This window comes from Jaculus jaculus, chromosome 16 (assembly GCF_020740685.1).
Source record: "Jaculus jaculus isolate mJacJac1 chromosome 16, mJacJac1.mat.Y.cur, whole genome shotgun sequence".
In the NCBI taxonomy this organism is placed as follows: Eukaryota; Metazoa; Chordata; class Mammalia; order Rodentia; family Dipodidae; genus Jaculus; species Jaculus jaculus.
Window position 1 is genome coordinate 36015149 of NC_059117.1, and position 70666 is coordinate 36085814.

At 44.6% G+C, this 70666-nt stretch overlaps 3 protein-coding genes across 5 annotated transcripts in view; 2 read left to right on the forward strand and 1 right to left on the reverse strand.

The window, feature by feature from the left end:
- Positions 1–543: 543 nt before the first annotated feature.
- On the forward strand, positions 544–31880 carry Gpnmb (glycoprotein nmb). Of its 2 annotated transcripts, none has more exons than XM_045135915.1 (11): positions 544–670; positions 10869–11021; positions 11870–12013; positions 13591–13776; positions 16756–16914; positions 17413–17724; positions 20549–20647; positions 22210–22312; positions 24921–25129; positions 29086–29179; positions 30870–31880. In XM_045135915.1, exons 1-11 carry the CDS (start codon positions 604–606, stop codon positions 31021–31023), a joined length of 1680 nt encoding a protein of 559 aa, XP_044991850.1. In that variant the 5' UTR covers positions 544–603; the 3' UTR covers positions 31024–31880. The 2 variants fall into 2 exon arrangements, with proteins under 2 accessions (XP_044991850.1, XP_044991851.1); XM_045135916.1 differs by having other exon boundaries at positions 11909–12013.
- Positions 31881–51972: 20092 nt separating this feature from the next.
- Malsu1 (mitochondrial assembly of ribosomal large subunit 1) lies at positions 51973–63163 on the forward strand. The gene is made up of 4 exons (XM_045135647.1): positions 51973–52204; positions 54401–54579; positions 60943–61024; positions 62961–63163. Exons 1-4 carry the CDS (start codon positions 51973–51975, stop codon positions 63143–63145), a joined length of 678 nt encoding a protein of 225 aa, XP_044991582.1. The 3' UTR covers positions 63146–63163.
- Positions 63164–63652: 489 nt separating this feature from the next.
- The window catches only part of Igf2bp3 (insulin like growth factor 2 mRNA binding protein 3), a 180993-nt gene continuing 173979 nt past the window's right edge, over positions 63653–70666 (reverse strand). For both annotated transcript variants that reach the window (XM_004652816.3, XM_045135802.1), the window contains 4 exons: positions 69015–69089; positions 66869–67000; positions 66132–66245; positions 63653–65813 (listed from right to left, as the gene is read on the reverse strand). In XM_004652816.3, the coding sequence (XP_004652873.1) occupies positions 65715–65813; positions 66132–66245; positions 66869–67000; positions 69015–69089 (420 nt within the window). In that variant the 3' untranslated portion in view covers positions 63653–65714. The remainder of the gene's footprint in view (positions 65814–66131; positions 66246–66868; positions 67001–69014; positions 69090–70666) is intronic.

Sequence of the window (70666 nt, forward strand, 5' to 3'; positions counted from 1 at the left end):
TGGAGCCTGCGCAGTTGGGCTGTCACGCAGCAGTATGCTGATATTCATGGCTGTCCAAGTCAACTTCAAAGTCTGGAGAAACACCTGGGCCTGTGCGTGCTCTCTGGGAGGGAAGGCACAAGCCTTGGGGGGCCCTGGGTTGCCTGCATTGCAGAAAAGTGCATAGTGGGAGTGGGCTGGGAAGTGACCCTGAGGGACCACAGTACCGGCATCATTGGAGAGGGCGCACAAGGGAAATTTTATGTGGTGAAGAAAATCAAAATAAGACCTTAGGCTAGGAAGTTACTTTTAGACTAGCAAATGTAGTTTTAAAAATCAAACAAAAAAAGGAAAAGCAGTCAATGTGGAGTTACAACATCAAATTAGTGTGCATGTGAAGCGAGGAGCTGCCAGGGTGAGTCATGAGCACATGAGCTGTGAGGGGTTGAATTCAAGAGCAGCAGAACAGATCAGGCAGCCTGCTTAATACATCACATGACCCCGCCCCAGGCCCTGTGCTTCTTTAAGACAGAGGGGGTGCGGCCCGCAGAGCACTGCTGCACCTCCTGGATGGGACTGGGAGGTCAAAGTCAAGCCCTGCTTGTGGGCCTGTGAGAAGTCGGCATGGGATGTCTCTGCCTGGTCCTGGGATTGCTGCTGGCTGCAAGCATGCAGCTCCACGAAGCCAAACGTGAGTGACTGTGTTTCTCAGTTCACTCACTCCCTTTTCTTTTTTTTTCTTTTCCTTTCTTCCTTCCTTCCTTTCTTTTTCTTTTTCTGTTTTTTCTATTTGAGGCTAAGTCTCCTGTAGCCCAGGATGGCCTCCAAATCACTATGTAACAGAGGATGACCTTGAATTCCTGATCCTCCTGCCTCCTCCACCTTTCAAATGGTGGGATTTCAGTTGAGCTGCACCACACCAGGTGTCAGTTAACCCACTTTCTGGCTGTGAGTCCAGCGGTGGGGAGCTGGGTCCTCTTGCCCAGAGCTGGACCCAGCTCGCAGGAAGCGGCCAGGACCTCACTGGGTCCTTCTGCAATTGCCAGATGTGGCTGGGGCAGGGAAAGCCCCAAGTCTTCCAACGGAGACCTCAGAGGAAGTGTCCCCAATCTGCAGGCAGGCTTGCTTCTCCCCAACCCCAGAGGCTCCTGCTAACCCTGCTGATCTCTCCTGAGTCTGGGAGCTGGCATCCTGCGGGGCCAAGGGAGGAGGGCTGGCCCGCCTCTCCGCTCGGATGACAGAGGTTTCTTTGGGAGTTGGAGGAAGAGCTCCCGAATCCATAGTCAGGATGGAGGACCCCTTCCTTAGATCATGCCCCCTTGCCCTGTCCAGGGCTTGGCTGTGCCCATCTGCTCGCAGAGCTAGCCAGCAGGGGCGCTGGAAGGTCCACCCCACCCCCACGTCAGGTGCTGATTCCACGGGTGAGGGTGTAGGCGATCAAGGCCAGCCTTTGCTCAGGTGGTCCCAGTCCCCCCCCCCCCCCCGAAGAGGAGAGGAACTAGCCTGTGGTCTTAACGTCAGCTGCTCAGGCAGTTCTGAGAGAGCCAGGACCTCATTTCTCTGCCTTCCTAACCCGAGACCAAATCCTCGCGTTAGGTCGTCCTGGCCTGGGTGGGGGGGAATCCGACCAGGAAAAGGAGGTGCCACTCTGGATCGGTGGCCCTGAGATTGTGAAGAAGGGGAAATGGGCCCCAGAGCACCTGGAGCCAGGGAGGTATGACACCTAGGGCACCCCTGGAGACTCCCTGTCCCCTATGACCCTGGCTGTGAGTCTGCATCAAGGAGTCTAAACATGGGGACCATGGCTGGCACTGGCTGGTCACCTGTCAGCCTGGCGTGGCGGAGGCGTGGCTCTTCCACAAAGCTCAGGGAAGTCCAGAGGGTCCCAGGTGACCCAGCTGGCCAGGAAAGGAAGCCTGCCGTCTGAAGCTGTTGGTCCTGCCAGGGTTTCCGAATTCGCCTGGGTTCCCTGCCAGCCACCGGGCTGGACCACGAGTGACTGAGTGTCCATTCCCTCATTTACAAAACTGAGCAGCAGTTAAGCCCCTTGGGATCAGCTCGCCAAGATGCTTGGGTGGGAGACAGCCAGTGGGAGTTAGGAAACAGGTCTGCCCTGTGCTCTGCGTGTGCGCCTCGCCCGGGTAGACACGGGGAATGGTAGAGGTGAATTGGCACTAAGTGCTCCCCAAACTACTAAGTGCTCCCCAGCCTGCTCTCGGGGCCTTCCTCCCAGACTGGATCATGTAACTCTGCTCGGGGACTACAGAGTGAGTCAACCAGGTCAGCCTGAAGTCGAGTGAGACCCTCCCTCGGAGAGGAGACAGTGCTCAATGGCTTTCTGGCATTGTCAGTTTGGGAAGAGTTCCCAAGCTCTTAGGCTGTGTAACAAACCCCCGGCATTCTTGGGTTCATCTTGCTCTAGACTAGTCCACCCAGAAGAAACTACTCTGTCAAGGGCTCCCTGTCCTTTAGGAAAAACGAAGCTAGGGAAGGAAGGCCCTGACCATAGGGTACCCAGCAGCCTAGTCCTGCCTCTGCTGAAGGGCAGAGCAGTGCCCAGCTGTAGAGGAGTCTGCCATGCCTGCCTTTACCACACACACACACACACACACACACACACACTCTTTTTGTTCCTGTTAACGTCTGTGTAGTGTGGGGTTTATTCAACTTTTACTTTAGAGCTATTTTAGGTTCCCATGAAATGGAAAGAAACCTAGGTTAGCCCAATGTAAAACACAGTATCCCAAGTAAGATATTGGCATGGACACAGTCCAAATGCAGACAACTTCCATTGCCTTCACAAGTATTCTCAGGCCCGTTTGTAGTCAGATGCATTCCTCTACCCCTACTCCTGAGTCCCTGCAACTACACATCTGCTCTCCGTGTTTATAGTTGTTATTTCTGGAATGTGGGATCATATAGTGTGCAGTCTTTAGGCCTTGGCTTTTCTCCCACCCCCCACTCCCCCCCCCCCGTCCTTGGCAAAGTCCCCTGGAGATTTTTAAAAATTTTTTTTTATTTATCATTTTTATTTATTTATTTGAGAGTGACAGACAGAGAGAGAAAAAAGCAGAGAGAGAGAGAGAATGGGTGCGCCAGGGCCTCCAGCCACCGCAAACGAACTCCAGATGCATGTGCCCCCTTGTGCATCTGGCTAACACGGGTCCTGGGGAATGGAGCCTTGAACCAGGGTCCTTAGGCTTCACAGGCAAGCGCTTAACTGCTAAGCCATCTCTCCAGCCATGGAGATTTATTGAAATTGCTGCATCAACAGTTTGAGTTCTTCCAGATGGGGCTGTGAATATTCACACAAACATATTTTTATTTTATTTTATTATTAATATTATTATTATTATTATTTGATTTTTCAAAATAGGTCTCACTCTAGCCCAGGATTACCTGGAACTCACTATATAGTCTCAGGGTGGCATTAAACTCACAATGATCCTCCTATCTCTGCCTCCTGAGTGCTGGGATTAAAGCTATGTTCCACCAAGCCCAGCTAATCACATATAGATTTCATTTCCCTGGGATGCATGCCAAAATGTGCAGTTGAATGCATGCTCATTAACTGCACGTTGAGTTTTACAAGAAACCTGTGAACGTGCAGTCAGAGTGACTGCAACGTTTTACACTCCTGCCAGCCAGCAATGTATGTGACGCATTTCCCGGCATCCTTCAAGTGGGCTGTCAGAGCTTTTCTTTATTTTTATTATTGACAACTTCCGTAACTGTAGGCCATAAACCATGATAATTCCCTCCCCGCTCACTTTCCCCTTCACAACTCCACTCTTTTTTTTAAGGTTTTTTTAATTGTTTTTATTTATTTATTTATTTATTTGAAAACGACAGAGAGAGAATGAGAGAGAGAGAGAATGGGCGCATCAGGGCCTCTAGCCACTGCAAATGAACTCCAGATGCATGCTCCACCTTGTGCATCTGGTTTATGTGGGTCCTGGGGAATTGAGCCTTGAACCGGGATCCTCAGGCTTCACAGGCAAGCACTTAACCGCTGAGCCATCTCTCCAGCTCACAACTCCACTCTTTATCATATCCTGTCCCCTTCTCAGTCTCTTTTTATTTTGATGTCATCATCTTTTCCTCCTTTTATGATGGTCTTGTGTAGATAGTGCCAGGCATGGACATCCAGGTTTGATTTTAGCTATAGTGTGAGCTCCAGGGAGGTTTCTCTGTGGCTTGAATCCGCACGTCCCTCCTAGCTCCTGGCACTAACATCTTATAGTAGTTACCATTGGCACAGCCTCTGCCAGGCCCTTGTTTCATGTCTTCCTACTATTTTCAAACTGATTCACTTGTGTTTTTCTGTTGTTTGTTTGTTTGTTTGTTTGTCTGTTTTTTGAGGTAGGGTCTCAACCTAGCCCAGGCTGACCTGGAATTAACTGTGTAGTCTCAAGGTGGCCTCGAACTCACAGCAATCCTCCTACCTCTGCCTCCGAAGTGCTGGGATTAAAGGTGTGTGCCACCACGCCCAGCTTCACTTGTTTGTTTTTTTTAAATATTGAATTTTGAAAATTTTTTATGGATGTTGGGTTCTGGCCCACTGATGAAATGTGAGGTGCACACAATCAATTGCTTCTGCTCTTTAGCTCACCTTTAGAGTGTCACATGAAATCTCCATGGGGCAGCATGTCTACTTTAACAAGGTCTAGTATATGCTTTTTTATGGATTATGCTGTTTGGTGTCGAGTCTAAGAATTTTTGTGTAGCTGTAAGTCCTCATAATATCATCTATGTATGCTTAATACTTTAAAAGATTTTTTGTTATAGCATCATAGTTGCACAAAGGCAATGATTGTTGGATTTCCTCAAATATAATGATAATTATGACAATCACCTGGTTTATTTTGTAGCACAGGCTAGCCTCAAACTCATGATCCTCCTGCTTCAATCTCCAAAGTGCTGCCATTATAGCCTTGAGCTACAAGTTCCCAACTCAATAATTAACATTTTGCCTTTTCATAAATTAGCATCCAATTTCCAATATTGTTTTGTTGAATTGCAGCAGCTAAGGTCAAGTGTGCCTTTTCCCCCCCTAAAGGCATATCATGTGCTTAGCTAAATGTATTTTAAATCTGTGTGGCTTGAGTCATCGTCATCATTTTCTTCCCTTCCAGAAGCCCACGTAAAGAAAGCTTAGAAACACTGATGAACTCTTCTTATCACTCTAAACATGTGTATATTTTGGTTGTATCTGGTAATCATTCTAACTCCTTTCTATTTGTTATAATGCAGTGTTGGGAGAGATTCTTAATTATTTTTAATTTTTTGAAAGCCTCTCTTTAGAATCTTGAATCTTGCTGAGAAACTATTTTCTAATTTTGTTTTATATTTGTGTTATTCCTATTGTATTGTTATAATTTAGACTTCTTTTCAAGGAAATTACAGGTTACATATTAAATGGGGAAAATTTATTTATTTACTTCTTTGAGAGAAAAACTGAGATAGAGGTAGAAAGAGAAAGGGAGGGAGGGAAGGAAGAAGAGAGAGAATGGGTACACCAGGGTTTTTAGCCTTTGCAAAGTCCAGTCACATGAGCCACCTTGTGTATCTGGCTTATGTGGGTACTGGGGAATTGAACCTGGGTCCTTTGGCTTCATAGGCAAATGCCTTAACAGCTAACCCATCTCTCCAGCCCTTAATACTTTTTATTGTAGCATTTATTATAAGTACCTTTCCTCCATTTGGTTATTTCTGAGTTTCTTTTGAAAATCGGTAGGGAAAGTAGGCAGACTTCTGTAGGCCTGTTTCTGGGTTCTCTGTTCATTTCACTGATCTGTGTCCATTTTTGTTACTCTTCTTATAAGTTTGTATTTTTTCATCACTTCTGGAACTTAAAATTAGAAGATTCTGGGCATGGTGGTGTGTGCCTTTAAACCCTGGAGGCTGAGGTAGAGGGATCACTGTGAGTTCCAGGCCAGCCTGAGACTACATAGTGAGTTCCAAGTCAGCCTGAACTAGAGTGAGACCCCCACCTCAAAAAAATAATTAGAAGGGAAATATGTGGGAGTTTTTGTGTGTTTTGTTGGTTAGTTTTGTTAGTGCTGAATGGTGAACCCAGGGCCTTGTGCATGCTAAGCAAGCCACATTTCCGTCCCTGAAATCTTTGTTCTGATTACATTTCTGGAAATTCAAACTTTCTCTCAGGATCTGAGGGGAATATTATGAGGAAATGGGGGAAAGAGCTAGTCCTGGGATGAGAAGACACGGCCTTCCCTCTCCACTAGGTTAAAGATGACCCTAAACTGGTCCATCAGTAAGGGAAGGAGCTTGCCTCCTTCCACATGACTCCAAAGTAGTTTTTGTTTTGTTTTGTTTTGTTTTGTTTTTTAGTGATAATCATGTGTCATTCAACATGAGTTTCCTGCTCTCTCTTAGCCTGTGTCTCTAAGCAGGAACACTCTCAGACCTTCAGGACATTTGGGTTTGATTTGAAAGCCTAGAGAAACCAGACAGCAGAGCCAAGGGTAAACACTGGACTCCTCCATGCCTCCTAATGCAGTGTTCTTTCCTTCTTTGTCACCCTGTTGAAAAGGGAACAGTAGGGCTGGAGAGATGGCTTAGCGGTTAAGCGCTTGCCTATGAAGCCTACGGACCCCGGTTCGAGGCTCGGTTCCCCAGGTCCCACGTTAGTCAGATGCACAAGGGGGCGCTCACATCTGGAGTTCGTTTGCAGAGGCTGGAAGGCCTGGCGCACCCATTCTCTCTCTCTCCCTCTGTGTCTGTCGCTCTCAAAATAAATAAATTTTAAAAAAAATTAAAAAAAAAAAAAAGAAAATAAAGGGAACAGTATGCTGCCCTCTTTCTCCTGGCAGACAAGGAGTAGAAGAAAGGCTAATTATAGTTATATGCATTTAATATGGCTTCTCTAAGCATTCACTAAATACCTCATGGTAGGCTTCTTCCATTATCTAAGAGGAGAAGAAAGTATACAGGTTCTAAGCGGTCATGGCCAGACCAAGACACATGACCATATAAACCGATGAGAGAATACTTTAAGATCATGTAGGACTGCAGGCTGTCGTGGGGGTACAGATGGGCTCTGGGCTGTAACAGGATGGCTTGGGTAAGGTACTTATTATCCCATGCAGCAAGTCCAGAGGTAGGCAGGACCACAGTGATGGCTGGACAATGCCACTAGGGCTCTTGTTTCTTTTCAGCTTTCCATTCTGATACCACTGATGTGTTGGCTATTTCCTCAGATTTGTGTTTTCGTAGTTCAATGTGACTGTGACCAGTCCAGGCATCAGAGCATGATGCTGCGTCTCAAATATCAGTTCTGCAATGAAAACAATGGGGTTTGTTCTCACATGTCCGTTTCTGCAAAGGAGGAAAAAGTTCCCAGAACTCCAGTAGCCTTACTTTCAGTTCTCTTGGCCAGGACTTAATCATCTGCTTCTGCCTCACCTGTAAGGAAAGCTGGGAGGCTGAATCTCTGGAATTGTGGTCTGTAATAGCAGAGGATCGCAGGCAGGAAATGGGTGCTGTGTATGCAGTCACCCCATCTGCTCCAAGAGTCAAAGAAAGCAGAGACTACATGACCACCAGAGTCCAAGCAAAAACAAAAGACATGGGCTGGAGAGATGGCTTAGCGGTTAAGTGCTTGCCTGTGAAGCCTAAGTACCCCGGTTCGAGGCTCGGTTCCCCAGGTCCCACGTTAGCCAGATGCACAAGGGGGCGCACACGTTTGGAGTTCATTTGCAGAGGCTGGAAGCCCTGGCGCGCCCATTCTCTCTCTCTCCCTCTATCTGTCTTTCTCTCTGTGTCTGTCGCTCTCGCTCTCAAAAAAAAAAAAAAAAAGACAGCTGTCAATTCAAGATCTGAAGAACTGGAATGTTATAAACTCCAGAGAAGACACTCTGAACAAAACAAAACAAAAAATAAAGTGACATAGACAGTAAGCCAGTAATGGAGATGAAATGAAATCCAAGTATAATTACAAAAAGTACAGGAAAAGTAGGCTGGAGGGATGGCTTAGCAGTTAAGACACTACCCTGCAAAGCCAAAGAACCCAGGTTCAATCCCCCAGGACCCACATAAGCCAGATGCATAAGGTGGCACATGCTTCTGGAGTTTGTTGGCAGTGGCTGAAGGCCCGGGCACACCCATTCTCTCTCTAACTACCTCTTTCTCTGCCTCTCTATAAATAAATAAGTAAAAAAATAAAAATGTATAGGAAAAGTGGTATGTGGTGACACATGCCTGTCATCCCAGATCATTGGAGGTAGAGACAGAAAAACTGGAGTTCAAGGTTATCCTTGATTACATAGTAAGTTCAAGGCAGCATGGGCTTCATGAGACCCTGTCCAAAAAAACCAAGGCCTGGGGAGATGCCTCAGGTTAAAGATGTTTACTTGCAAAGCCTGACAGCCCAGGATTCAATTACCCAAATAAAGCTGCAAATAAATAAATACATACTTTAAAAATAATTAAAAGTACAGAGAAAAAAGAAAGAGGGGTGGGAAATAACAAATGAGATGAATAGAAAATGATAGGATGATAGACTTAAATCCCAGCAAATCTAAAATTACATTAGATATAAATTATCTAAAACCTTCAAATAAAAGTTGAGATTTTTCAGGTTATATTTATAAAAACATAACCAACTATATATAACCCACCAGAAAAAAAACAGTAATAAGATGCTAAACAAACAAACAAAAAGTTTTAAGAAAAGGAAAAAGCTGTATCAGTTAAACACCCAGCATTCGTATCAAAGTAGTCTTCAGAACACAGTATTACCTGGGCAAAGAGAGTCAGTTCTTACTGAAAAGACTTAATAATTCTGGACACTTGTATTCCCAACAGCAGACCTTCAAAGTACATAGAGCAAAAACTGATAGAATTCAAAGAAGAAATAAGCAAATTGATCAACACACCAGAATAGATGATTTCAAGATTCTTCTCTTAATAACTGAAACAAGAAGCAGGCAGAAAATCAGCAGAAACATGGACATTTAAAAAACACTAGCCCTGAGTCGGGTGTGGTGGTGCATGCCTTTAATCCCAGCACTTGGGAGGCAGAGGTAGGAGGATTGCTGAGAGTTCGAGGCTACCCTGAGACTACATAGTAAATTCCAGGTCAGCCTGAGCCAGAGTGAGACCCTACCTCGAAAAACCAAAAAACAAAAAACAACAACAACAACAAAAAAAACACTAGCCCTGACTCGGGAGGCAGAGGTAGGAGGATCGCTGTGAGTTCCAGGCCACCCTGAGATTATATAGTGAATTCCAGATCAGCCTGGCCTAGAGTGAGACCCTAGCTTGAAAAACAACAAACAAGCCCTAACCCTAACCCTACCTTGAAAAATCAAAATAATTTTTTTTTTCCCTTGGGGGTGGAGTGGTTAAGACGCTTGCCTGAGAAGCCTAAGGACTCAGATTTGATTCCCCAGAAACCATGAAAGCCAGATGCACATGATGGCACATGTCTGGAGTTTGTTTGCAGTGGCTAGAAGCCTTGGTGCAACCATTCTCTCCCTCTCTCTATTTCTATCTCTCTCTAATAAATAAATAGTAAAATATTTTTTAAAAGAGTGAAGACAATAAACATTTCTTAAAAAAATTTTTTCTTTGGCTGGAGAGATGCCTCAGAGTTAAAGGCACTTGCTTGCAAAGCCTGATGGCCTAGGTTCAATTCCTCAGTACTCATGTCAAGCCAGATGGATGAAGTGGTACATGTGTCTGAAGTTTGTTTGTACTGGCAGGAAGCCCTGCAAGCCCATACTCACGTTCTCTGTCTGTGTCTCCACCTGTTTCTCTCTCAAATAAATACATAATTTTTTTTAATTTTTAATTTTTAATTTTTTAAATTTTTATTTATTTATTTGAGAGAGAGAGAAAGAGGCAGACAGAGAATGGGCACACTAGGGCCTCCAGCCAAAGCAAATGAACTCCAGATACATGTGCCACCTTGTGCATCTGGCTAACATGGGTCCTGGGGAATTGAGCCTCAAATGGGAGTCCTTAGGCTTCACAGGCAAGCACTAAACAGCTAAGCATCTCTCCAGCCCTTCTTTATTTTTTTTTTAATTTTTATTTATTTATTTGAGAGAGATAAAGAGGAAGATAATCATAAAAAATACACACACACACATATATATATATATAAAATCTTAGGGAAGGTTTTGAGGTAGGGTCTCCTTCTAGCCCAGGCTGATCTGGAATTCACTATGTGGTCTCAGGATGGCCTCAAGCTCATGGTGATCCTCCTACCTCTGCTTCCCGAGTGCTGGGATTAAAGGCATGCACCACCACACCCAGCTTAAAATTTTTTTTTAAATCTTTTGAAGTACACTAAACAGGATCCAAGTTCAAGGTTTTACAGTAGGGTTTTTAAAGCTGTATCTCTTAGCTAACTTAGACGTACTATATATGAGCTTTCCAACAAACATTAGGGCTGGGGGATGGTTCAGCCATTGAAAGCACTTGTTTGTAGGGCCTGACTCTGGGGTCCAGTTCCTCAGTACCCACATAGAGCCAGATGCACAAGGTAGCATATACACCTAGAGTTTGTTTGTAGCCCAAGAGGCCCTCACTTTTCCTCTCTCCTTTTCTGGCAAATAGATAAACAAAAAAAAAAATTTTTTTTTAGTTTTTGTTTATTTATGTGCAAGCAGAGAGAGTGAAGAGAGAGAGACAATGGGTGAACCAGGGCCTCTAGCTGTTGTAAACATACTCCAGATGCATGCCTCACCTTGTGCATCTGGAAAATCAACCTCAGGTTGTTAGGCTTTGAAAGCAAGCACCTTAACTGCTGAGCCATCTCTCCAGTCCAACAAAAATATCTTAAAAGAAAAACTTCATTAATCACTACGACATAAATACTAAATGAGAAATGGAATAGACAAAATAATTCATTTTCTAAATAGGATATCATGAGGTGCTGGGCGATGAAAGATACCCTGGCTACATGAGGGAGCACAGTCAGTTACGTGGGTGGTCTTCTGATGAAAATGAGTGGAATGAAGAACTGTATCCAGTGTGGAAGAGGGGAGATGCAAGGTGGAGGAACTCCTGGAGAGGTAGGTCAAAAGATGGGCTCCGGAAAACTTTTCTCCTTCAGCAAGTCCCATGAGTGATGGCTTCCTGAGTGCCCTGGGAGGGGCAACTGGATTCGGCTCTTTTCTCTTTATCCCAACAGCTACACTTTCTAAGCCACAAAATAACCTTTAATCTTAGCAGTATCCAAGTTTATAGTTCTTAGAACACTTGGAGAATAAGCTTCAAACCTACTGACTAATGTAGGGATGGACTCCTGAAGACCATCACTGGTGATGTTTTTCTATCTCAGGAGTGTGGTTTATCAGAACCTGAATCATTTTCAGGTAAAATACGTCCTTCAGCCACTGAGCTTTGAGATTAAACTCTACAATCTTCTTTTTTCTTTTTTTCTTTTCTTTTTTTTTTTTTCTTTGAGGTAGAGTCTTACTCTAGTCCAGGCTGACCTGGAATTCACTATATAGTTCCCGAGTGGCCTAGAATTTGCAGCAATCCCCCTACCTCTGCCTCCCAAGTGCTGGGATTAAAGGAGTATACCACCACACCCCTACACCCTCACCCCTCCCCAAAGTCTATGAACTTTGAACCCTTGTCTCCTCTATCCAATGGAGTAGTTTTTTGTTATCTTAAGTAAATATTCTTTCAGTGGTTAGAGATTTCTTTAGTCTGATTTATTTTTATTCATTTTCTAGAATGTTGTTCTTCAAAAGCTATAGTATCCAGAAAATAAATGTAAGTGCGTTATAAAGAGGCATGCAGATCCCTCTGTTATTAGCAATGGAATTAAGTTTGCTTTAAGTTCATGTATATGGTGGAAGGCAAGGGAGATGTTGGGTGAGTAAGACCCACCCACCCCCTCCTTTTGCCCCAGGAGGCCGTGTGCAGGCAGTCCTGACCAGCGACTCTCCAGCCCTGGTAGGCTCCAATATCACATTTGTGGTGAACCTGGTCTTCCCCAGATGCCAGAAGGAGGATGCCAATGGCAACATCGTCTACGAGAAGAACTGCAGGAATGGTAAGAAGGCAGTGGCTCCTGGGCCCTACGGAGACAAACACTAACAATGCTCAGGGGCATCCCGCAAGTGAGGGATGAGGCTGCTTCCTAGCCAGCCTCCTCGAACATGAAGTAAGGGCGTGGTCCTACAACCCTCACCCACATCAGCGGCAGCCAGACTTCAGCAAAGGCCACTCTCTGCTGGTTGGAATCCTAGTTTTGTTCTGTTGGGGGGGGGTGTGTGTATGAGTGTGTGTGTTTCATTAGCAAAATAATGAGCTTTGTTAATGTTTTGACATTTACTACATCGCATGCTTCGATTTCCTCCTGTCCACATCATCTTCCCAAACAGTCCCCCTTCGATCCTGCTTAAAAGCAACATCATCAGGTTGGCATGAGGTCAATGGATGAGCACCTGTCTAACATGTGTGAAGCACTCCAGGCATGAAAGAAAGAGAGAGAGAGAGAGAGAGAGAGAAAGGAAGAAAGGAAGGAAAAAAGAAAGGAGGAAGGAAGGAAGGAAAGAAGGGGGAGGGAGAGAGAGAGAGAAGAAGAGGGAGGAAGGGAATGAAAAGAGGGGAAAAAGAATGTAGAGAGATAGAGGAAAAGCTGGGCGTGGTAGCCCAGGCCTTTAATCCCAACACTTGGGAGGCAGAGGTAGGAGTATTGCCATGAGTTCGAGGCCACCCTACGAATACATAGTGAATTCCAGGTCAGCCTGGGCTAGAGTGAGACCCTTACCTTGAAAAACCAAAACATAAAAAAAAAGAAAGAAAGGAAGGAAAGAGAGGAAGGAAGGAAAGAAGGAAGGAAAGAAGGAAGAAAGGAAGGAAGGAAGGAAGGAAGGAAGGAAGGAAGGAAGGAAGGAAGGAAGGAAGGAAGGAAGGAAGGAAAAAAGGACAAAGCAAAACTCCCTGATATTCTCAGACCCAGCTTTTCCTCAGAGTCCGTCAGACAGAGAATATGTTGTCAGCGCTCAGACCTTGACTTTCTTGCTTGAAACTCTTTGACCACTCGAAAAAAATCCCCCCCCCCAACAAGGGCCCATATGACAGGTATTTGCTGGGTGGTTTATTTTCTGCTGGCCAGCATCATCGAAGCAAATGTTATTTGGCTGCTACAAATGTTAAAATCTGTATCCTTCATGATATTTTTTTTTATTTTTTTTAAATATTTTATTTATTTATTTGAGAGTGACAGAGACAGAGAGAAAGACAGATAGAGGGAGAGAGAGAGGGAGAATGGGCGCGCCAGGGCTTCCAGCCTCTGCAAACGAACTCCAGACACGTGCGCCCCCTTGTGCATCTGGCTAACGTGGGACCTGGGGAACTGAGCTTCAAACCGGGGTCCTTAGGCTTCACAGGCAAGTGCTTAACCGCTAAGCCATCTCTCCAGCCCATGATATTTTTATTGAAATGCAACATATGCACAGAAAAGTGCACCATCATAAGCAAACCACTGGATGGATTCTGAACACCGGGTTTAACCTGTTCACCGTTTTTACACGGTTATGAAAATGAAGACTCTTGTGTGTGAGTGGTGAGCGCTGGGCACTGGAGGCCACGTATCAACCCCGGCTGCTTCGTTTCTCTGCTTAGATTCGGGTCTGTCTTCTGACCTGTATGTTTACAACTGGACAACTTGGCCAGATGACAGCGACTGGGCAGAGGACGGTGACTTGCGCACTGGCCAAAGCCGGCACCACGTGTTCCCGGACGGGAAGCCCTTCCCTCACCCTCACGGACGGAAGAAGTGGAATTTCGTCTACGTCTTTCACACGTTTGGTTGGACTTTACAAACTCTCTGCCACTTTATATTTCTTTAAAACTTTAACCTCTTTTTGGTTCTATAATTGAAATTATAACACTAGTCTCTCTCTCGCTTCTCCTTAGCATGCGTGAAGAAAAAATAAAATAAAATACAGGACACCAAAGAATTAAAATGAAAACAAGTAGATTCAGCTCTCTCTCTCTCTAAAAAAAAAAAAAAAGACTGGCCAATGGTTTTGGTATAAAATCGTCATATGAAAAAATATTTACCTGGGAGCTGGGCGTGGTGGCGCATGCCTTTAATCCCAGCCCTTGGGAGGCAGGGGTAGGTGGATCGCTGTGAGTTCAAGGCCACCTTGATACTATATAGTGAGTAGGTCAGCCTGGGCTAGAAAGTGAGACCCTACCTTGAAAAACAAAACAAGTAAACAAAAAACTTGGGCTGGAGAATTGGCTTAGTGGATAAGGCAATTGCCTGGCAAAGCCAGAGGGTCTCCATTCACTTCCCCAGAAACCATGTAAGCCAGATGCACAAGAGGGCACATGCATCTGGAGTTCGTTTGCAGTGGCTGGAAGCCCCAGTGTACCCATTCTCTCCCTCTCCCTCTCCCTCCCTCTCTTTCTCTCTCAAATAACTAAATAAATTTTTAAAGATTAAAAAGAATTATCTGGGTATGGTAGCATATGCTTTTCATCCCAGCACTCCAGAGACAGAGGTAATAAGTCTTCTATGAGTTCCAGGCCAGCCAGGGACCACAGACTACAGAGTACAGTTCCAGGTCAGCCTGAGGTAGAGTAAGACCCTACCTCAAATAAACAAACAAAAAAAAAAAAAGGAAAGAAAGATGCTAACTGGTGCTTAGAATTCAAAACTCCATTTGAACAGTTCTAACACTTCTAAATGTTTTTCTTTAAAGAACATCAGATTTACTCCAATTAATTTATTTACATATTAAACCAAATGTTAACAATGCATGCTTACTGAACAAGTACAAAATGGGTTAATATCACACCCATCCTAAGCTGATTTTTTTTTCCAGTGCCACCATGGCCTGTCAGTCAGCTTGCCAAATATTTCATTTACTTGACCTAACACTCCTGTGACAATATTCTAAGAGATGCATAGAGTCATTATGTTCAATAGCACATTTTTAAATAATTTTTTATATTTTATTTTTATTTATTTATTTGAGAGAGAGATACAGAAATAGGGAAGGAAGGAGGGAGAGAGAGAGAGAGAGAGAGAGAGAGAGAGAGAATGGGCATGCCAACAAACTGCAAACAAACTCCAGATGTGTGTGCCCCCTTGTGCATCTGGCTTATGTGGGTCCTAGGGAGTCAAACTTGGGTCCCTTGGCTTTGCAGGCAAGCACCTTAACTGCTAAGCCATCTCTCCAGCCCCATAATTTATTTTTTTTATTGACAGCTTCCATAACTATAGACAAAAACCATAGTAATTCCCTCCCTGACTCTCTCCTTTGCAACTCCACTCTCCATCATGCTCCTTCCCCCTCTCAATCAGTCTCTTTTATTTTGATGTCATCATCTTTTCCTCCAATAGCACATTTTGAGCCAAGTTAACATTTCATTCACTTGGCCAGATCAGATGTCTTTGTTTAAGGTCTGCCTTCCACCTAGCAATGTCCAGCTTTCTAATGAGACTGCCCTAAATTTCCATCTTCCACCATTGGAATTAAGTCACCTCTCTCATTTGTGTGTGGTCTCATCTCCTAAGGCCAGAACTAACGCTTTCCTACATGGAGCCGACCCCCTGTCGCTCTCAAATAAATACATAAAAATAAACAAAAAAAATTTTTTTTAAATCTACTCAAAGCTGGACATGGTGGCACACACCTTTAATCCCAGCACACTGGAGGCAGAGGTAGGAGGAGGATCACTGTGGGTTCAAGGCCACCCTGAGACTGCATAGTGAATTTCAGGTCATCCTGAGCTAGAGCAAGACCTTACCTCAAAAAACCAACATATAGGGCTGGAGGGATGGCTTAGAGGTTAAGGCATTTGTCTGCAAAGCCAAAGGACCCAAGTTCCATTCCCCAGGAACCACATTAGCCAGATATGGCTATATCATGTTCATCTACTTATATTAAGTTCTTTGAAATGGTTACCAAAATAAGGTATATTTTTGAGTAACTTTTGTAACTTCCCTAGATACCTCATCATTACATCTAATATGTTTTCTTTCTTTCTTCCTTCCTTCCTTCCTTCCTTCCTTCCTTCCTTCCTTCCTTCCTTCCTTTCTTTCTTTCTTTCTTTCTTTCTTTCTTTCTTTCTTTCTTGTGTGTGTGAGACAGAATATAGGCATGCCAGTGTTTCTTGCCACTGCAAATGAACTCCAGATGCATGCACCACTTTATGCATCTGGCTTTATACAGGTAGTTGGGGAATCAAACCCAGGCCTGCATGCTTTGTAAGCAAGTGTCTTTAACCACTAAGCCATCTCCCCAGCACCCTAATATGTTTTCTTTTTTTGCTTGTTTGTTCATTTTTGCTTTGCCTTTTTTTTTTTTTTTTTTGAGGTAGGGACTTGCAAAACCCCAGGAATTTACTATGTTGTCTCAGGCTGGCCTCGAACTCATAGCAGTCCTCCTGCCTCTGCCTCTCAAGTGTTGGAATTAAAGGTATGCACCACCATGCCCAGCCCTAATATGTTTTCTATAAGAAAAAAAAAAATATTCCAAGTGCCAAATCATTTAACTTAACAAAGTGTATTATTTGTAAACTGGAACTGATTGAGTCTTTTTCACTGAACCTCTCTTTTCACTGTAAGCAGCTAGGTGCAATGACACGCGTGTAGCTGTAGGCTTGCTCGGGAAGGTTTCACACCGCTGAGCACCACCTCCCCGTGTGGGACAGAACTTCACAGTCTTTTCTCTCCTCAGCACAATCTTTAAGTGGTAGTTCATAGTCTTTCCAAGACAACTTCCAATGATCACGCAATGTTGCTAATAACGAAACATTCCCATCCTCTCCAAGGTCAATATTTCCAAAAATTGGGACGATGTTCAGCACGAATTTCTATAAGCACAACCAACTTGACCCTCGGTCCTCAGGTCATGGAAGTGACCGTCTACAGAAGGCATGGCCGGAGATACATTCCCGTCGCACAGGTTAAAGACGTGTACGTGGTAACAGGTACGTAGTGGGTGCTCTGTGTTAAGCGAGGATGAAGCACTTAGTTCTTTTCACATTAGCAGGTTAAGAGACAGCGCGTCATGATCTGGGTTCAGTTACGACTCACTTAGGACCCAACCCAAGCTTTTATATTTAATTATGTTGTATTCTACCTATTTTCCAAAATAGTGAGAGGAACTTAAAAAAACATTGCACATGAGAAAGAAAGCATGATGCTTAGTTATTTTTTAAATTTTTTTATTTATTGAGAGGCAGATAGAGAATAGGTAAACCAGGGACAGGAAGCCTAGCTGATGCAAATGAACTCCAGACATATGAGCCACCTTGTACATCTAGCTTTACATGAGTGCTAGGGAAATAAACCTGGGTCCTTAGGCTTTGCAGGCAAACGCCCTAACTGCTAAGCTATCTTTCCAGCCCACACTTAATCGTTTTAAATTTTAAACCTAAAATCAAGCAGTTACATGTTTTCTTCCTTTCTTGTGACATCTTCTTTAGAAGAGATTCCGATCTTTGTGACCATGTCCCAGAAGAATGATCGAAATGCATCTGATCACACCTTCCTCAAAGACATGCCCATTGTGTTCGACGTCCTGATCCACGATCCCAGCCACTTCCTCAACAAGTCAGCCATTTCCTACAAGTGGAACTTTGGGGATAACACTGGCCTGGTTGTCTCCAACAATCACACTTTGAATCACACCTATGTGCTCAATGGAACCTTCAATCTTAACCTCACGGTGCAAACTTCCGTGCCTGGGCCCTGTCCTCCACCTTTCACCACGCCTCCAAAACCGAGCCCTACTCCGAGTGAGTAGTTTCTGTCTGGTTCCTTGTTGTCTGGTCTTCATGTGCTTGTTTGCTTGTGACACATCATGCTATGTAGCCCTGGCTGGCCTTGAACTTGCAGTGACCCTCCAGCTTCTTCTTCTTTTTTTTTTATATTTTTTTCTTCATTTTTTATTTATTTGAGAGCGACAGACACAGAGAGAAAGACAGATAGAGGGAGAGAGAGAGAATGGGCGCGCCAGGGCTTCCAGCCACTGCAAACAAACTCCAGACACGTGCGCCCCCTTGTGCATCTGGCTAACGTGGGACCTGGGGAACCGAGCCTCGAACCGGGGTCCTTAGGCTTCACAGGCAAGCGCTTAACCGCTAAGCCATCTCTCCAGCCCAAGCTTCTCCTTCTTGAGTGCTAGATTACAGGCATGAGCCACCACACCTGCCTCTTCTGGGTGATTTTTGAGGCGGATTCTTAATGGCTAAGAAATATTCATATTGCCAGGAATGGTGGTGCACACCTTTAATCCCAGCACTTGGGAGCCAGAGGTAGAAGGATCACCATGAGTTCAAGGCCACCCTGAGACTACATAGTGAATTCCAGGTCAACCTGGGCTAGAGTGAGACCCTACCTCAAAAAAAAAATAAAAGAAAAAGAAAAGAAATATGTATATAGATTGTGTGTATATAGGCATTTGCTTTGTTTTTTATTTTTTATATTTAATCAACTTATTTATTTACAAGTGAAGAGAGAGGATAGGTACACCAAGACCTCCTGCAAATGAGGTGGCCCCTTTCCTCACACTTGCACATCCCAGCACCCTAGGTGGACATCCTCCACTGGTCACCAGAGGGCGCCATAACCAAGCCCAGAGAGAACATGTCTGGATGAATGTCTTGCGGTTTTTCCTAAAGCCTGTTTGCTGTTAAAAAAGAAAATAAAGTGTTAGTAATACAAGGAGATCTTGTCAAATCAAGAACACCTAAATCCAGACTCACCACTAATTCTTATTATTTTTTTTGAAATGTCTTAAATTGCAAAATTAATATACATTTATTAGTAAAAATTCAAACAAACACCAAAAAAGTTCAGAGTAAAAAGTCAAACATTCTATTCATGCTCTCGTCCTGAGTTTAAGCCTTGACAGTATTTCTTTCCAGATATTTTCTATTGGTTTATAAACACTCTGAGATGGGCGTGGTGACACAAACCTTTAAACCCAGCCCTCGGGAGGCAGAGGTAGGAGGATTGCTGTGAGTTCAAGGCCACCCTGAGACTACATAGTGAATTCCAGATCAGCCTGAGCTAGAGAGAGACCCTACCTTAAAAAAACAAAACAAAAAAACAAAAACAAAAGGCATTCTATATATACAAGCAAGTTTGTTTTGGCTTTTATGCAAATGGGTTCCTGCAATTTGAACGTTTTTACAACTGTGGAGCCCAGGCAGGCCTCCGACTCACAACCAATCCTCCAGGCAGTCTCCTGAGTGCTGAAACTACAGGCATGAGCTACCACACCTGGCAGAGAAGCAAGTTGTGTGTGCCTTACCTCACTTACATCTCATAGTCCGCCCCTGGAGGACAGTACAATTAGTCCTGTTCTATTGATGAGCCAAAAGAGACAAAGACAGGGTAAACGATGGATGTGCAAACAGCCAACAACATGAGCAGCAGGATTTTGAATCCAGAACATCTGTCTCTGAAATCAACATATGATTCATGTATCATGGCCTGCTCCATTTCACCACAGCTGTCGCATCACACATTTAACATGGCTTCAACTTTTCACTGGCCTCCAAAGTTTAAACAAGACATAGGATTCAGTTTGGGGCTGGGAATGTAGCTCAGCAATAGAGCGCTTGCCTGGCATGGGCATTAACCTGGGTTTCCTCCCAAGCCCTACAAAAAAGGGGCACATTTACTTATATAATTAAACAACCATAATGCCTTATAGCCGTAGAATCTCTACACATGTATTTCAAATTTCTGTATCATCTTAACAAATGTAGATGTTTTACGAAAGAACAGATGGAGGGGCTGGAGAGATGACTCAGCAGGTAAGGTGCTTGCTTGCAAAGCCTAAGGACCCAGGTTTGATTCCCCAGTACCCACATAAATCCAGATGTACAAAGTGGTACATGTGTCTGGAGTTTGTTTGCAGGCTGGAGGCCCTGAATCACTCATTCTCTCTCTCTCTCTCTCTCATTCATAAAAAAAAAAAAAATTAAAGAACAGATAGGGGGCTGGAGAGATGGCTCAGCAGTTAAGGCAGTTGCCTACAAAGCCTAATGACCAGAGTTTGATTCCCCAGTATCCATGTAAAGCCAAATGCACAAAGTGGCACTTGCATCTGGAGTTCATTGGCAGTGGCTAGAGGCCCTGGCATGTCCATTCTCTGTCTGTCTCCCCTCACCCTCTCTGTCCTTGCAAATAAATAAATAATTTAAAAAAAAAAAAAGAGCAGATGGGCACACACTTGTAATCCCACTTGGAAGGTGGGGGCAGAAAGACCAGGAGTTTAAGGCCAGCCTGGGATACATGGAATTCTATCTCTAAATAAATAACAACAAAAATCAAAAATATTTTAAAATTATAATAAAGAACAAATGGACAGCTGGGCATAGCGGCACATGCCTCTAATCCCAGCACTTGGGAGGCAGAGGTAGGAGGATGACCATGAGTTTGAGGCCACCTAAGACTACATAGTGAATTCCAGGTCACCTGGGCTAGAGGGAGACCCAACCTTGAAAAACAAACAAACAAAAAGAAGAAATGGACAGATGTCTGTATTTTTTATTATATCTGTGACTTTCTTAGTTACTATGCTAAACTTCTTTTATTCAAACACTCCAGTGCCTGCCAGTGGCGACCCTATGGAGGTGAGCAAGATTGCTGACGGCAACTGCCGGGTGGACAGATACGGTTACTTCATGGCCACTGTCACGATTGTAGGTGAGGCTAAAGACGGGTGAAGAAGGATGCCAGCTTCGACCAGGTCACCCACTCACGTTGCTAGTACAGAAGGGTGAAGGCAGGGACCTATAAACAGGCCATAGTGATGTGGGAAAGCACGGCTCACAGAACTGGCACCAGAGACTGAGTGGAGAATCGGTTTATCTTCACACCAGCATGGGCCCAGGGGAATCTCTTCCACAGCCTGGACCCTGATTCCTGGTGGTTCAGAGCTTATATGCCTTACCTTGGACTAGTCTTATTGTTGAATCTCAGAGCTCAAAGCCCTGGCCTAGTGCCAGAGACCTTGAGTATGAAAAATAGGTAAGTTTTACAGAAAACATAACAATTGGTTAATTAGGGCTGGAGAGAAAGCTTAGCAGTTAAGGTGCATGCCTGCAAAGCCTAAGGACCTAGGTTCAATTCTCCAGGTCCCACATAAGCCAGATGCACATGGTGGCACATGAGTCTGAAGTTTGCAGTGGCTAGAGGCCCTGGCGTGCCCATTTTTACTCACTCTATCTCTCTCTCTCCCATTCTCTGTCTCTAAAAAGAAAATAAAAAGTGGCTAATTAGCAGAGATGCCTGCAGCTGTGTTAAGGAGTGCAGGACATAACCAATAAAAAGTCTATTACAGTATAGGACATAACTCTGCAGCAGAGGCTTGTAAATTTCCTTACCCCAATTTCCATCTCAGTAGTATCCAGCAAAGAAGGAAAGCCTATGCATCTGTTTCTGGGCACAGGGGTTGGGGTCCAAGCTGGGTACCCTGGGTGAGTCACCTCCGCCCTAGAGGAGCTGACCAGACCATGAAGCTGGGGACTGCATCTGCCCAGGAGTCACCTTGCCCCAAACCATCTGCCCCAAAGGGAGTGTGGTTTCTGATACACACCTAGACTCTTGAAATAAGGACCTAGGTGGGACAGAATAGTGCAATGTGACTTCGAAATGCTGTGTGGCCGTGTAGCAACAGCTATGGGGATGTATTCCCAGACTTGGTGTGCTTCTGTTTGGCGAAGGCTGTCTCCATTTATTTTTGGTTCAGGCATATCTCTTAGTCCATCCAAGCTTCTATGGCAGGATGCTTTAGAGTGGGTAGCTTATGTTTTCTTTTCCTTTTTTTTTCCTCTAAATTTTATTTATTTATTTTATTTACTTGAGAGAGGGAAAGAGGCAGAGAGAGAAAGAGAGGGAGAGAGAATGGGCACACCAGGACCTCCAGCCACCATAAATGAACTCCAGATGCATGCCACCTTGTGCATCTGGCTTACAAGGGTCCTGGGGAATCGAACTGAGGTCCTTTGGCTTTGCAGGCAAATGCCTGCCTTAACCACTAAGCCATCTTTCCAGGCCCAGCTGGGTGTCTTATATATCGTAGGACTCTATTGCTCATCGTCCTGGAGAATAGAAGTCAAGATCACAGCAGATTCAGTGTGTCGGGAGGGCCACTTCCTGGTTCATAGGTGACCATCTTCTCACTGCGTCCTCACATAGCAGATGGGGCCAGGGTGTTCCATGGGGTCTCTCCATAAAGGCACTAATCCTATCTCTGGTGTTGTTAGAGGGAATCCTGAAGATCAGCATCATCCAGGCTGCAGACGTCCTGATGCCTGCGCCATGGCCCGACAGCTCCCTGATGGACTTCACGGTGACCTGCGAAGGGGCGTAAGTACATGGTCTCTGTCCGGATGGGCCAAGTGAGGCCCCCAGGTCTGAACAAAGGGCCTCACCACCAATCATCCCATCTAAACTGATACAAATCCTTACATATCAGACACCCCAGATGAGCCAGGTGTGGACACATTTGGCATCCCAGCACTCAGGAGGCTGAGGCAGGAAAATGACAGCATTGAGGCCAGTGTGTGCTATATGATGAGGCTCAGTCTCAAAGGGGGAAAATAAGAAGGAACCCCAGTTGAAGAAGGCCTTATAAAAGGCCATGGAAGCCATCATCATACTCATATGTTGTTAGTTGAAAATGCTAATAAAGGGCTGGAGAGATGGCTTAGTGGTTAAGCGCTTGCCTGTGAAGCCTAAGGACCCCGGTTCGAGGCTCGCTTTCCCAGGTCCCACGTTAGCCAGATGCACAAGGGGGCGCACGCGTCTGGAGTTCGTTTGCAGAGGCTGGAAGCCCTGGCGCGCCCATTCTCTCTCTCTCCCTCTATCTGTCTTTCTCTCTGTGTCTGTTGCTCTCAAAAAAAGAAAAAATGCTAATAAAGTTAACTAGCAATGTTACTGTTGTTCAATTGGACAATGTAATAACCAACGGCACACTTACTGTGCTCTTAGCACCTGGCATCTCTCCTCATATTGAGTCCTCACAACAATCCTATGAACCTACCCATCATACAGGGCGAGTGGGCACACAGTGGTCACAGACCTCCCCCACCAACATCTGTGAGCTGGCAGAGAGGCTGGTAGGCCAGAGATCAGGCTCGAGCTGGCTCTGCAGCTCCTTGAATCTCCTTCTGGAAGCCAATCTGGAACTGTCCTATGACAGCCCTTTCTGTAGTGGACAAAGCTTTTTCTAGAATACTGTGATTTCCTATTGTGATTTGACTACATATCTTAAACTAAATAAATACCAATTAACTAATGAAATATATCAGCAAATCAACCAAATTACATATATGTGACTTAGCTAATAAAAATGTACGAGAGGCTAAGTATAGTGATACTGTAACCCCAGGACCCCAGAACCCCAGGACTTGAAAGGCTAAGACAGGAGGAACATGAATTCAAGGCCAGCCTGGGTTGTATATAGAGACCTGTCTCAAAAAAACAGAAGACAAATGTGTTTAAATATATAAATTCAGTGGCTATGGAACTTGCCTGCAAAGCCTAACAACTTGGCTTCCATTCCCCAGTGTCCACGTAAAGCCAGACGCACAAAGTGGCACAAACATCTGAAGTTCATTTGCACTGGCTAGAGGCCCTGGTGCACCTATTCTCTCTCTCTCTGCTTGCAAATAAATTAACTAATTTAAATGTATATTCACCAGCACAATTCCACCTTATTTGGTAGGAAAGGAGTAAGGGCTGGGGTGCAGCTCACTTGGTAGAGTGCCTGCCTAGTGTGATGAGACTCTAGGTGGTTCAACACTCAGCACTGCATAAACCCAGCATAGTGGTACATGTCTGCACCCCAGAACTCAGGAGCTCAAAGCAGGAAGATCAGAAATTCAAGGTCAAGAGGTAGGAGGATCGCCATGAGTTCGAGGCCACCCTGAGACTACATGGTGAATTCCAGGTCAGCCTGGGCTAGAGTGAGACCCTACCTCAACACCCCCACACACACAGAGAAAAAGCAAAAATAACAACACCATCACCACCAAAAGAGCCCTGACCTTAGGACTGGGGAGATAGTTGGTCAGTACAGCGCATGACTATCAAGCATGAGGACTTAATTTCAACCCCTAGAACCCACACAACATTGCCAGGCACAGTTGTGCACACTGGTAATGCCACCACTGGGGAAGCAGGCACAGGCGATGCCCGGGGGCTGGCCAGCCATTCTCGCTTAATTGGTGAGTTCCAAAAAGATAAATGCTGTCCGGAAGGAATGACACCCAAGGTTGTCCTCGGTGGTGCACACGCACATACGTGCACATGTGTGCGCACACACACACACACAGCATGCATACATCCATGAAAAAAAAAACATAAATTCTGAGCTGGGGAGATGGCTCAAAACTTAAAAATACTTGATTACCAAACCTTCCAGCCTAGGTTCAATTCCCCAGTACCCATATAAAGGCAGATACACAAAGTGGCCCACACATTTGGAGTTCATTTACAGTGGCAAGAGGCCCTGGTGTGCCCATTCTCTTTCTTTCTTTCTCCTCTCACCCTCTCTCTCAAAAATATTTTTTTCTTCAAGGTAGGGTCTCGCTCTAGTTCAGGCTGACCTGGAATTACTATGTCATCTCTGGGTGGCCTCGAACTCATGGCGATCCACCTATCTCTGCCTCCTGAGTCACCACCACGCCTGGCTAAAAATATTTTCTTAAAATAATTAACATTGCCGGCTGTGGAGGCACACACCTTTAATCCCAGTACTCGGGAGGCAGAGGTAGGAGGATCGCTGTGAGTTCGAGGCCTCCCTGAGATTATATAGTGAATTCCAGGTCAGCCTGAGCTATAGCGAAACTCTGCCTTGAAAAATCAAAAAAAAAAAAAAAAAAAAAGAAAGAAAAGAAAAGAAAAAAAGGACATTACATTCCTTTCTCCTCCATGTGACCTGTGTGACCTTCACCCCACTGCCACATCACAGAATCCCCACGGAGGTCTGCACCATCATTTCTGACCCCACCTGCCAGATTGCCCGGAGCATGATTTGCAACCCTGTGGCTGTGGATGAGACGTGCCTGCTGTCTGTGAGAAGAGCCTTTAACAGGTCCGGCATATACTGTGTGAACTTCACTCTGGGTGACGACACAAGCCTGGCCCTCACCAGCACCCTCATCTCTGTGCCTGGCAAAGGTGAGGTTTGGTTTACAGTCCTGTATACATTTCATGCTGCAGGGAAAGTGTGTGCCCATATTAAAACCCTCAAGAACTTCACTGGCAACTTTTATTTCAATGCAAGATTCTTCACACTCTTGTTAATAAGGATTTGTGAACTGGCGGTAAAATCCATTGCAAACCTCCTTAGCCAAGTGATGACAGAGAAACGCCAGGAAATAGAGGCCAAAGAAAAACCTGCTGAGGGGCTTGAGAGATGGCTTAGTGGTTAAGGCACTTGCCTGCAAAGCCTAAGGACCCAGGTTTGATTCCCTAGTGCCCACATAAGCCAGATGCACAAGGTGGCACATGTGTCTGGGGTTTGTTTGCAAAAATGGCTAAAGGCCTTGATGCACCCATTCTCTGTCTCTCTCAAATAAATAAATAAAATGTATTTATTTTTTAAAGTCTGCTGATGGAAGCATCAGCTGTGATCATGGACCAGCAATGATTGGAAATGATCACTTCATGCTCCAAGAGGTTTGTATTTTGGTAGGAGAGTTAGAAGTTCAACATCAAAAACTAGCAATGGGGCTGGAGAAATGGCTTAGTGGTTAAGTGCTTGCCTGTGTAGCCTAAGGACCCCGGTTCGAGGCTCGATTCCCCAGGACTCACGTTAGCCAGATGCACGAAGGGGCGCATGCGTCTGGAGTTCATTTGCAATGGCTGGAGGCCCTGGCTCTCTCTCTATCTACCTCTTTCTCTGTCTGTTGATCTCAAATAAATAAATTAATTAATTAAAAAATAAAAAAATAAACTAGCAATGTCCTTCAATAACAACAATGAGGGAAAGGTGAAACCAGGCCTTAACGAGCCCACCTGAGCAAAAAAATGAGGCCAAGAGAAATGGGAAACCCAGGCCCACCTGTGCCTCTGACTTGCTGCGTGTCCCTTCTTCTCTGGCCCAAGCTTATGCTGAGACAGCAGCCAAGCGCCTGGCTTACCCTGGCGGCACTCACCACGAAGACGAGCCCGTTATGCACCTCTCATCCAGCATTCAGGACACTGAGGCAGGAGGATCATGAGTTTGAGGACAGTCTGGGCTACATAGCAAGACAGTATCTAAACAAACTACTTTGTCCTCCTAATTCTTGGAGAGGTTTTTTTTTTTTTTTTTTTTTTTTAAAAAAAAAAAGGAGCCAGGTGTGGTGGCACACACCTTTAATCCCAGCATTTGGGAAGCAGAGGTAGGAGGATCACCATGAGTTCAAGGCCACCCTGAGACTACATAGTGAATTCCAGATCAGCCTAAGATGAGTGAAACCCTACCTCAAAAAAAAAAAGAAAAAGAAAAAGAAAGTTAGCAAACTCCAAGAAATTTCACTTACAAATATGCATTTGCTGGTGGTATTTCATTTCCTCCAGGCCCCCACTTGGTAGCCTCAGCTGGATCTCAGTTATGACCAACTGTGGTATGACTTCCTTATGTCTAATAAGTGCTAATAGTGGAGTGAAGGGAAAGAGATTAAGCCCGGTACACTGATTTGCTCTTTGATTTGAGTACTTTCAGGTAGAATCTAACGACTGATTTTGCAATGTAAATGTACTTACATATGGATGCGCCATTGTAGAGGACAGCCTTAAACTCACTGGGAAAAAAAAGTCTGAGTAATTGAGTGTAAATAGTCATGTGACCTTTTTTACTTTACTCATGCAATTCAATGACAAGGACAGATTCTGATCAATTCATCCTTGAGCGCTTTCATTGTGGAAGTATCCTGGAGTGTACTCAGACCGAGATGGGAAGGGTGATGACTCCACATGGCCTCTTGTATGATCAGGAGACTCAGTGAGCACAAGGTGTGTGAGGCCGGTCTCTGTGATTAGCTAAAACTCATCTGTTCATTACAAAATATTTTTCTTTAAAAATTTTTTTTTTTACTTTATTTGTTTGAGAGAGAGAGAGAAGGGAGAAAGGCAGATAGAGACTGGGTGCACCAGGGCCTTCAGCCACTGTGAAAAAAAACCCAGACACAAGTGCTGCCTTGTGCATCTCTCTGGCTTACATGGATCCTGGGGAACAGAACCTAAGTCCTTTGGCTTTGCAGGCAAGTTCCTTAACCACTAAGCCATATCTCCAGCCCTCTAAAATATTTTTTTAATGTTTTATTTATTTGTTTGAGAGCAAGAGAGGCAGATAGAGAATGGGTGCACTAGGACCTCCAGCTACTGCAAATGAGCTTCAGATGCTTGCGCAATCTTGTGCTTTACCTAGGTACTGGGAAATTGAACCTCGGCCCTTTGGTTTTGCAGGCAAGTGCTTTAACCACTAAGCCATCTGTTGCAGTCAGGTCTGCATTGCTGATAGGAATCACCCAACCAAGAGCAGCTTCTGGGGAAAAAAATGGTGGGGGGGGGTATTTTGGTTTATAGGCTCGGGGGGAGGCTCCACGATAGCAGGGGGAAAACGATGGCATGAGCAGAGGGTGGGCATCACCCCCTGGTCAACATCAGGTGGACCATAGCAACAGGAGAGTGTGCCAAACACTGGCATGGGGAAACTGGCTGTATCACCCATAAGCCCACCCCCAACAATACACTGCCTCCAGGAGGCGTTAATTCCCCATTGCCATCAGCTGGGGAATCTAGCATTTGGAACACCTAAATTTATGAGGGACACCTGAATCAAACCACCACACCATCTCTCCAGCCCACCAAATATTTTTCTAAATTCTTTTAAATTAAAAAAATATTTTTTGTTTGCTTACCATCAGCCTACCACCTCGTTAGCTAGTCTCTGAGAGCACTTAAATAGCCACAGGCCAATAACCTCCTGCTTCATTTAACACAGACAGTGAACAAAGTAACAGGAAGGTGTTGTGAAGAAACCAGTGCAGGTCTGGGGAGAGAGAGTGACTCCCATGGAGGAGGGAGGTGAAGGCAGTTCAGGTTGAGAGGTGGGGAGAAGTCTTGGTGAAGGGGTGCCTTTGAGCTAAAAATCTGAATTTAGAAGTAAACAGCACGTTTAGATCTTCAAAGGCTACCTACCTAGGGTCTAGTCATCATTCTACATGAACCCGGGGAGGCCATGGGCTGGCAGGTGAGAAACATTTAGACTATCGCTCAAGAGGGCTGGAGAGATGGCTTAGCAGTTAAGCGCTTGCCTGTGAAGCCTAAGGACCCCGGTTCAAGGCTCGGTTCCCCAGGTCCCACGTTAGCCAGATGCACAAGGGGGCACACGCATCTGGAGTTCGTTTGCAGTGACTGGAGGCCCTGGCGCGCCCATTCTCTCTATCTGCCTCTTTGTCTGTCACTCATAAATAAATAAAAATGAACAAAAAAATTAGAATATTCCTCCAGGGCATGGTGGGAGAGGATTGTGGGAGTGGGCTGCAGGAAGCAAGGGTAAAGTGCCTGGGATAGCAATGGTGACAGAGATAGACACAGATAAATTTAGCTGAGTTACAAAGTAAAGGAAAGACACAGTTCCTGCCCTTGTGGGGTACACAGTGTAGCTGGAAAGAAAGAGTGGCACCCAGAGCTACCAGCAGAGGTGACAGAGTAGGGTCACCAGTGCCCTCAGGAGCTCCTGGAAGGCACTGAGAACGTGGGGACTGGACATAAGGCAGGGGGAGGGTATTCCCAACAGGGGACCTAGCAGTGACTGATGAGATGAGGCCAGAGGCCTGAGCAGTGAATCATGGGAGCCCTGGGCACTGGCAGCTCAGCAAAGTCCTAAGCAGGTGTCACCAAGCTGCGGCATCACTCCTCTAACCTGGACACGATGTTCCAGACGTGCTTACTCATTCTCTAAATGGAAGATAAGCTTGACCCAAGGACTATGTATTATTTAATGGAAAAGATTACTCAAAGCTCAGAGTGAGGCATATGTCTTCTGCCATAGCTCCCTTCCCCATTTGTTTAATGGCATTGCCAGCAGATGTCCTCCAGGTGGAAGATGTAACTAACGTGCATGGTCTTGCTTCTGTTCCAAGACCCCGCGTCCCCTCTAGGAACAGTAACTGTGGCCCTGATCGCCGTCGGCTGCCTCGCCATGTTTGTGACTGTGATCACTATCCTGCTGTACAAGTAAGTTTCTGATTAAATCTCTACATCAGAAACAAATAGCATTTTGTCCACAAACATTTTGCTTTTTTCTCCTCTTTACTATTTAGTATATGAAAAGAAACTCTTCCATTGAACCATAAATACCAAACTGGGACATATTCATTTGACTGTGTTTTTCTAAAAAATATTTTAGGGCTGGAGGGATGGCTTAGCGGTTAAGGCGTTGCCTGTAAAAGCCAAAGGACTCAGGTCAATTCCCCAGGACCCACGTTAGCCAGATGCACAAGGGAGCGCACGTGTCTGGAGTTCATTTCCAGTGGCTGGAGGCCCTGGCACACCCATTATCTCTCTCTCTCTCTCTCTTTCTCTGTCAAATAAACACATTTTAAAAAATAAAAATAAGTCCTTTAAAAATATTTTATTTTTATTTATTTATGTGAGAAAGAGAGGTAGAGAGTGAGAGAATGGGCGTGCCAGGGCCTCCAGCCACTGCAAACGAACTCCAGACACGTGCGCTCCCTTGTGCATCTGGCTAACGTGGGTCCTGGATCCTTTGGCTTTGCAGGCAAGTACCTTAGTACTAAGCAATCTCTCCAGCCCCTGGTTTTTGTTTTTGTTTTAAACCTAAAAGTACTACCAGCTGTCAGTAACTTTGCAAAATTATATCTATGTAATGTTTACCATACTGAAAAATCACAGTGAGCAGGCACTTTTCCTGCATGCATAAAGAGAAAATAACCTTATTTTCATTAGATGCTGGTATGTTGAAGCCAGGATTAGGTTAATGGAATTCACCTTTTGTACCTGGCATAAGAAAGATTATAAAACGTAACTTATTTTAGCAGATCTTTTTATTTTTATATATTTATTTGAAAGAGAGAGAGGGAGGAAAAGAGGCAGGGAGAGAGAATGGGCATGCCAGGGCCTCTGGCCACTGCAAATGAGCTCCAGATGCATGTGCCACCATGTGCATCTGGCTTATGTGGGTACTGGGAAACTGAACCTGGGTCCTTAGGCTTCATAGGCAAGTGCTTTAACTGTTAAGCCATCTCTCCAGCTCCTGAAGATCTTTTTTAATACATATATTATTTATTTATTTGTGAAAGACACAGAAAAAGGAGAAAAAGAGAAAGAGCGAGTGAGTATGGGCACACCAGGGCCTCTTATCACTGTAAATGAACTCCAGACATGCACTACTTTATGCATCTGGCTTTACGTGGATACTGGGGAATCAAACCTGGGCCATCAGGCTTTACAAGCAAGAGCCTTTAACCACTGAGCCACCTCTCCAACTCTGAAGATCATTTTATTTATTTATTTATTTACTTACTTACTTACTTAAGAGAGAGAGAGATAATGGGTGCACCAGGGCCTCTGGCCACTGCAAACAAACTCCAAACACATGCGCCACCTTGTGCACCTGGCTTATATGAGTACTGGAGAATCAAATCTGGGTCCTTAGGCTTTGCAGGCAAGCACTTTAAATGCTAAGCCATCTCTCCAGTTCAATATCTTTTTTTAAATTGTTTTTTGAGGTAGGGTCTCATTCTAGTCCAGGTTGACCTGGAATTCACTGTGTAGCCTCAGGGTGGCCTCAAACTCACAGTAATCCTCCTACCTCTGCCTTCCAAATGCTGGGATTAAAGGCATGTGCCACCACACCCAGCTCAATATCTTTTTTTAAATCACTGTCATTTTTTTTTTTTTCCAGAAAACACAAGGAATACAAACCAATAGGAAAGTGTCCTAGGACCGTGGTCACAGGCAGAGGCCTGAGTGGTTTCCTCACTCACGCCAAGGCCACGCTTTTTCCAGGAACCCAGGAAAAGGATCCACTGCTCAAAAGCCAACCAGGAATTCTTTAAGTCACCAGCCTTATTTCTGGCCAACAACCTTTGGAACCATTTGTGTGAGCTGTGCAGGAATGGGTGGCCATTAACCCTTTTTTTTCTAAAGATTATTGTAATATATATATATAGCTTTCCATATAGCCACATGCATGAAGTGAGAATTGGCCTAGCCCAAAGGCCAGGCCCTAAGCTAACTGAATCCCATGTTATTAAAAGATGCCTGAGCTGCTGATAGAATAATAACAAGCCCAAGCTTTTTGTATGAGGCATATGCTTGTTAAACTCACAAAAAATACACCAATCTAAAAAGTAGATGTTAAATAATAGATGGTGGTGACAAGTATCTTGCCCAGCTGAATGAAGAAATGATACTTATACATCCATTTTTTTTTTTTTCAGTTTTTCGAGGTAGAGTCTCACTCTATCCCAGGCTGATGTGGAATTCACTATGTAGGCTCACTATGTGGCCTCGAACTCATGGTGATCCTCCTACCTCTGCCTCCTAAGTGCTTGGGTTAAAGGCATGCGCCACCACGCCTGGCTTCTCATTCATCCATTTATCCATGGACACTTATTTAGTGTTGTCTGCATACCAGCCATGGTGCTGGGGAATGGGCCTTCACTCAGAGAGTTGATACTCTTTTGTATATATCTGAATTTCTGAACCATGTGATGCACATATTTGGAATCATATGTTATGGTTTCCTGAGAGAGGCTTCCTACCAGTTTCTCTGTTAAAATCATATAGAAACTTGATCAGTGAGGATTGCTTCTCCATTTGTAACTAAAATTGTCTGCCATATGTCAGACGTAATATTCTTTTTATTTCTTTTTCTCTTCTTCCTGAAAAAATAAACTGCGGGAAGAGACAAGACCTTGGTATTGTTGTTATTTTCCGAGTGTATTGTTTGCCATTTCATTCTACGCGTGGTAGTTTTGGTGTCTTTGTGTGTGGTGTGTGTGTGTCTGTGTGTGTGTGTGTGTGTGTGTGTACTCACATGTGTGTGGAAGCCAATGTGGAGGTCAGTGTTAGCTATCTTTCTCAATCATGCTCCACCTTATTTTATTTGAGAGAGAGAGAGAGACAGAAATAGGCAGGTAGAGAGAGAATGGGCACGCCAGGGCCTCCAGCCACTACAGATGAACTCCAGATGCATGCGCCCCCTTGTGCATCTGGCTTATGTGGGTCCTGGGGAGTCGAACCGGTTCCTTAGGCTTTGCAGGCAAGCGCCTTAACTGCTAAGCCATCTCTCCAGCCCCTCTCTACTTCATTTTTTGAGACAGCATCTCTCAGTGAACCTGGAGCTCAATGATCCAGTTAGACTACAAGCAGCAAGTCACAGTGAGGCCCTGAGTCTCCCCAACACTGGGATACAGAGTCATACCTCTGTGCCTGGCTTTTGTATGTATGCTAAGTCCTTCCGCTTGCACAAGTCCTTTACTGACTGAGCTGTGTCCCCAACCCCCTCACTTGTAGTTATTGACAAGTAAAAAGTTCTCTAATTTCACCCCAAATAACATTGATAATCTCATAAACATTTTCTCTTTATTTCCTTCTTTTATGGCTTTTCGAGGTAGGGTTTCACTCTAGCTCAGGCTGAAATTTGCTATGTAGTCTCAGGGTGGCCTCGAACTCATGGCAATCCCCCTCCCTCAGCCTCCAGAATGCTGGGATTAAAGGCTTTTTTTTTTCAGGATATGGTCTCAATGTAGCCCAGGTTGACCTGGAACTCACTCTGTAGTCCCCTGTGACCTCAAACTCAGTGATCTTCTGACCTCAGCCACTTGAGTTCTAGGATTAAAGGCATCTGTCACCACATTGGCTCATAAACATTTTCTATTTAAAAATATATACAGGCTGGGCATGGTGGTGCACACCTTTAATCCCAGCACTCAGGAGACAGACATAAGAGGATCATTGTGAGTTCAAGGTCAGCCTGAACTACAGAGTGAGTTCTAGGTCAGCCTGGGTTACAGTGAGACCATACCTCAAACATATATGTATGTGTGTGTGTGTGTGTGTGTGTGTGTGTATGCATATGTATATATGCATGCATATGTAGGCATGGTGGTGCATGCCTATAATCCTAGCACTCAGGGTGAGCAGAGGGATGGAAGCAGGAGGATCAGGAGTTCAAGAACAGCCAGGGCTGCATGGGACCTTGTCTCAAAATATAATAATAATAATAAATAGTTACATATATATAATATGTGTGTGTGCATGTATGTGTGCAGTCTATGATTTTTTTCCTTTGGTTTTTCAAGGTAGGGTCCCACTCTAGCTCAGGCGGACCTGGAATTCACTATGTAGTCTCAGGGTGGCCTCGGACTCATGGTGATCCTTCTGTTTCAAGCCCCCTGAGTTCTAGGATTAAAGGTGTGCACCACCATGCCCAGCTCAGTATATGGTGTTTTAATTTTAAAAGCTTAATGTATAAGTGTTTATAATCAGACTAACATACAATAAGAGTTTGTTTGGATTAGGGGTATAGGTCAGTGGTAGAGTGGTTACCTAGCATGTACAATACCTCAGATTCCATCCCCAACACTACATGAAAATTTTAAATTCAAATGAAATTGTTTTTAAGTTTTCTTTTTTAAGAAGAGGCACGTAACACGCACTTTTTTTTGTTTTATTTTTATTTATTTATTTGAGAGAGACAGACACAGAGAGAAAGAGGCAAAGAGAGAGAGAGAATGGGCACATCAGGACCTCCAGCCACTGCAAACAAACTCCAGATGCATGCACCCCCTTGTGCATCTGGCTAATGTGGGCCCTGGGGAACCAAGCCTCGAACCAGGGTCCTTAGGCTTCACAGGCAAGCGCTTAACTGCTAAGCCATCTTTCCAGCCGTAAAATATTTTTTTTAAAGTAGCTTTTTGGGTTTGGGGATTTAGCTCAATGGATGAGCGCTTGTCTAGCAAGCACAAGGCCCTGGATTCAGCCCTCAGCACCAAAAGGGAAAAAAAAAGTAGCTTTTTGTTCTAAAATTGCCTCGAAGGATTGCCAAATTTGCTAACCAGGGTTCATGTAAGTTCTTTTAAATTATGTGATGACTAGAGAGCAGGGGTCCTCAAGCAGGGATGACTTCGTCCCCAATCAGAAGACATTTGGCAGTGTTTGGAAGCATTTGTGATTGTCACAGTAGGGTGGGCTGCTGCTAGCGTCTAGTGGCTAGAGGTCAGGGACGCTGCTGGACATCCCACAGTCTGCAGCACAGCCCTCACAATCTGACCCCAAATACCAGAACCCCTGCTATGGAGTAATTGCAGATACACTGGACATCAACACAAAAGACCGATTGGAACCCTGCCTGACACAAATACCTCAGAACCCTGGGCAAGTTATGTGACCTTTCTGGCATCTTCTCTGTCTGTCTTCTTGTCCGCACAGTGGGTCCCTCCGTGACTCACCTCACAAGGCTGCTGCAGATCTATCTGCAAGACTGAGTATAGAGGGGGCTGGAAAGATAGCCAGTGGTAGAGATGTAGGAGGCCCTAGGTTTGACCCCCAGCAGGGCAAAAATACATCATAGAGGTAAAGGCACTTTGCATATAGACTAGCGGTGTATAGTGCCTGGTCAGGTCTGAGGACAGAAGCAGTGTGATAAGGCCTTGTAATTTTTGTGATGTCTAAGGGACCAAAACATTAGTTCCCAAAGCAGAAACGCAATTTCAGAATCACCTGGAAGTTTGTTAAGGCGGACCCAAAGAGTTTTGAAGTCAGTGTTACGGGGTAAGGCCCCACAATTTGGATGGCTAACAAGTTCCCAGGTGACCCTCATTCAGCAGGTCTTAGGAGTAAGTCAATGGGCTCTTGCTCCTATCAACAGGGGGCAGCAGAGAGCAGCAGATATAAACTAAGTCACCAAGGTCCATCAAAACCCCTCAATTTCAACCTAACAAATAGCGGGAAAGAGGACTGAATTCATTAGTTTAGATCTATATTGTCCCATTGACCCTGGCAGCAAATCATTTAACTTCCTCCAAGTCACTTTCTGTAAAACGGAGAAAGGAACCTAAAAGACAGTGAGATGGTTTTGATTAATGCTTGCTGAGAATTAGAACTTTCAAAGAAAATTAAATGTGTAAGTACCAAACTATTCTGGGAACTTCTTATTCATAGGGGCTTTTATAAGTGTCTGCATTTTAAACAGTTCTGATTCATTCACAAATATTGGCCTCCCTCACTGAATTTTCCATTGTTGACAGTTTGGAGGGCAATGCATTCACACCCAGAATGTAAGGGAACCCTAAACTTTATAAGTGACAGGCAAAGGGCAGATGAGAAGACAGGCATCTAGAGGGTGAAGGTGACTTCCTTCTGGTGAGACCCTGGTGGTGGTGGCGGGGGGGATGATCCTTTCAAGTCAAATAATGTTTGTAAAGCTTCTGGAATTGAAAATTCAGACATTGGCTTCCAGGAATCACCCTTTGCAGACTAACGTTGACCATTTAGCCATCATTTATTGATATATATACATATATATATATGGTTTTTTGAGGTAGGGTCTTACTCTAGCCCAGGCTGACCTGGATAGTCTCAGAGTGACTTTGAATTCACAGGGATCCTCCTACCTGAGCGGGGATTAAAGGCATGTGCCACCACGCCTGGTCCAGCCATCATTTATTAGGCACGAGTATGTCCCAGGCTGGGTCTAGAAGAAGACAAAATGAGGAGTGCAGGCGTTGAGCACCAGGGCTGGACACCATTCTAAGGTGGCTGCTTGGGAGCCAGGGAGTGAGCAAACCGGGAGATCGGTGAAGGCAGAGACAACGGGGAGAACCAAGACCCATCGGTAAGACGAGATAGTCCACCGCCCACCGCAAGTCGTGTCGCCTCTACCACATCTGCCAGAGCCAGGAGAAAGTGGCAACGTGAATACTGCCAGCCTCACAGCAGGCTCCAAGGCGATGGTGACACAGTGATCAACCAAAACCGATCAAAGAAGAAATCCAGAGGCTACACTGAGCTCAATGAATGAGACTGAGGACAAGCCTGCTGTGGCTCCGAGAACGTTGCGCATGAGGGGTAGGAAAGATTGTAAGAGCCGCGGGGTGGGTGGGAATGCTCTGCTGCGTGGTCCCACAGACTGACGGAGTGAGGCCTCCATAACCCCACAGTGAAGAGCATAACCCCACTGAGGAGGGCCGCAAGGATAACGGGAGCTGGGGCAAGGGGATGAAAGATGATAACCTGTTAAAGATAAAATAAAATAAATTTAAAAAAAATAAAAGGAAAAAAAAAAAGAGAGAAAAGACAAAAAGAAAAAAAAAATAAAAGGTTCAGGTTGGAGAGATGGCTTAGCGGTTAAGGCACTTGCCTGCTGAGCCAAAGGACCCAGGTTCGATTCCCCAGGACCCACGTAAGCCAGATGCACAAGGTGGTGCATGTGTCTGGAGTTCGTTTACAGTGACTGAAGGACCTGACACCCTTTCTCTCAAATAAAAGAAAAATGTTTCCTGTAGAAAAAACAAATGATGACAGGAGAGACATGAGCTGCTTCATGGAACCTAGATTAAACTGGCCCAACATGTCACCTCTGTGCATGTGGTCACTACAGTGACGTCACTGCCCTGCCCCATCCTGGCTGGCACCATGAATCCCAGCCTCATCCGCAGGGGCAATTCCTCTTCTTACAACTCAACAGCCATGCAGGTTTTCTTTAAGATTCTAGAAGAAAGCCAGGCATGGTGGTGCACACCTTTAATCCCAGCACTCAGGAGGCAGAGGTAGGAGGATCACCATGAGTTCAAGGCCACACTGGGACCACATAGTGAATTCCAGGTCAGCCTGGGCTAGAGTGAGACCCTACCTTGAAAAAAAAAAAAAAGATTCTAGAAGAAAAGTTTTTTGGAGTCCTTCCATAGCTTCTCTTGTACTTGTGTGCCTTAAAGATATTTTAGTACATAACCAATTTTCATTCAATGTATAACTTCCCCACAAATGCCATGATGTCACTTTACTAATCAAAATGTCTCTCAACTGTACAAAGTAATTGCACGGTTAATTGAACCTGTGAAGGTTTTTAACAACACAAATTAAATATCAAAACTTGAACTGAATAAACCCTTAATTTTAAGGTACTTGTGAAAATAAATTACTCTACAGTGAAGAGAGATGAGTTGTTGATGAGCGTGTGATGGAAGAATTTTGTGGCTGTGGATGTCGTTTTAAATTTTGGCTTGAGGGGCAAGAGAGATGGTTCAATGGTTAAAGACACTTTCTAGTAAAATTTGGCTTGGAATTGAGTACACAAAGGTAGGTAGGGCTTAAATCAAGAAGGAGGAAGAGAAAAAGAAAGGAAAGAAAGACAAATAGGGAAGAAGTAGCATTTTGTAATACATGAAAAGAATTTAAATACAGCCGGGTGTGTTGGTGCCCACCTTTAATCCCAGCATTCAGGAGGCAGAGTTTAGGACATTATGGATTTAAGGCCAGCCTGGAACTACAGGGTGAGTTTCAGGTCAGCCTGGGCTAGACCCTACCTCAAAAATTAAAAAAAAAAAGGCTATAAAATGCAGATTTCGGTGTCCACAAGTAGTTTTATTAGAATCCTCTGTCAGGACTGGAGAGACTGGCTCAGTGTTTAAAGGTGCTTGCAGCCAGGCATGGTGGCGCACGCCTTTAATCCCAGCACTCGGGAGGCAGAGGTAGGAGGATCACCGTGAGTTCGAGGCCACCCTGAGACTACATAGTGAATTCCAGGTCAGCCTGAGCCAGAGTGAGACCCTACCTCGAAAAAACAAAAACAAAAACAAAAACAAAAAAAAGGGTGCTTGCTTGCAAAGCCTGACTTCTTTGCTTTGATTCCTCATTAACTATGTAAAGCCAGATATATGGTGGTACATGTGTCTGAGGTTTGTCCACAGCAGCAGGAGTCCCTGGCATGCATGCATGCGCGCACACACACACACATTCTTTCTCTCTCTCAAATAAGAAATAAATCTAAGAATCTTGTCAGGAGAGATTACAAATAGAGGAATCACAGCAAGTGACAGGAGCTAGGGGCTAGCTCAGTATAGTGCACTTGCTAACAGGCACAAAGCCATAAGTTTCAGCCCTAACACAGAGAAGAAGGAGGGAGAAGAGAAGAAAAAAGAAGAGGAGAAAAGCCTAGAGAAGTAGAAAAATAACCCAAACTGGAATGTGAGTCGTTGACAAAACAAATCAAACTACAGCATCAACTCTAAGATGGAGGCTTGACAACATCATGTTTACGGAAGAAACTAAGGTGTAAAAGAAATAAAATATATGATGTACATAAAGGTTCCAAAAGCATGGTTTGATTCAGGTGTCCCCCATAAACTTAGGTGTTCTGAATGCTAGGTTCACAGCTGATGGAGATTTGGGAATTAATGCCTCCTGAAGGCAGTGTATTGTTGGGGGCGGGCTTATGGGTGTTATAGCCAGTTTCCCCATGCCGGTGTTTGGCACACTCTCCTGTTGCTGTGGTCCACCTTATGTTGGCCAGGGGGTGATGTCCACCCTCCGCTCATGCCATCGCTTTCCCCTGCCATCATGGAGCTTCCCCTCGAGCCTGTAAGCCAAAATAAATATCTTTTTCCCAGAAGCTTCTTTTGTTTGGGTGATTTCTGCCAGCAATGTGAACCAGACTGCAACAGTAAAGTGGTACCAAGGAGTGGGATTGCTGCTAGACACCTGACTGTGTGACTTTGGCCTTTTGGAGCTGATTTTCAAGAGGAATATGGAAGGATTTGAAACCTTGGTTTAAGAGATGCCTTTGCAGTGCTGTAAGTACAGCTTGATGGACTATTCTGGTCAGAGTTGAAAGGCCTGAATGCAGTAAGAACTATGTACTGTGAGGTTTGGCTTATGAGGTGAGAAAGAGCTTTGCTTGGACTGGGCTAGCAGTTTGTGTGGGAAGCTTGCTCTTATGCCCGTGTCCTGAGAGGTTGTGCAGGGTTGCTTTGAGTAGAAATGAACTGGTGTGTACAGAGGGATATGGCACAGAAAGAATCTTTGGGTGAACAACCACTGAGATTGGGCCAGCTGACCTGCCCTGGGGGAACAGGAAGAATGTAGACTCTTTTAAGGGCCCTGAGTGCTCAAGGAGGATCCTGTTCTTCAAAATATGCTTTATTCCCCCTGGATGAACAAATTGGCACCCTACCTGATATCATGGAGTATAAGAAATGCAGGAACAAGAGGGTCATTGAGTTTGCAACACGGTCTTGTACTTTGAAAGTGGCCATGGGCAGTGTGAAACAGGTTTTGTTGGTTGCCTGCATGGAGACCCCATGGGGCCATGAGGATGAACCGTGGCTTGCAGTGGAGACCCAGTGGAGATGCCGGGACCACGAGATGGCTGCCAAGGAGAGCTGTCGGCCCCGATGAAGTTTCCCAGGACTGTGAGTAGCCTAGCTGGAGGGTGGAATTGGAACTCCAGAGACTTGTTGCTGGTTAAGTTATCAGACTTGGAGATTTGTCATTGGCTAGAGTTCTTGGACTTGATGCTACAGAGTTTGATGTTTGCCCTGGTTGTTTTAAATCTTGTATTGGTTGAATGTTTCTTTGCTATGCCTAATGCCATCTTTTGCAGTGTGAATATTTATTCTGTGCCATTATGGGTTTTTTGAGGTTATTTTTTGGTATTGTGGCTCAGTTAAAAGATCTTGGACTGTGGGGATGTATGAACATCATTGGAATTGATAAAAACTATGAGACTTCTAAAGTTGGATGAATGCATTGCATTTTACATCATGCACGGATATCAGTTTATGGGGGCCAGGGGTGAAACATGGTAGTTTGATTCAGGTGTCCCCCATAAACTTAGGTGTTCTGAATGCTATGTTCCCAGCTGATGGATATTTGGGAATTAATGCCTCCTGGAGGGAGTGTATTGTTGGGGGCGGGCTTATGGGTGTTATAGCCAGTTTCCTCATGTCAGTGTTTGGCACACACTCCTGTTGATATTGTCCACCTTATGTTGGCCAGGGGGTGATGACCACTCTCTGCTCATGCCATCGCTTTCCCCTACCATCATGCAGCTTCCCCTCGAACCTGTAAGCCAAAATAAATATCTTTTCCCCAGAAGCTGCTCTTGGTTGGGTGATTTCTACCAGCAATGTGAACCAGACTGCAACTCATGGGAAACTTAACAGTCGGGGAAACATATGCAAACCCAGAGAGTAAGCCTGTAGAGAAGAGGACAATGGGGCTGGAGTGATGGCTCAGAGGTCAAGGTGCTTGCATGCACAGCCTAATCACCGAGGTCCAATTCCGCAGTGCTCACGTAAAGCCAGATGTACAAAGAGGAGCATCCATCTGGAGTTCATGAGCAGTAGCTAGAGGCCTCGGCACACCCATTCTGACTCTTTTCTCTCTCTGCTTATAAATAAAATATTTTTAAAGTATTGTTTTATTTTTATTTAACTACTTGAGAGAGAAAGAGAGAGAGAATAGGCACCCCTGGTCCTCTAGCCTTGGCTAAACAAATTCCACATGCATGCACCATCTTGTGCATCTGGCTTACATAGGTTCTGGGGAATTGAACCTATATCCTTAGGCTTCTCAAGCAAGAGCTTTAACTGCTAAGCCATCTCTCCAGGCTTTTTTTTTTTTTTTTTTTTTTTTTTTTTTTGGTTTTCTGGGCAGGGTCCCACTCTAGCTCAGGCTGACCTGGGATTCACTATGTAGTCTCAGGGTTGCCTTGAACTCACAGTGATCCTCCTACCTCTGCCTCCCGAATACTGGCATTAAAGGCATGCGCCACCACGCCCAGCTTGCTCTTTTATTTTTTTAATATTTTATTTAGGAGTGGAGAGATGGTTTAGTGGTTAGGGAGCTTGCCTGTGAAGCCTAACCCATGTTCAATCTCTCTCCAGATTCCATGTAAGCCTGATGCAAAAGGTGAGGCAAGCACAAGGTCACACATGCCCACTAGGTGGCACAAGCAACTGGAGTTCAATTGCAGTGGCTAAGACCCTGGCACACTTTCAAAAAAAGGAAGGAAGGAAGGAAAGGAGGGAAGGAAGGAAGAGAAGAAAGGGAAGGGTGGGTGGGAAGGAAGGGTGGGTGGGAAGGAAGGGTGGGAAGGAAGGAAGGGTGGGTGGGAAGGAAGGAAGGAAGGAAGGAAGAAAGGGAAGGAAGGAAAGGAAGGAAGGAAGGGAAGGAAGGGAAGGAAGGGAAGGAAGGGAAGGGAGGGTAGGAAGGAAGGGAGGGTAGGAAGGAAGGGAGGGTAGGAAGGAAGGGAGGGTAGGAAGGAAGGGAGGGTGGGAAGGAAGGAAGGGAGGGTAGGAAGGAAGGGAGGGTAGGAAGGAAGGGAGGGTAGGAAGGAAGGGAGGGTAGGAAGGAAGGGAGGGTAGGAAGGAAGGGAGGGTAGGAAGGAAGGAAGGGAAGGAAGGAAGGAAGGGAAGGAAGGAAGGGAAGGAAGGGAAGGAAGGAAGGGAAGGAAGGAAGGGAAGGAAGGAAGGGAAGGAAGGAAGGGAAGGAAGGAAGGGAAGGAAGGAAGGGAAGGGAAGGAAGGGAAGGGAAGGGAAGGAAGGGAAGGGAAGGGAAGGAAGGGAAGGGAAGGGAAGGGAAGGGAAGGGAAGGGAAGGGAAGGGAAGGGAAGGGAAGGGAAGGAAGGGAAGGGAAGGAAGGAAGGGAAGGGAAGGAAGGGAAGGGAAGGGAAGGAAGGGAAGGGAAGGAAGGAAGGGAAGGAAGGAAGGGAAGGAAGGAAGGGAAGGAAGGAAGGGAAGGAAGGAAGGGAAGGAAGGAAGGGAAGGAAGGAAGGGAAGGAAGGAAGGGAAGGAAGGAAGGAAGGAAGGGAAGGAAGGAAGGAAGGGAAGGAAGGAAGGAAGGAAGGAAAGGAAGGAAGAAAGAGAAGGAAGGAAGGAAGGAAAGGAAGGAAGAAAGAGAAGGAGGGAAGGAAGGGAAGGAGGGAAGGAAGGGAAGGAAGGGTAGGAAGGAAGGCAAGGGTAGGAAGGGAAGGGAAGGGAAGGAAAGGAAGGGAAGGGAAGGGAGGGAAGGGAAGGGAAGGAAGGGAAGGGAAGGGAAGGAAGGGAAGGGAAGGAAGGGAAGGGAAGGAAGGGAAGGGAAGGAAAGGAAAGGAAAGGAAGGAAGAGTAGGAAAGGAAGGATAGGAAGGAAGGATAGGAAGGTAGGGTAGGAAAGGAAGGGTAGGAAAGGAAGGATAGGAAGGAAGGGTAGGAAAGGAAGGGTAGGAAAGGAATGAAGGAAGGAAGGGTAGGGAAGGAAGGGAAGGAAGGAAGGGTAGGGAAGGAAGGGAAGGAAGGAAGGGTAGGAAGGAAGGGAAGGAAGGAAGGGTAGGAAGGGAAGGAAGGGTAGGAAGGAAGGGTAGGAAGGAAGGGAAGGAAGGAAGGGTAGGAAGGAAGGGTAGGAAGGAAGGGAAGGAAGGAAGGGTAGGAAGGAAGGAAGGAAGGAAGGGTAGGAAGGAAGGGAAGGAAGGGTAGGAAGGAAGGAAGGGAAGGAAGGGTAGGAAGGAAGGAAGGGTAGGAAGGAAGGAAGGGAAGGAAGGGTAGGAAGGAAGGAAGGAAGGAAGGAAGGAAGGTAGGGAAGGAAGGAAGGAAGGGTAGGAAGGGTAGGAAGGAAGGAAGGAAGGGTAGGAAGGGTAGGAAGGAAGGAAGGAAGGGTAGGAAGGAAGGGTAGGAAGGAAGGAAGGAAGGGTAGGAAGGAAGGAAGGAAGGGTAGGAAGGAAGGAAGGAAGGGAAGGAAGGAAGGAAGACAATGAATTGATATTTAGACAAAATGTGAAATATTGAAAACAATATCATAAATTGTTAATGCATATATACAAAGGTCAAGAAAAGAAATATGTGGATAGCCAGGCCAAATGAGCCAATGACGGTAATAGTGGTATGTCTGCTATGGGGGAAAACAACTGCTTTCTAATCGAACTGGAGAGCCACTCCACAGGAGGGAATACTTGCCTGGTACTGAAAACCTGTGATGGGGGTGGGGGCAGTCATGAGCCTTAAGGGTGTAACGTCTGCTGGTATCTGGCTAGATGCATGTATTATGCTCACCAACCTGCCTGGTAAGCACTTTTCTTAATGTTCTACCCATATATCAATACTACTCTCACGTTTGGTTAGAGAAGCTTCTCTTTCTAGATGGTGGGGACCTTGGGATGCCTCAAAAGGCACCATGGTGCTGAAAAGAAGTGACAGAAGGTGTTCAGCACTGCAACATCTCTATCACACCTTCCAAGGCTCAGGGCCCATCGCTGAAGAGGTGGCAGAAAGAATGTAAGAGCCAAAGGAAGGGTAGGACTGCTTACAATGCAATCTTCCAGATACAAAGTGGCCTGGGTATCCATGACCTCAGAGTGCCTGACACTCCCTACATGAGATCCTCATCATAGGAAGAAAGATGATGACGACAAGATAAAAGAAAGACTAATTGAGAGGGGAAGGGGATATGATAGAGAGCGGAGTTGCAAAGTGGAAGGTGAGAGGGGAAGGAATTATCATGGTCCGTTGTGTATAATTATGGAAGTTGTCAATGAAAAAAAATTGTAGCCAGGCATGGTGGCACATGCCTTTAATCCCAGCATTTGGGAGGCAGAGGTAGGAAAATCACCATGAGTTTGAGACCACCCTGAGACTACATAGTGAATTTCATGTCAGCCTGGGCTAGAGTGAGACCCTGCCTCAAAAGAGGGAGAGGGAGAGAGAGAGAACTATGCACAGGATGGTACTGTAGCCTCACAACAAATACCCCGATGTGACCATATAGAACCACTGCTTCCTGATGCTCTCGGATGCTGGCGGCTGAAGATGGAGGCAGGGCACAGTGTCTTGGGCCGCAGCTAGGAGGAGTCAGAGAGCAGGGTTAACCATTTGCAAACTTCTTCATGCGTGTGTTGAGCTGGACTGGGTTGGCTCATACTTATGAGTGTACAGGGGAATTGAAGCAGGACCCTTGGGCTTTGCAGGCAAGTGCCTCAACTGCTAAGCCATCCCTCCACCCTTTGAATCATATATAACAGAGTTCAACTGGGGGACAAACTGTTTCACAGGCCAGGTATCCAGGGAAGTCAATGGTATCTACTATAACCCCTTGACTTCACAGAGGGCAGCTTTCTTCATGAGGGCCTTGTGCAGGCTTGGTGCCAGAACCCCTCCAACTTGCATCACTTTACAGATTTCTATTCACCAGGGTTCGATGTCAGTGGAGCCCCTTGTCAAGCGTTTTTGGGGAGGTCAGAGAAGCTGGGTTGGAGACCAGGTGTTATGAATCAAATCACTTTATATTAGTCTACCCACTAATTGGGGTGGCTGTAGCTTTAAGGGTGGGAGAAAAGAGAGGGGAGAGGGAACCAGCCTCCAGGTGTTTAACGCTGCAGACAGTAAGCTTTAGCTGGGTTACGCGTGCCTACTTGTTAGCTGAGATATTTGTGACTGGCCCGGATGCCAATGGTAGAGTTCCTGCCAGGGTCTTTCGACATATGCCAGGGCAGAGAAGGGAGTGAGAGGGGGGTGAGAGAGAGAGAAGGAAATGGGAGAGAGAGAGAGAGAGAAGCTGCACATATGAGTGAGGGAAGTGGGGGTAGACAGAGGCCTGCAAGCTGGAGGAGCAGGAAAGATAAAGGGAATATACACATCCGTGGTGAAGGGGCGGTTAGACTGAGCCAGAGCCAGGGGCTTGTGGCAGCAGCGTCTTTACTCCCCTGGGAGCATTGGGGCAGGCGGGGGGGGGGGGGGATGGGGGAGGGGGGTGAGCTGACAGGGGGAGGGAAATGCAAGCTCAAGGAGCCAGGTTGTCTCCTCTGAAGAAATACGTTTAAAAGGGGAAGGGAGCTCTGCGATTGACACCCCTGAAGGTGGCTGACTGGGGGGGTGAGTCCTGTAGCCCCCTCTCCTGTCTTGACTCAGGATCCAGGCCTGTGCAAATATTTGTGTGGTGGTGTCTCCGGCGCTGGCAGTGCTTTGGATTCTACTTGTCAAGTGTAGTCATGGTATTGGGGACACGCTGAAATTGTGGCCTCTCCTATAGTCTGGGGAACAGAACCCTGCTTTATGTACCACGATCTGGCCTTAGCCCAGGGCCAGGCACATGAATGCTTGCTGCCTGAGCCTTGGGAAGGAGTGAATCACAATCCATTCAAAGTGATCCTTAGCATGCTATCACTGTGAGGAGAAAGCGCAGTATAGTGAAGAGAGCCTTCAGGACCCTAGCTGTGGAGAAAAACATAGCCTGGCTGTGGGACGGGGTTCCGGGGTTCCCTAAGCCAAGGAGACAATGCGGATGTTCAGAAGCCCAACCTCGGAGCAAACAAAGGTTCTGAAAGTCACATTGCCCAAGGCAAGTGAGGGGAGCCAAAGCCAGCTCTCTGGCCTGATAAATGGGCTATGGAGAAATTGTGGAAGAGGTGACTTCTCACCTGGGAACATCTGTGTGAGAGGCTCTGGGGTGTCCTCAAACCACCTTCAAACTTCCTGAAAGACTAACATGCATTCCATCATACAATGTATTAGATTTATAGGAGACCTTTGTTTTGTTTTTTGAGGTAGGGTCTCACTCTAGCCCAGGCTGACCTGTAATGCACTATGTAGTCTCAGGGTGGCCTCAAACTCACAGCGATCCTCCTACCTCTGCCTCCCAAGTGCTGGGATTAAAGGCGTGCGCCGCCACACCTGGTTTATAGGAGGCCGTTTTAGTCCTCGCTTGTCCATCAACAAGGTCTCTGAATAGAAACAGTGCACAGAGGGGACTATTCCCCAACAGCTTTAGGAGGCCAGTGCTATGACGTGAGATCTCAAAAGGCTACCAAGACTGGAAAGTAGTGGGCCCAAACTTTATGAGGAGAGGTTTTTTTTTTATTCTGCTTAAAAAATTGGGGTCTTGGGGCTACAGAGATGGCTCAGCAGTTAAAGACACCTGTTTGCAAAGCCTGATGGCCTAGATTTGATTCCTCAGTACTCACATAAAACCAGATGCACAAAGTAGTGCATGCTTCTGGTGTTTGCAGTGGCAGGAGGCCTTGGCATGCCCATAATCTCTCTCATAAGTAAATACTTTTAATTTTTTTTGGTTTATTTTCATTTATTATTATTATTTTTTTTGTTTTGTTTTGGTTTGGTTTTTTGAGGTAGGGTCTCACACTAGTCCAGGCTGACCTGGAATTCACTCTGTCGTCTCAGGGTGGCCTTGAACTCACAGCGATCTTCCTACCTCTGCCTCCCAAGTGCTGGGATTAAAGGCGTGCACCACCACGCCCAGCTTGGTTTATTTTTTATTTATTTATTTGAGAGTCACAGACACACAGAAAGAGACAGAGAGAGAGGGAGGGAGAGAGAATGGGCGCGCCAGGGCTCCAGCCACTGCAAACAAACTCCAGACGCGTGCGCCCCCTTGTGCATCTGGCTAACGTGGGTCCTGGGGAATCAAGCCTCGAACCGGGGTCCTTAGGCTTCACAGGCAAGCCCTTAATGGCTAAGACATCTCTCCAGCCCTAAATAAATATTTTTTAAAACTTGGAGTTCTTTAAGTAATGTGTGATAAAAATGGTTTGAAGTAAGTAAGCAACAATTTAAAATAAAATTTTATTCAATTCTAATAACATCTTCCTTCAGTTGCTATTGAAAACATACTGTCATTTGAAACAAGGTTTTGTTCTGTAGCCTTGCCTGGCCTTGAACTTGTGATCCTCCTTTCTCAACTGCTGGAGTACTGGGATTACTGGTTTGAATCTCCGTATCAGGATAGAAGACATGCTTGCTTATTCAGTCCCATAGCAGTGTTAATGCATATGTGGATTCAAGGTCCTTTTGCAGTCTAAAGGGGGGCTTGAGGTCCATAAGTTAGGATTGATAAAATTTCCCAGTCCCAAACTTATATGAATTCTGTCATTCCGATGCTAAATAATGATTTCCACACATTGTATTTAGGCCCTATGATCACTATGAGTAAATGCAAGAGACTTGCTCAGTCTTTCACTAGTTTCACCCCTGGGACTTTTCTCGGGGCCAGCCTGCTTCCTAACTGTTCTCGTGGAAGCAGGGTCCTACGCCTGGTGTCCTGTCCCGGACCGGCATCCCTTCCTCTTCTCAGTGCTTTAGTCAGGTCGCAGAGAACCTGTAACTGTAGCTTCCTACCTTCCCACCAATCACCAGGAAACACATTTGGGAGCCCTTTGGCTTTGCTGCTAACACAGCTCTCAGGAGGTTCGGATCCCAGGAGTGTCATTAAGGTCCACATTCAGGAAGCCCTTAGTTACAGAGCCTGAGTAGCAATCCCTCACTCCTTCAGGAAGCTGTTTTGGGCCTCAACTTCCCTCCTTCTTAACACTCCAAAGGTAAGGATTATTAAACCATCCTTACCTTCTAAGTCATCTTTTCACAAGCAGCCAGCATCTGAAAACAAAGTCCAAACCCAACAGCAATGGCCTAGTTTTCAAGGGATAGACATTTTGAGTGTCTAAGGACCTCTCTTAATGTAATTGCCATTTTCTGAGTCTTTACCTCAGGAAGGAAATACTACCTGCACAAGTAGGCTTTTGACACTCAGTATTCAGGACACAGTGCTGACAACCTTGTCTCTGAAATCACAGATGATGAGAAACTGGGTTGTCATCGCTTCATCTGGAATGCCTCTCATCTGCTTGCAGATCACGAGACACAGAAGTCATTTCACATAGACACAGCTTTGGCATGCCAATCAACTTAAACTCAGACGCTAAACCAGCTGTGGTGGCACATACCTTTAATCCCAGTTCTAAGGAGGCTTGAGTAGAAGGATCACTGTGAGTTTGGGACCAGCCTGGGCTACAGAGTGAGTTCCAGGTCAGCCTGGACTACAGTGAGACCCTGCTTAAAAAAAAAAACAACACGCAGGGTGTGGTGGGACACACCTTTAATCCCAGCACTCAGATGGCAGAGGTAAAAGGATTACCATGAGTTCAAGGCCACCCTGAGACTACATAGTAAATCCACGTGAGCCTGGACTAGAGTGAAACCCAACCTCAAAAAAACCCCAAATAATAATAATACAAATAAATAAATAATAATATATCCCAAGTGCTGGGATTAAAGGTGTGCCCCACCATGCCTGACCAGACAGTTATTTTTTTTAAGTACTTTTATTTATTTGCAAGCAGAGAGAGAGAGAAAGAGAGAGAGGGAGGGAGGAGAGACAGAGAATAGGCATACCAGGACTTCCAGCCACTGCAAATGAACTCCAGATGCATGCACTGGCTTCACATGGGTACTGGGGAATTGAGCTTGAGTTGCTAGGCTTTGCAGACAGGCACCTTATCTGATGAGCCATGTCTCCAGCCCCAGTTATTTTGTAAATAAAATTTATTTATTTATTTAAGAGGAGGGAGAAGAGAGAGAAAAAGAGAGAAATGGGCACACCTGGGTCTCTTACTGCCACAGCAAATAAATTGCAGGTGCATGTGCCACTTTGTGCATCTGGCTGTATGTTGAACTGAATTGAACCTGGGCTGGTAGGCTTTGCAAGCAAATTCCTTTAAACCCTGAGCAATCTCCCCAGTACCTCCACACAGCTCTGAATCAGTGTTCTGAAAAGCATAGGGGGAGGGTGGGAGCTGAAATGATCAAACCTTGCAAGGCGCTAATAATTCTTTTGTAGGGAAACTTCTATTAGAAGTTTGAGAACAAGGGCTGTACAACAGAGCTCTATAATAAAGAAAGCAAGGTATATGCTTGGTAAAAATGTCTGTAAAAAAACTTTAAAAAGCTGGAGAGATAGCTCATCAGCTAAGACATTTGCCAAACCCAGGTTTGGTTCTCCAGTACCCATGTAAGCCAGATACACAAGGTGGCACATGAGTCTGGAAGTTTGTTTGCAGTGTTTGGAGGCCCTGGCATGCCCATTCTCTCTATATTACCTCTTTCTCTCTCAGATAAATAACTTTAAAAGGTTCCAAAGCCTCTTTTTGTTTTGTTTATTTATTTATTTATTTAACAGAGAGAAAGAGGCAGGAGAGAGAGAGAGAATGGGCACACCAGGACCTCCAGCCACTGCAAATGAACTCCAGACGCATATACCACCTTGTGCATCTAGTTTATGTGGGTCTTAGGGAATTGAACCTGGGTCTTTTGGATTTGCGGGCAAACGCCTTAACCACGAAGCCATCCCTCTAGCCTCCCCCTTTTTTTGAGACAAAAATCTCAGTTAGTCTAGACTGACCTTGAGGTCACTCACTAAGTAGCCGACACTGGCCTTAAACTGTCCATCCTCCTGCTCCACCTTATGAAGTTATAAGAATGCACCATCATGCACAGCTCTGAAATTTTTATTTCACTTTCAGGCTATTTATTGGTGCTGTGTAGAACAACTTATTGCTGGATATTATTCTTGTTTGCTGCAACCTTGCTGCTCTTGTCATCTCTAATCAGTTTTTGTTTTGTTTTCCCCTCGAGGTAGGGTCTCACTAACCTAGGCTGATCTAGAACTCACTATGTATTCCCAGGCTGGCCTCAAACTCACTCCAAATCCTCTTGGAAAGCACATGTAGTCCCTAGGTACAATGTAATTATCTGTCCCAGAAGTCTCAGTCAAAGGATGGAGGTGACCAAAGTCACATTCCTAGGCTGCAATTTAAACATAAGTCCTGCTTCCTTAGTGGCCTTCACAACTTTTTTTTTTCTCTTTTTTTTTTTTTAAGGTAGAGTCTAGTTCTAGCCTAGGCTGACCTAGAATTAACTTGTAGTTTCAGGCTGGCCTTGCACTCATAGTGATCTTCCTACTTCTACCTTGCAAGTGCTGAGACTAAAGGCACGCACCACCATGCTGGCCTTAAAACTGCTTTCTTATTATTTTAATTATTCATTTTATCTGAAAGAGAGAGAATGGGCACGTCAGGGCCTCTAGCCACTGCAAACGAATTCCAAATGCATGTGCCACTCTGTGCATCTGGCTTATGTGGGTACTGGGGAATTGAACCTGGGTCCTTATGCTTTGCACAGCCTAGTGCCTTAACTGCTAAGCCATCTATCCAGCCCGTTTGATTGTTTTTGTTTATCGAGGTTGGGTCTTGCTCTAGTTCAGGATGACCTAGAATTCACTATGTAGTCTCAGGATGGCCTTGAACTCATGCGATTCTCCTATCTCTGCCTCCCAAGTGCTGGGATTAAAGGCATGCGCCACTGGCTTCTTTTTTTTTTTTTTTTCAGGAATGCTTTCATTATGTTTTCCTTTTATTATCAGAGGCATAACTCTCTTCCAAGTGTAACCTTTATCTCCCTCTCTCTCTCTCTCTCTCTCTCTCATTTTTTCCTTTTTTTTTTTTTTTTTTTTTATGTCTTTTTGAGACAGGGTCTCACTATGTAGCCCCTGCTGGCCAGAACTTGCTATGTAGTTGAGATTGGCCTGGATCTTGCAGTGATCCTCCTGCCTCCATATTCCAAGTACTGGAATTACAGGTGTGTGCCACCACCACCCCAATCAACCTTACATTTCTAAGAAAACAAAAGTTGTTTCTCGGCCTGGCTAGTGGTCAGAATAGGATGCTTCTCCTAATGCAGCCTAAAGTGGTTCTTATAAGGCTTGATTCTTCCCAGATCACACAGTCCTCGTGAGATCAATGACATCCCCACTTCCAGGAATGCCCTATCTCCTGAACAAAGATTACTGAGATAGGTAATTGCTAACTGCTTCTGCGCAGCTCACACAGCTGACCTCACTGCCTCAAACTTCCTTAGACTCAGGCAGCATTAGCCCCGACAATAAGCACAGCTCCCCTCCCACTACTGAGATGCAATGCCATCTTCCCACGGGTGCAGGTCTAGTTTGCTAACGTGTGTTCCTGGCCATCTTTTCTGAAGGATTTTATCAGAGTGGCTGGGTTTGAAATATTTATTCCCCATAAAGTCAATTTGTAGAGAAATAACCTATATCCATGGATTACATGACAAAATTTCAACCAATAATAATAAGGCTGAAGCTGGGTGTGGTGATGCGTTTTTAATCCCAGCACTTAGAAGGCTGAGATTGAAGGATCCTCATGAGTTTGAGGCCAGCCTGGGGCTACAGATGAGTTCCAGGTCAGCCTGGAGTAGACTCAGATCCTACCTCTCAAAACCAAACAAATGATTTAATAAGGTGTCAGTTTTGGAGCATCTACTGTGTGCTTGGCAGCTTTACTAGGCATTGGGGACGCTGAACTGAGGAAGTCACTTTCTTTTCAGAAACTTGGTTTTTGCTTTCAGCTTGGCCACTAAGTTCATGAACCTGGTCACCTGGGCCTGTGCTGCTGTCCATGGGCAGAAACAGCTCTATACTATGAACGCTTTCCACGAACGTAAGAGCAAAAGGAAGGGTAGGACTCCTTACAATGTGCTCCTCCAGACACAAAATGCCATGGATACATATGACATTGAAGTGCCTGACATTACCTACAAAAGACCATCATAATAGGAGGAAAAGATCATGACATCAAAATAAAAGAGAGACTAATTTAGAGGGGGAAGGGGTATGATGGAGAGTGGAGTTGCAAAGAGGAAAGTAGGGGAAGAGAGGGAATTACCTTGGATTATTGTTTATAACTATGGAAGTTATCAATAAAAAAAAACATTTATAAAAAGGACGCTTTCCAAATCATCTCTTGTATCTCTGCCTCTGCCCCACCCTAATCTTGGATCCTAGATTTGCCTCATGGGATTTCAAATTTTCAAATAAATTTAGAATATATCTATAAATATCTATATAAGACATATATAGACAGACAATATAGATTATGTATATATATATAGAGAGAAAAAGAATATAGATGTACATAGAGAAAAAATATTTATTTTGCAAATGGTAGAAGAGTACGTCTTAATTCCTCTCCAATCAACAGGGTCAACTGGAAGGAGGGAGAAAGAAACGGGGAGGCGGGGAGAGCAACGGGCAGACAGAGAGGCAGGCATCCACACCCCTTCACTCCCGACCCCGCCCCGCACGTAGAAATCCCGGGCCGCTGCGCGACGCCCCGCCCCGTAGCGTAGCAGCGCGGAGACGGACACGGACACGGACACGGAGACGGCGATGGGGCCCGGCGGCTGGGCGGCGGGGCGCCGGGCGGCGGGGCGCTGGGCGTCGCTCCTGCGGCGCGGGGCTGCGTCCCCTGCAGCGGCGGCGTCGGGGCCCCGGCTTCCGCGGCAGCCCGAGCGGCGTGCGCCCGCCGTGCCCGCGCCCTGCCGAGCCGGCCTGCACCACGGGCCGCAGCCGGAGGAGCCGCGCGCCGGCGAGGGACGCCGGGAGCCGGGCGCCGCCGCAGGTACCCGCGGGAAGGCCGCTGGCGGCCAGGTCCTGACGTCCTGCCCCTCCCGGTCGTGGAGGTGGCTTCGGAGGGTGCTGCGGACAGCCTGAGCTGCCGCCTGTCCTCTTTGGCGCAGCAGACCCTCGTCTTCCCCCGGGCACGGGCCTCACCCCTCCACGCTCTTCCCAAGGTCGTGGGAGGCGGGTTTGTCCGCAGTGTTGAGCCAGATGGTTCTGGGAAGGAGCCAGGGGCCCTGGCCAAGCGATGCTAAGCGCTGGTAGGAATCGAGCCTCAGCTAACATCCTTTAATTATTGCAAACTTGGTTTTTTTTTTTATTTTTTAATATGTAAACTTGATAGATGGTTAGCCGATCTGTCAGAAAAAGTATAGACTGGGCTGGAGAGATAGATTAGCTCTTAAGGCGCTTGCCTGGAAAGCCAAAGGACCTAGGTTCGATTCCCCAGGACTCATATAAGCCAGATGCACAAGGTGGCGCTTGCATCTGGAGTTCGTTTGCAGTGGTTACAGGCCCTGGTGCACCCATTCTCTCTCTATATATCTGCCTCTTTCTCTCTCTCTCCAATATATAAGTAAATAAAAATAAAACAGTTAAAAAAAAAAAGAAAAAGTACAGAAGTATAGACTGGTAAGCAGGGTGGCGCATGCCATTTATTCCAGTATTTGGGAGCAGAGGTAGGAATATTGCCATGAGTTCGAGGCCACCATGAGGTTACATAGTGAATTCCAGGTCAGCCTGGCTAGAGCAGTATCCTACCTCAATAAATATTAACTATAGACTGAGAGGGTGAGCTCTTGATGGACTTAGCTAGAAAGTCTTTTGGAATCAGAATTGAGAAGTGCTGTAACTGTAAACTTACAGACACTGAAGAACAGAATATCTAAATCTCTTGTTAAAACAAACAAACAAACAAACAAACTCAGGGCTGGAGGGATGGCTTAGTGCTTAAGGCATTTACCTGCAAAGCCAAAGGACCCGGGTTTGATTCCCCAGGACACATGTTAGCCAGCTGTACAAGGGGCGCACCTGTCTGGAGTGAGTTTGCAGTGGCTGGAGGCCCTGGCACGCTCATTCTCTCCCCTCCCTCCCTCTTCCCCCTCCCTCCCTTCCCCTCTTTCTGTCAAATAAATAAAATTTTTTAAAAAGATTAAAAAATTCATAGATAGCAGTTGTTAACCCAAAATGCTTTATAAGAAAAACATGGTTCAAAATGAGTGCCTTAACTCTTAAACGGCTAGTTGCTGCTGACTGATCTGAGGCACCACTAGCTCTAGCTGCGTTCGCTCATTTCCATTGAAGGCAGCGCACCAGATACTACTGGGAACAGTTTCACAGTTGTAATTCTGTAAACTTGTATAACCAGAATGCAATTTAATATCCCTCATGGTATCACTGCTCTCCCATATTCATGCTATTTTTATTTCTTTGCTTATAGAATTTGATGCATATTTCTCCTTGTGATAATTGTGAATCAAAAGTCATTTGCTGCTGTCATTGGTTCTGCTTCCATTTGGTAAAAGCAGAGGATGTCTAGTGGCTCTGTAAAGCATAGCACTCCGACTGTAAAAGCTGGCCAGTACTGTGTGAAACCACCTACTGCCCAGGCTTAACTTCCAGCAGATGCCAGGCCTGTTGGCTTTTGTTGTTTTGTGCCCAGGAATTGAACCCAGGGCATTGCACATGCTGGGCAAGTGCTATATCCCCAGACCTCTTCTTTCTTTCTTTCTTTATTTATTTTTTTTTTAATTTTTATTTATTTGAGAACGACAGACACAGAAAGAAAGGCAGATAGAGGGAGAGAGAGAGAATGGGCGCGCCAGGGCTTCCAGCCTCTGCAAACGAACTCCAGACGCGTGCGCCCCCTTGTGCATTTGGCTAACGTGGGACCTGGGGAACTGAGCCTCGAACCGGGGTCCTTAGGCTTCACAGGCAAGCGCTTAACCACTAAGCCATTTCTCCAGCCCTATTTCTTTATTTTTTAAAATTTAAGACATGGTCTTACAAAGTTTCTTAGGCTATCCTTGAGCTTGGGATCTTTCTGCCTGGCATCTTATAAACCATTTTGGATATAAAACACCATCATGGAGGAGTAATCTTGCTAACGCCTCTAGGAGACATCTGTGTCTGCCTGCTTCTCTGCACTCATACAGGGATGTCTTCTTAGCTATCTGACACAGATGCTTGTGCATTTCAGATCACACTGGTCTCAAGTTTGACATCGACATGCTGGTTTCGCTTCTGAGGCAAGAAAATGCAAGAGACATTTGTGTGATCAAGGTTCCTCCGGAACTGAAATACGCAGATTACTTTGTCATTGGTAGTGGGACTTCCACCCGACACTTACATGCCATGGCCTTCTACATCGTGAAAATGGTACGGTGCTTTCTTTTCTCCTGACCTTTAACTGAAGGCAAAGAATCAGTGCAGTGGGGTGGAGCAACACTTAGAGGCTACACCATCATGTGAGGTTACATAGGAAAGCAACTTTTCAGCATTTGTGCATTGATAGTGAGAGGTATGGGAACAAGTATTCAGTTCTATTGAGGATATTTCTAATCCTCTTTTGTGACCACAAGAGAAAAAAAATTAAGAACTTACGGTAAGTCAGAAGACAAAATACATCAGAGGACATGAAAATATAACTTGCAACAAGGTTAAAAGTTAAAGAATTTCTCTTGGTAAACAAAGTTGTAAGGTGGTTTTATGACAGGTGGTGTTTAGGTCTAGGAGAGGGATGGGCTAGGGATATCAGGTTGTATAGAGATAACAGGTTGCATAATTATTTATTGTCTTTGGCAAGATGTCTAAAGGAAAGCATATTTTGTCTCCATGGGCCACTGGTCCTGTTATTATCAGCAGACAGGCAAGCCAGACCCTGATAACAGGTCATTTTCATCCCATGTCAGCATCTAGCACTGCACTGGTGATCTTTGTGGTCCTCTAGCCATGTGTGGCTATTGACTTGGAGAGCAAACTTTAAAGAAAAAATATTTATTTACAAGCAGAGACAGACAGAAAGGGCCTCCAGCTGCTACAAATGAACTCCAGATGGATGTGCTGCTTTGTGCATTTGGCTTTATGAGGGTTCTGGGGGATCAAACCTAGGTTGCTAGGCTTTACAGACAAGCGCCTTAACTGCTGGGCTCTCTACAGCCCCCAAACTTTTTTTTGGGGGGGATGTCTTATGTGTCTGAATGTATTCATGTGTGTGCAGGCCAGAAGTATATGTCGGGGGTCTTTCTCTATCACTTTCCACCTTATTCTTTGAGACAGGGTCTCTTGCTGAACCCAGAGCTCACCAATTTGGCCAGACTAGCTAGCCAGTGAGCCCCAGGCATTTTCTGACTCCATCTCACCAGCGCTGTCATTACAGACACACATGACCATATTGAGCCTTTTACAAAGGTGCTGGGTATCCAAACTCAGGTTCTCATGCCTGTAGGGCAGATACTTTACCTACTGAGCCACCTTCCCAGACCCAAGTGTAGATGAAAATTTTAAATTCAGTGTCTCAGTTGTTTTAGCTACATTTCGTGTACTCAGGACTTCCATGTGACCATGACTGCTACCATATTAGATAGCCAGAAAAATTTCCATAATTGCAAAAGGTTCTTGTGGACAGCGCTGGTCTAGAATTTATTTCAAGTAAGGAACCAGCTGGGGATATAGCTCAGTGGTAGAGTGCTTGCCTAGTGTGCATGAGGTACTAGGTTCAATCCTGGTACTGCACAAGCTTTTTTTTTTAAAAAAAGAGGAACTGCATATTATTTTTGTTGGGGCTAGGGAGATGGCTTAGTAAGACCACTTGCTATACAAGCATGAGGACCTGAGTTCGATTCCCAGCACTCATGTAAAAAGCTGGCTGTGGCAACATACATTGTAACTTCAGCAGAGACAGGATCAGTGGGGCTTGCTGGCTAGCCAAAAACAAAACAAAACAAACAAACAAAAAAAACAGGCAAGCCTCAGGTAGAGTGAGAGACCCTGACCCAAGGAAATAAGGCAGATGATGATGGTGGCACTCTGCCTCCACACAGGTGTGCATCTGTACATACACACCCATGTCTGTGCACACAGTACATGCACCTACGTACCATATACTAAGACTCCGAAAGAAAAGGTAGTTTTGTTTAGCACTGGAGAGATGGAGGTAATAGGATCAGGAATTCAGGCGTATCCTCAGCTACATAGTAAGTTCAGCTTGGGCTGTAGGAGACACTGTCTCAAAAAAAAAAAAAATTAATGATTTATTGTTGCTCATGATAAATCTATATGTAGTATCAGACCTGCCATTTTACTCATTTTATTTTATTTTGTTTTTTTTTTGAGGTAGGGTCTCGCTGTGGCTCAGGCTGACCTGGAATTCACTATGTAGTCTCAGGATGGCCTCGACTCACAATGATCCTCTTAACCTCTGCCTCCCGAGTGCTGGGATTAAAGGCATGTGCCACCACACCCAGCCTTATTTATTTTTTAATATTTTATTCTTATTATTTATTTGACAGAGGAAGGGGGGGGGGAGAGATAAAGGGTGCGCCAGCCAGGACCTCTAGTCACTGCAAACAAACTCCAGATACATGTACCACCTTGTGCATCTGGCTAACAGGGGTTCTGGGGAATTGAACCTGGGGTGTTTTGCTTTGCAGGCAAATTCCTTAACTGCTAAGCCATCTCTCCAGCCCCATTTTACTCATTTTTAAATGTACAATTTGGTGAGCCGGGCGTGGTGGCACACGCCTTTAATCCCAGCACTTGGGAGGCAGAGGTAGGAGGATCGCTGAGAGTTTGAGGCCACCCTGAGACTACATAGTGAATTCCAGGTCACCCTGGACCAGAATGAGAGCCTACCTCGAAAAACAAAATAATAATAAATGTACAGTTTGTTGGCTTTAGGTTCATTTACATTGTGTCATCATGACAATTGTCCATTTCTAGAACTTTGATCTTGCAAAACTGAAATTCTGTGTCCATCAGACAGTGACTCCTTTCTCTCTGAATACAGTTACCATTCTGCTTTGTAAGAATTTGACCTTTTTTTTTTTAATTTTTTTTTTTAGGTAGGGTCTCACTCTAGCTGGGGCTGACTTGGCATTCATTCTCAGGGTGGCCTCGAACTCACGATTATCCTCCTACTACCTCTGCCTCCCAGGTGCCGGGATTAAAGGCATGTGCCATCATGCCTGGCAAGAATTTGACTTTTTAGTTTTTCTTTTACTTTTGGTACTCTTTTTAGTTTCTCATGAGTAGAATCACGTGGTACTTGTCCTTTTGTGACTATTTTTCTCAGACTCTTTCATCTATTCATGTGTTGTAGCATGGGTCAGAGATTGTTGTTGTTGGTGGTGTTTGTTTTCCTACTTCAGAGATGGGAATTGAATCCAGGGCCTTGTGCGTACTAGGCGAGTGCTCTACTACTGAGCTACACCCTCAGGCTCTGTGTGCATACCTCCTTGATTATCTCTTCACTCACTGGGTTGTTTTCAACTTTTGGCTGTTGTGAATAGTTAAGAGATATGGGTGTATGGGCTGTAGTGATGGTTTAGCTTTTAAGGCGCTTGCCTGTGAAGTTTAAGGACCCACGTTCAATTCCCCAGTACCCACATAAGCCAGATGCACAAGGTGGCGCATGTGTCTGGAGTTCATTTGTAGCGGCCAAAGGCCCTGGCACACCCATTCACTTTAAAATAAATAAATAAATATGGCTGTGGAAATATCCATCCATGTTCCTGCTTTTTATTTATTTATATTTTTTGATTTTTCAAGGTAGGGTCTCAGTCTAGCCCATGCTGACCGGGAATTCACTGTGTAGACTCAAGCTGACCTTTAACTCTGCCTACCTCTGCCTCCTGAGTGCTGGGATTAAAGGCGTGTGCCACCACAGCAGACTCCTTTTTATTCTTTTGAGTATGCACTCAGAAGTAGAACAGCTAGATCATACAGCCAGCCTGTTTTTAACTCTTTTGAGACACTAGCACACACTTATTTATCAAAAACACCAGTTTACATTCCCATTAATCGCATCAAAGTTTCTAATTTCTCCACATCCTAGCCAAAGCTGCTTTTGTTTGCTTGCTTTTTTTTTTTATTTTATTTAAAAAAAATTTTTTTTGGCTTATTTTTATTTATTTATTTAAGAGCAACAGACAGAGAAGGAGGCAGAGAGAGAGAGAGAGAGAGAGAGAGGGAGGGAGGGAGGGAGAGAGGGAGAGAGAGAGGGAGAGAGAGAGGGAGAGAGAGAGAGGGAGAGAGAGAGAGGGAGAGAATGGGCGCGCCAGGGCTACCAGCCACTGCAAACGAACTCCAGACGTGTGCGCCCCCTTGTGCATCTGGCTAATGTGGGTCCTGGGGAATCGAGCCTCGAACCGGGGTCCTTAGGCTTCACAGGCAAGCACTTAACCGCTAAGCCATCTCTCCAGCCCCTGTTTTTTTGCTTTTGAAGCAGGGTCTCATTCTAATCCAGTCTGGCCTCCACTCATGGCAGTCTTCTAATCTCAGCTTCCCAAGTGCTGGGAATATCCACCTCACTCAGGTGTTTCTCAAAGACAGACTCTTGCTATGTAGCTCTGTATGGCGTTGAAATTCTGGGAATCCTCATATCAATCTCCCGAGTGCTGGGATGACAGGTGTGTGCCCTGGCTACCTTTGTGTGTATACAGTATCCTTTGTCTCTCAGAACACTTGTGAGTTACACTGATACCAGACAAGGTATACTATCTGCTGGTGTTACTAAAAACTAAGCTTCTACACTGTTCAGTCCTTTGGGAAATAGACACTTGGAAAATGTTTTTGAACACATTCTCTTTTTTTTAATCTTATTTTATTTTTTCTCAATTTTTAAAAACATTTTCTATGATTATAAAAAATATCCCATGGTAGTACCCTCCCTCCCCCACTTTCCCCTTTGAAATTCCATTCTCCATCATATCCCCTCCCCATCTCAATAAGTTCTCTTTTATTTTGATGTCGTGATCTTTTCCTCCTTTTATGATGGTCTTGTGTAGGTAGAGAACACATTCTAAAGCTGGAGGAGATGCAATCAGCAGAACATATGTAGCCTTAAACAGGAGAGTGGTATCTGCTATCCCGGAGAGTTGAGAGGGCTGGATGGGCACTTGCTGGTGGTGGTGGTGGGGGTTCTCTCTGCCTTAGAGGAACTTCAATACGTCAGCCTTCTCAGAATGATAATGGGTAAGATGATTCAGGAGAGATGTGGGAGGGAAATATTTTCCTTAAGTTATGAATCATGGGGCAAAATATACCTTATGAAGATCTCACTAGACTGCTCTTTCTCCTTTAAACATATGATGTGGCTTTTTTTTTTTTTTACAGTGTAAAAATTGTAAAGTTTTTAATTTCTAGGTTGTCATTCCTCCCACCCCCCTTTGAGGTAGGGTTTCAAAGTAGCCCAAGCTGACCTGGAATTTACTGTGTAGTCTCAGAGTGGTCTCAAATTCATGGTGATCCTACCTCTGACTCCTAAGTGCTGGGGCTAAAGGTATGTGCCACCACGCCCAGCCAATAAAATTTTTTTTTTTGGTTTTTCGAGGTAGGGTCTCACACTCTGGTCCAGGCTGACCTGGAATTAACTCTGTAGCCTCAGGGTGGCCTTGAACTCTCAGCGATCCTTCTACCTCTGCCTCCCAAGTGCTGGGATTAAAGGCATGCGCCACCACGCCCGGCAAAATAAATAATCAAAAAAATATATTTATTTATTTGAGAGTGACAGACACATAGAGAAAGACAGACAGAGGGAGAGAGAGAGAATGGGCGCGCCAGGGCTTCCAGCCTTTGCAAACGAACTCCAGATGCGTGCGCCCCCTTGTGCATCTGGCTAACGTGGGACCTGGGGAACCGAGCCTCGAACCGTGGTCCTTAGGCTTCACAGGCAAGCGCTTAACCGCTAAGCCATCTCTCCAGCCCCAAAATATTTTTTTTTAAAATTTTTTGTTTTTTTTTCAAGGTAGGGTCTCACTCTGGCCCAGGCTGACCTGGAATTAACTTTGTAATCTCAGGGTGGCCTTGAACTCACATCAGTCCTCCTACTTCTGCCTCCTGAGTACCACATCTGGCTAAAATATGTATTATTAATTAATTTATTTGAGAGAGAATGAATGGGTGCACCAGGGCCTCCAGTCACTGCAAACAAACTCCAGATGCATGTGCCTCCTTGTGCATCTGGCTTATGTGGGTCCTTTAGCTTTGCAGGCAAACACCTTAACTGCTAATCCATCTCTCCAGCCCAGTAAAATATTTTTTAAAAGTGACAAGATAGCTGAGTGTGGTGGCACATGCCTTTAATCACAGCACTTGGGAGGCAGAGGTAGAACTGCCGTGATTTTGAGGTCACCCTGAGACTACAGAGTGAATTCCAGGTCGGCCTGGACTAGAGTGAAACCCTACCTCGAAGAAAAACAAACAAAATTATATAATATTATATAGTATTTCCAACAGGGGGAAGGGACAGAAAGATAACAGGCATGCCAGGGCTTCCAGCCACTGCAAATCAGATGCGTGTGCCACTTTGTGCATCTGGCTTTTAAGTGGGTACTGGGGAATCAAACCTAGGTGGTTAGGCTTTCCAGGAAAGTACCTTAATAGTTGAGCCATCTCCTCAACCTCAGTTTGTCAAGTTTAACAAACGTTTTATTGACAGCCTTTGTACATACAGACAATATGCCATGATCATAATCCCCACTCCATTTCATCTTTTGGTCTTTTTTTTTTTTTTTTTTTTAGTATAAATTCCTGAAATGTAAAAATGATCCTCCAGTTAAGATTGAAGGGAAGAACACTGATGACTGGCTGTGCGCAGATTTTGGTAAGTTACTTTGGTATATATACATACATTGTTTTTTCAGGGGAGGGTCTCACTCTAGCCCAGGCTGACCTGGAATTCACTATGTAGTCTCAAGGCTGGCCTCGAACTCACAGCAATCCTCCTACCTCTGCCTCCCTGGAGTGCTGGGATTAAAGGCGTGCACCACCACACCTGGCACTTTGGCATATTTTATAAATGTATATTGTATGGACTTTTCAGTTTCAAAAAAGAATTAAGCTGGTGAGAGCATGACTGTGTAATTTTTTTTTTTTTTTGTATTTTGTTTATTTGAGAGAGGGAAAGTGAAAGGCAGAGAGACACACAAAATGGATGTGCCAGGACTTCCTAGCCACTGCAAAGGAACTTCAGATACATGTGCTGCCTTGTGCATATGGCTTCACCTGCGCAAGTGCCTTAACTGCTAAGCCATCTCTAGCCCAACTATTAATATTTCTGGAAAAAAAAATTTTTTTTTTTTTGAGGTAGAGTCTCACTGTAGCCCAGGCTGACCTGGAATTCACTGTGTAGTGTCTGGGTGGCCTCAAATTCACAGTGATCCTCCTACCTGTGCTTGAGTGCTGAATTAAAGGTGTGTACCACCCAGCTTTAGTTTCAGTTTTATTTAATTGTAAATCAGATGGTCTTAGTTGCATGTGAAAGCTTTGCCTAAAGTACCTAAAAGGTAATATACTCCTGAAGGAAGGATTGCAGTAGTCACACAGGACCAGAAGGGTGTAGACAAGACGAACAATAGTAGAGGAAGATCTGAGAGTACATGTAATCTTGCCCGTAAGTGTCCAAAAAAACCTAGAATTTTGTAGCCGGGCGTGGTGGCGCATGCCTTTAGTCCCAGCACTCGGGAGGCAGAGGTAGGAGGATTGCCATGAGTTCAAGGCCACCCTGAGATGACAGAGTTAATTCCAGGTCAGCTTGGACCAGAGTGAGACCCTACCTCGGAAAAAAAAAAAAAAAAAAAAAAACCTAGAATTTTGAAAAGATTATAATTAAGTTTGGGTATTAATGTGCACATAATTTCAAAACATGGCATCAAAATACTTACTAAAAAGGGAAAACAACTATGTCAGGAACTGAAGGCAGGGGGTGTCCTGAGTTTTTGTAAGCCATTGGTTTCTCAGCTTTGTCACATATAGTGATATTTTTAATTTATTTGTGAGGAGGGAGGGAGCACCAAGGCTTTTAATGTATGTGTCACTCTGTTTAAAATTGAACCCAAACTGGTAGGCTTTGCAAGCAAACACTTCAACTACTACTAAGCCATCTTCACAGCCCTGTCACTATTAATATTTTGCAGTTTCCCCTCTTTCCATTTGTGTAGTCAACAATGTTCCTGGATATTACATTGTCCCTGAGAATCATGGCTATAAGCAAAACTATGCTAAGGGGCTGGAGAGAAGGCTTAGTGGTTAAGGTGCTTACCTGCAAAGTCAAAGGGCTCAGCTTCAATTCCCCAGTACCCATATAAGCCAGATGCACAGGTGGCACACATGTCTAGAGTTGATTCGCAGTGGCTGGAGGCCCTTTCTGTATCTGCCTCTTTCTCAAACAAAAACTATCCTTTCTTCTGGAGGGTGGCACCATCTTTCTGTTAAGACTATTCATCCTGAAACCTTGAAAAGACCGTTCAAAGGCAGGCAGTACCTTTTTTGCTCACAAGATATGCAGAAATGTGATAGCCTTGGAGAATTATCTCCCAAGAGAAACCTGACAGATCACCTGTATTCACTTGGGTAATAACATCTATGAGGAATGTTATGTTGACATCATGTTCCTCTTGTATGATGCATACACAGACATTAGCATGTCTGTGGGTTTTGCTGGCAAGGGCTCTACATTTGCTCCTAAAAAAAAAATCCTCAGGTGGTAGACTAATAATCATTGCTGTTTTCCTCACTGTAACTCATGTCTGTCCCCACAGGCAGCATGGTAATTCATTTGATGCTTCCAGAAACCAGAGAAATCTATGAGCTAGAGAAACTATGGACCCTACGTTCTTATGATGACCAGTTAGCTCAGATACCACCTGAGACATTGCCTGAAGACTTCATTCTTGGAATAGAAGATACCTCATCCCTGACTCCAGTGGAGTTCAAATGTGAATAAAATATATGAACCACCTTATGCATTTCGGATTGGATTCACTTCTTGGAAAAGACGGTCCTCCTCCTGCTACAGGTCTTTACTTCGTGGCACTCATTTTGACACACTAAGAGTCAGTACATTCAACCCACAACATGGGTATGTTGTCTTCATTTTTGAGGTCCAGCACAATGTCCTGGAATGACATCCTATGATTAACTCAAGCTTTCTGCTCATATTTTTATTATGTAAATAGAAGCCTTATGTTTTACCCTAGAATGGCCAAAACTTTAAAAATAACATTCCGAAGGTGAAAGAACATAGTAAGAGATTAAGTATCAGGACATTCTTCACCCTTCCTGAATGACAGATGGGTGGGAATATAAAGTATAAGCAAGGTTCACATTAATATGCCAGGGGCTGACTAAAATAATTTACCCACAGGTATTGGCAACTAGTTTAAGAATGACATAGCATTACTAAAATTCTGTTTAAGTTTGTAAAACATTCAAAACAGCAACAACCTATAAGTAATGATGAAAAACTTTATTCTGGAAAATGAAGCTGCATTTGGAGCACATTATAGATGAGGAATGATCCATATAGAGTGAATACAAAACTTAAAGAATTCTTAGTGCCAGATGCTCCAAATTGCCAATGCTTGAGTGAAAGCAAAACATGATTGGCCACACAAGACTAGACATGAAACATGGCAGAATTTAAACCAGCAGATATAAATGTAGCACCTATCTTTTTAAATCAAGTACTGAAAATCAATATTGAGGAAGAGCTCTGGCTTTAAACATATCTCACCTGAAATTCAAGCAGAAATAGTCTGATTTTTTTTTTAGCTATTTTAATTCATTACATGAAAAAATATGAATGCCAGGTGAGTCCAGTGGATAAAAAAGGGCACTTTTTGGCTGAACTACAAATTAAACTGGTTTTCTGAAAATATTTTCAAATGTCTAAATGACATTCTGACTTGCAAAAAAGCTTACTTATTCTGTAGAAATCAATCTTGAAATACAAATGAGGCAAAATAATTTTTTTAAAGTGAGATATATATGTATCCGCGTAATGCGACTCTGACCATCTTATGAACAGAAACAATTCAGAGAGCAACATGGCCTTTAAGACCACGCATACCCACACAATTTCTATACTGGGCTTTGCCACCAAGTTAAAGATGGTGCAAAAACTTCTGTATCGGGTATTTTCATAGTCATTCCAACTATATTCCCAAAACTGCTTTCTTGCATTCTCTACCTTTTGACTTATTATCAACAGCAGGGTATACAGAAATCCTGCTATGTTCTATGTAATGTTTTAGGTGGAGCTTTTAATTCATCCATTGCTTAAAAATCTTCACAACAGCTTAGTGAGGACTGTGACGGTGCCACACACAGAAGGATGGGCTTTGTGCAGCCTTTGAACATGGCCACTCCAACTGACTGGCCCACTGGTCTGTTCAAGTGGAGACCACTTGGTTTGATGTGTATTGGCACACTAAGCACCCTGTAAGACAAACTCAAGTTTGTTTTTTGCCTACTTAAATCCTACATTTCTTCATCAATGCACTTTCTTTAGGTAGTGATAATAAAAAAAGCACAAGGCATTTTATCCATTCAAGCATGTAGCTAAACAGAAATCTGGATGTTTCCTGAAGTCTTTTAAACTAGCCATTCCAAAACCTGCCACCACTTTGCTCTGTTAGTACCATCAAAACCCTTTCCAACTATAAACAAAGGAATCAGTGATATTGCTGCTCTCTAGATACAGGCACTGCTCTGTACCTTTGAACATGTATTGGATTTTCCAACTAATAACTGTCAAAACCTCAAAAAATGCAAAATTAATTTTCCAGCTTTACTGTCACCAGCCAGAAGTAAAATTCCTTTCTTAATTACTTGCCTGTTAGCTGATAGCTGTTAAATTTTAGATTTATTCTTAAAAAATGGTTGGACTTTAATCTTTATAAAGTATATAAAATTTTCAAAAAAGGAACAAGTTCGCTTTCACTGTATTACTGAATGCCTGAGGTAGTTGAGTAAAAATGCACGTTTAATTCCCCTGCCAACACTATCGGCACTTCCCTTAGGTTATTCATGTTAGTGTTAGATCAAAACAAAACAGTTTCTATTCTAATGGCTTAACATTTAAGTTTCTGTGATAATTCTATCCTGATCCAATTTTAACAATTGGATTTAGAAGCAATCTATTTTTAATTTATTTGAGGAATTTAATGAATGCACCATTTAAGCCAATTTCTGGCATTCTGGGAGAATATTAAGGAAAATTAGAATACTTACTATACTTTGAGACCACAACAAAGGGAAGTGCAGAGCTCTTCTCGCCCCCCCCCCCATTTTTCTATGTTTTTAAAGCTGGGTGTCATACATTTCAGAGAGCATAAAGTATACATTCTCACAGAGACAGGAGTTCATAAGTTGCCTGGTCCTCAGAAACAACTGGCTAGGTAAAAACTTGTGCATGTGGTTCTGGATGGGGTCAGGGGTCAGCACCGGTCTGTTGGTTAAGCAATCTGTCTTTGGTTTGGCATCTGCCTCTGTGGTGGGCTGTTCCTGAGCCTTCACTTTCGCCGTGACTGAGGTGGTCCACTTTGCAGAGCCTTCTGCTGTTGGTGCTGCTTTACCTGAGTCAGAATTTCCTGAATTTTTCTCTGGGCAACCTGTAAAAAGGTGAGAGCTTTAAATAATCTACATGATCCATTTCAACAACTCTGAATAGAAATCCATGAGCTATCTACTAATCAGCATGCCAGCAGTCTCTGAAATGACCTGCTGAAAAGGAGGCATTGGCCAGGCACAGTAGTACATACTTTCAGTCCTAGCTACTCCAGAAGCTGAGGTAGGAAGAGGATCTGGGGGCCAGCCTAGGCCACAGACAAGCCCCATCTTGTATTAATACAGAGGGGCAGCACCTGCAGAAGACCTGCTTTCATTTGAGGGAGAAGTTACAGAGCTTACTCATTTTGGAACCCTCTCACCTGGCAAGCATAGAAGTGGCCAGTTATTTTGACAACCACTTGGTCATTCTCATCAGGTGTCTGGTCACGAGGGACAACAACTTCAGCACTTGACAAATTCTGGAGTTCATTCACCTGAAAGATAAATACAAATCATAATAAGTGGCATTAAAAAAAAAGTGTCTCCTAAGCACTTACTCTCTGCTGGACACTGAGCTCTGGCTGTACAAATTTCATTTAATCTACTATAATTCTATAAGTGTAATAGTACTATTCTCATTTTTAAGATAATTAGAACTAAGGCTCATCCAAAGAAAACTGCTTATTTATTTACACAAGTTAATGGCAAAGCCAGATTGAAATCCTGAAAAAAAAATTGTTTCCAAAAGTATACATGCTCCATTACTTCGAAATTCTAAACAGATTTGGGAATGACTTAGATGTTAGAGACTAGAAACTACGTTCATTTTTAAGTTATGAATGAAAATTTTAAACAGTTACAGCTCATTTTTGTTAGCATTTATTTAATAATAAAATGTTGAATGCACCTTACAAGAAGTTGAAGGACAGTCCCCTCACACAATCTGAAATATGCAATAGTTTCACTAGTAGCTGATGTCAAGGAAATCTTCTCCAGATCTTGGTCAAGAAGGCCCTGGTTTTTATAAATTAGCCAGAAGTCAGGGACTTGGAACTCCTAAGTACCTGTCAACGCTTTCCCTTTCATAACAGTGCACAGGTTTTGCTGAAGTACTTGCCGTTTTGCCTCCTTTTCCAATAACTCTGCCAGCAGCAAAGGATGGCACTCTGATATGAGCTTCAAGTTTCACCTCTTCTTTAGGACTAACAAAGTTTTCTTCTTTAATTTTTCCATAAATTCTTCCCTGAGCCTACAGATAACAAATCCTATTAGTATACTTTTGAAACAAAAGGTCAGTGATTAGCTTTAAAGGCTGCCTGGCACCTGGCGCGTGCAGCAGTGGTGCCGTAGTACAGCAGCAGCAGGGAGAGTGACAGCCGGAGTCGGACAGCAGGGACCCCGGGAAGGCAATGAAACCATATGCGTTACAGACAAGGCAAGCGAGGCACTTGTGAAAAAGGGACACATACAATGGCAGGGGTGTATGAAAACATCCTATGAGGCTCATTATTATATATGTCAACTAAGAAAAAGGAAGCCAGACACTTCTGATGAAAATAAAGGCAATCAGTAGTAACTAATGAAAAATAACCTTTATGGGCAAATGGGCCATTCACACTCCAATCCTAAAGGATAAAAACCTCCTCTCCTCTTGGCTGGAGAGATGGAAAGAATGGCATGCCTATTCTCTCTCTTCCTATCTGCCTCTTTCTCTCTCAAATAAAAAAAAAAGTTTTAAGTCTTTAACAAAAAACCTCCCCTCTGGCAATAAGAAATTGATGGCATTTTTCTTCAGTATACAGACTAGGAAGCAATGACATAGCCAGTGATGCCAGGCTCACAAGGAGCAGTTAGAAACTGCGCAGGAGTGTTTCCAATTAAAATATGGTTTTTAATCCTAGCCAAGTAATCCAGTTTTCAAGAGGCTACAGAGAGGCATAATAGCTCACCCCAGTAAGCCCAGCACTTAGCAAGCTAAAGGAGGAGAATCAAGACCAGCCTGAGCTAGAGTGAGATCCTGTAGCAAAAAGTTTAAGAAATAAGCTGACTTTTTAAGATTTCAAACTAAGCCAGGAGTGGTGGCACACGCTTTTAATCCCAGGACTCAGGAGGCAGAGGCAAGAGTTTGAGGCCAACCTGGACTACAGAATGAGTTCCAGGTCAGCCTTGGCTAGAGTGAGAACCTACCTGAAAAGAAGAAGAAAAAAAATTCAAACTAAAAGTGACTTACCGCAAAGATTCAGCAGTGAAAACTCTCTCTTCCTCCGTACCTCTCTCCCCCCCACCTCTCTCTCTCTCTGTGTGTGTGTAAGAGAGAGATGCTGGGGATCTCACATGCTAGGCACAAGCTCTGACTACTACTGAGCCACAACCTTTTCCCAACTTTTAACACTACCAATTTAAAACTTATCTGCCTGGAGCACAAGGCTGCTGGGAGTAAATAAGTTTCTGTACTTCGACATAAGCCTATCAACCACACCCACGTATCAAAAGACCTTCTTTAAATCCTTTCTGTAAATGAAGTGAAAGTATCCTTGAATTTTTATCGGCCCAAATAAAAGCATTAAAAAAAAAGCTGATGGTTTAAAGAGAGGCAGAGGGTGGGAAGAAGTCTGAGGACGGAGCTCAGTGGTAGTGTGTGTGCCTTGCATGTATGAGGCAGGCTCTGGTTCAACACCAGCTATCCCCCACCCCTCTCCAACACACACTCAAAGTGGTTGATGGAGGGTGTGTGTGTGTGTGCTAAGGAAAATAGTGTTTAAGGTTAAATAGTTGATGTAGTTGCTAAGTGGTACATAGGACCAAGATATGGGTGTTGGATAAATAACAGAATTCAGCAGTTGCCTTTTACATTAGATAAGACATTCCATATTAAAGTTGAATGATTAAAATTACGCATGGAAGGAATGTGCCGTGAATTTGGTGACGTCAATTTGATTCACTCAGAGTGAGATGAACATTACCACCAGTAGCACTAATAATGAGGGAGAGACTGAGAGACAGGATCTCACTCTATCCTGGACTGACCTGGAACTCACTGTATCCTGAATCTTTGGGAGTAAGGTAAAGCCGATAGCTACTGCAGAACTCAAAAAGGTTTGGCTTATTGTATGAAGTGTAATTTGGGGTACGGCTCCACTCTGATCTTAGGTATGGATTTCCATTGATTCTTTCCATTGAGTATGAGGTGCATTTTCAGGAGAATTCAGGTGAGAAGGTGGTGCTATCTCACTGGCGTCGTGCCCACACTCCAGAGCACGTACCTTGAACTGAGCCTCTGGTGGTCCAGTGATAATCACCATCCTCACTTTAGCATCTGGCGCTTCCGCTGGTGCAATCTGTAACAGACCCATCACCGAATGGTTATGATACGATCTGGTGTCACTGACAGAAACCTTAGGCCAATTAGCTTGACATTTGCACATGACTGATTGAAATGTAGAATTAAAGGCCTTCTGGAAGGAAATTATGGAGAGGCAGTGATTAATGTGAACTAAGCAATCAGGCAGGGGTCCCACTATGTACTGTGTACTTAAATGGTGCCTGGCTCTAATGTCAAATTCCTTATGCAGTCCCTCAGCCAACTTATCTCCCTTTTACAGACAGGAAGATAGAGGGCTGAAGGAGTGACCTGGCCCAGAATCAAATACCTAACAGAGCCAGAAAGAGAGCTGAGTGTGTCTGTTGCTTGTGTCCCATGTCATATATCACTGGCACTCAAGCTGTGGTCCTTGGTGAACCTATATAAAAACTGCCTGAACTTCCTGCCATAGACACAGCACGCAAGGATGCTCTGGCTCTGCTGCCGCACTCACGGCCTTTTTAACTTGCAAAGGAAAGGTAATGCTTTTAACACTGTCAAGGTTGCTGAATCCCATAGACTTAAAATTTAGAAAGAAAACTGGAGCTTTGAAAACATTATTTATTTGCGAGATAGAGTGCAACAGGCATGCTAAGTCCTCCTGCCACTGCAAAGCACCTCCAATGCATGTGTGGATGCTGTGCACCTGGATTTATGTGAGTGCTGGGGAGCTTACCAGGCTTTACATGCAAGCACCTTTAACCACTGAGCCATTCTCCCAGCTTGAATGCTGATTTCTTGAGCTGTTTGTATACTTTTTTGTTAAATTCACATACCAAAGGCTATTAGTAAATTGTCCCCTAGCATGCCTACTGAAATAACATGTAACAACTGATAGTAATTGAGCAGGAGAAAGGGAAGTTCCAACTGGTATTTTCCGAGTGCATGAAATCATACAAATCCAAGGCAGGCCAAGCAGGGTTGGCACACATCTTTAACCCCAGCATTGCTTATGGGAGGCAGAGGTACGATTACGGTCAGTTTGAGGCCACCCTGGGACTACATTCCAGGTCAGCTTGGGCTAGAGTGAAACCCGACCCTGAAAAACCTAAAAAACAAAAACAAAAATATATAAAAGAAATTTGTGGGGAGAGAGGAAGTGGCAGGCAGAAAACTTGGGAAGGAAGAGCAGGATCCCTGTTGCCCCTGAAGCCAAGGACGGGTGCATGGCCAATGGATGACGCTGACAGGAGTCATTCCAGATCTTTACCCTCCACTCAGAGTCAGTGGTACATCCGTTCCATCATTGGAGTCCTGCATCAGGAGATTTTTGGAGATGGACCCTCTTTAGCTTTCAGGTTAAAAGTTTAGAAAACTATGGATTCAAGGAATTCATTTCCTTAGTCCAGAAACTAGAGGTCACGTGGAAGAAAAACTTGGATTTCATTGTAAAACTATTTGTACTCTTGAAACTTTTTACTATTTCTTTATCAAAGTATACAAAAATAAAAAATTAATTTTCTTAGACATTTGCTATGCATAAAACAATTCTGGGCTGGAGAGATGGCTTAGTGGTTAAGGCACTTGCCTGCAAAGCCAAAGGACCCAGGTTTA

What these genes read in the sequence shown, in the direction of transcription:
- Gpnmb (XM_045135915.1), top strand. Translation starts at nt 604, where the DNA reads ATGGGATGTCTCTGCCTGGTCCTGGGATTGCTGCTGGCTGCAAGCATG. An exon ending in GCAGCTCCACGAAGCCAAAC is followed by an intron (nt 671 to 10,868) that starts GTGAGTGACTGT and finishes TTTTCTAAATAG; the next exon opens with GATATCATGAGGTGCTGGGC. An exon ending in AGACGTGTACGTGGTAACAG is followed by an intron (nt 16,915 to 17,412) that starts GTACGTAGTGGG and finishes CATCTTCTTTAG; the next exon opens with AAGAGATTCCGATCTTTGTG.
- Malsu1 (XM_045135647.1), top strand. Translation starts at nt 51,973, where the DNA reads ATGGGGCCCGGCGGCTGGGCGGCGGGGCGCCGGGCGGCGGGGCGCTGG. An exon ending in GGAGCCGGGCGCCGCCGCAG is followed by an intron (nt 52,205 to 54,400) that starts GTACCCGCGGGA and finishes TGTGCATTTCAG; the next exon opens with ATCACACTGGTCTCAAGTTT. An exon ending in CCTTCTACATCGTGAAAATG is followed by an intron (nt 54,580 to 60,942) that starts GTACGGTGCTTT and finishes TTTTTTTTTTAG; the next exon opens with TATAAATTCCTGAAATGTAA.